Source organism: Hemitrygon akajei, unplaced genomic scaffold (genome assembly GCF_048418815.1).
Source record: "Hemitrygon akajei unplaced genomic scaffold, sHemAka1.3 Scf000066, whole genome shotgun sequence".
Taxonomy (NCBI): Eukaryota; Metazoa; Chordata; class Chondrichthyes; order Myliobatiformes; family Dasyatidae; genus Hemitrygon; species Hemitrygon akajei.
In genome coordinates this window covers 4,155,602-4,227,690 of record NW_027331952.1, presented here as the reverse complement: position 1 = coordinate 4,227,690, position 72,089 = coordinate 4,155,602, and the positions used below count along the sequence as shown (strand labels likewise).

Here is a 72,089-nt window from a genome sequence, read left to right as displayed (position 1 = left end):
CGTCCCATCACACATTGCCGGGGTCAGACACAGATTGAAACTCCCTCCACACCGTCCCATCACAAATTCCGGGGTCAGACATAGAGTGAATCTGCATCCACACATTTCTATCACAAACTCTCGGGGTCAGAAACAGAGTGAATCTCCCTCCTCACCGCCCCATCACATACTCCCGGGGTCAGACACAGAGTGAATCTCCATCCACACCGACCCATCACTCGTTCCCGGGGTAAGACACGGAGTGAATCTCCATCAACACCGACCCATCATAAACTCCCGGGGTCAGACACTGAGTGAAACTCCATCCAAACCGTCCCATCACACATTGCCGGGGTCAGACACAGAGTGAATCTCCCTCCTCACCGTCCCATCACAAAAACCCGGGGTCAGACACAGAGTGGATCTCCATCCAAACCGTCCCATCACACACTCCCGGGGTCAGACACAGAGTGAATCTGCATCCAACCGTCGCATCACACGTTCCCGGGGTGAGACCCAGAGTGAATCTCCCTCCTCACCGTCCCATCACATACTCCCGGGGTCAGACACAGAGTGAATCTCCATCCAAACCGACCCATCACAAACTTCCGGGGTCAGACACAGAGTGAATCTCCCTCCACACCGTCCCATCACAAAAGACCGGGGTCAGACACAAAGTGAATCTCCATCCACACCGACCCATCACAAACTTCCGGGGTCAGACACAGAGTGAATCTCCCTCCACACCGTCCAATCACAAAAGCCCGGGGTCAGATAGAGATTGAAACTCCATCCAACCCGTCCCATCACACGTTCCCGGGGTCTGACACTGATTGGATCTCCCTCTTCACCGTCCCATCACACACTTCCTGGGTCAGACACAGAGTGATTCTCCCTCCTCACCGTCCCATCACAAAAGCCCGGGGACAGTCACAGAGTGAATCTCCATCCAAACCGTCCCATCACCTACTCCCGGGGTCAGACACAGAGTGAATCTCCCTCTTCACCTTCCCATCAAACACTTCCGGGGTTAGACTCTGAGTGAACCTCCATCCAAACCGTCCAATCACACGTTCCCGGGGTAAGACACAGAGTGAATCTCCATCTACACCGACCCATCATAAACTCCCGGGGTCAGACACTGAGTGAAACTCCATCCAAACCGTCCCATCACACATTGCCGGGGTCAGACACAGAGTGAATCTCCCTCCTCACCGTCCCATCACAAAAACCCGGGGTCAGACACAGAGTGGATCTCCATCCAAACCGTCCCATCACACATTGCCGGGGTCAGACACAGATTGAAACTCCCTCCACACCGTCCCATCACAAATTCCGGGGTCAGACATAGAGTGAATCTGCATCCACACATTTCAATCACAAACTCTCGGGGTCAGAAACAGAGTGAATCTCCCTCCTCACCGTCCCATCACATACTCCCGGGGTCAGACACAGAGTGAATCTCCATCCACACCGACCCATCACAAGTTCCCGGGGTAAGACACGGAGTGAATCTCCATCCACAACGACCCATCATAAACTCCCGGGGTCAGACACAGAGTGAAACTCCATCCAAACCGTCCCATCACACATTGCCGGGGTCAGACACAGAGTGGATCTCCATCCAAACCGTCCCATCACACACTCCCGGGGTCAGACAGAGAGTGAATCTGCATCCAACCGTCGCATCACACGTTCCCGGGGTGAGACCCAGAGTGAATCTCCCTCCTCACCGTCCCATCACATACTCCCGGGGTCAGACACAGAGTGAATCTCCATCCACACCGTCCCATCACAAAAGACCGGGGTCAGACACAAAGTGAATCTCCATACACACCGGCCCATCACAAACTCACGGGGTTTGACATAGAGTGAATCTCCCTCCACACCGTCCAATCACAAAAGCCCGGGGTCAGATAGAGATTGAAACTCCATCCAACCCGTCCCATCACACGTTCCCGGGGTCTGACACAGAGTGAATCTCCCTCCTCACCGTCCCATCACAAAAGCCCGGGGACAGTCACAGAGTGAATCTCCATCCAAACCGTCCCATCACATACTCCCGGGGTCAGACACAGAGTGAATCTCCCTCTTCACCGTCCCATCACACACTTCCGGGGTCAGACTCAGAGTGAACCTCCATCCAAACCGTCCCATCACACGTTCCCGGGGTAAGACACAGAGTGAATCTCCATCCACACCGACCCATCATAAACTCCCGGGGTCAGACACTGAGTGAAACTCCTTCCAAACCGTCCCATCACACATTGCCGGGGTCAGACACAGAGTGAATCTTCCTCCTCACCGTCCCATCACAAAAACCCGGGGTCAGACACAGAGTGGATCTCCATCCAAACCGTCCCATCACACATTGCCGGGGTCAGACACAGATTGAAACTCCCTCCACACCGTCCCATCTCAAATTCCGGGGTCAGACATAGAGTGAATCTCCCTCCTCACCGTCCCATCACAAAAAACCGGGGTCAGACACAGAGTGGATCTCCATTCAAACCGTCCCATCACACACTCCCGGGGTCAGACACAGAGTGAATCTGCATCCAACCGTCGCATCACACGTTCCCGGGGTGAGACCCAGAGTGAATCTCCCTCCTCACCGTCCCATCACATACTCCCGGGGTCAGACACAGAGTGAATCTCCATCCACACCGTCCCATCACAAAAGACCGGGGTCAGACACAAAGTGAATCTCCATACACACCGGCCCATCACAAACTCACGGGGTTTGACATAGAGTGAATCTCCCTCCACACCGTCCAATCACAAAAGCCCGGGGTCAGATAGAGATTGAAACTACATCCAACCCGTCCCATCACACGTTCCCTGGGTCTGACACAGAGTGAATCTCCCTCCTCACCGTCCCATCACAAAAGCCCGGGGTCAGACACTGAGTGAATCACCCTCTTCACCGTCCCATCACACACTTCCTGGGTCAGACACAGAGTGAATCTCCCTCCTCACCGTCCCATCACAAAAGCCCGGGGACAGTCACAGAGTGAATCTCCATCCAAACCGTCCCATCACATACTCCCGGGGTCAGACACAGAGTGAATCTCCCTCTTCACCGTCCCATCACACACTTCCGGGGTCAGACTCAGAGTGAACCTCCATCGAAACCGTCCCATCACACGTTCCCGGGGTAAGACACAGAGTGAATCTCCATCCACACCGACCCATCATAAACTCCCGGGGTCAGACACTGAGTGAAACTCCATCCAAACCGTCCCATCACACATTCCCGGGGTCAGACACAGAGTGAATCTTCCTCCTCACCGTCCCATCACAAAAACCCGGGGTCAGAAACAGAGTGGATCTCCATCCAAACCGTCCCATCACACATTGCCGGGGTCAGACACAGATTGAAACTCCCTCCACACCGTCCCATCACAAATTCCGGGGTCAGACATAGAGTGAATCTGCATCCACACATTTCTATCACAAACTCTCGGGGTCAGAAACAGAGTGAACCTCCATCCAAACCGTCCCATCACACGTTCCCGGGGTAAGACACAGAGTGAATCTCCATCCACACCGACCCATCATAAACTCCCGGGGTCAGACACTGAGTGAAACTCCATCCACACCGTCCCATCACAAAAGACCGGGGTCAGACACAAAGTGAATCTCCATACACACCGGCCCATCACAAACTCACGGGGTTTGACATAGAGTGAATCTCCCTCCACACCGTCCAATCACAAAAGCCCGGGGTCAGATAGAGATTGAAACTCCATCCAACCCGTCCCATCACACGTTCCCGGGGTCTGACACAGAGTGAATCTCCCTCCTCACCGTCCCATCACAAAAGCCCGGGGTCAGACACTGAGTGAATCACCCTCTTCACCGTCCCATCACACACTTCCTGGGTCAGACACAGAGTGAATCTCCCTCCTCACCGTCCCATCACACACTTCCGGGGTCAGACTCAGAGTGAACCTCCATCCAAACCGTCCCATCACACGTTCCCGGGGTAAGACACAGAGTGAATCTCCATCCACACCGACCCATCATAAACTCCCGGGGTCAGACACTGAGTGAAACTCCATCCAAACCGTCCCATCACACATTGCCGGGGTCAGACACAGAGTGAATCTTCCTCCTCACCGTCCCATCACAAAAACCCGGGGTCAGACACAGAGTGGATCTCCATCCAAACCGTCCCATCACACATTGCCGGGGTCAGACACAGATTGAAACTCCCTCCACACCGTCCCATCACAAATTCCGGGGTCAGACATAGAGTGAATCTGCATCCACACATTTCCATCACAAACTCTCGGGGTCAGAAACAGCGTGGATCTCCATCCAAACCGTCCCATCACACACTCCCGGGGTCAGACACAGAGTGAATCTGCATCCAACCGTCGCATCACACGTTCCCGGGGTGAGACCCAGAGTGAATCTCCCTCCTCACCGTCCCATCACATACTCCCGGGGTCAGACACAGAGTGAATCTCCATCCACACCGACCCATCACAAACTTCCGGGGTCAGACACAGAGTGAATCTCCCTCCACACCGTCCCATCACAAAAGACCGGGGTCAGACACAAAGTGAATCTCCATACACACCGGCCCATCACAAACTCACGGGGTTTGACATAGAGTGAATCTCCCTACACACCGTCCAATCACAAAAGCCCGGGGTCAGATAGAGATTGAAACTCCATCCAACCCGTCCCATCACACGTTCCCGGGGTCTGACACTAATTGAATCTCCCTCTTCACCGTCCCATCACACACTTCCGGGGTCAGACACAGAGTGAATCTCCCTCCTCACAGTCCCATCACAAAAGCCCGGGGACAGTCACAGAGTGAATCTCCATCCAAACCGTCCCACCACATACTCCCGGGGTCAGACACAGAGTGAATCTCCCTCTTCACCGTCCCATCACACACTTCCGGGGTCAGACTCTGAGTGAACCTCCATCCAAACCGTCCCATCACACGTTCCCGGGGTAAGACACAGAGTGAATCTCCATCTACACCGACCCATCATAAACTCCCGGGGTCAGACACTGAGTGAAACTCCATCCAAACCGTCCCATCACACATTGCCGGGGTCAGACACAGAGTGAATCTCCCTCCTCACCGTCCCATCACAAAAACCCGGGGTCAGACACAGAGTGGATCTCCATCCAAACCGTCCCATCACACATTGCCGGGGTCAGACACAGATTGAAACTCCCTCCACACCGTCCCATCACAAATTCCGGGGTCAGACATAGAGTGAATCTGCATCCACACATTTCTATCACAAACTCTCGGGGTCAGAAACAGAGTGAATCTCCCTCCTCACCGCCCCATCACATACTCCCGGGGTCAGACACAGAGTGAATCTCCATCCACACCGACCCATCACTCGTTCCCGGGGTAAGACACGGAGTGAATCTCCATCAACACCGACCCATCATAAACTCCCGGGGTCAGACACTGAGTGAAACTCCATCCAAACCGTCCCATCACACATTGCCGGGGTCAGACACAGAGTGAATCTCCCTCCTCACCGTCCCATCACAAAAACCCGGGGTCAGACACAGAGTGGATCTCCATCCAAACCGTCCCATCACACATTGCCGGGGTCAGACACAGATTGAAACTCCCTCCACACCGTCCCATCACAAATTCCGGGGACAGACATAGAGTGAATCTGCATCCACACATTTCCATCACAAACTCTCGGGGTCAGAAACAGAGTGGATCTCCATCCAAACCGTCCCATCACACACTCCCGGGGTCAGACACAGAGTGAATCTGCATCCAACCGTCGCATCACACGTTCCCGGGGTGAGACCCAGAGTGAATCTCCCTCCTCACCGTCCCATCACATACTCCCGGGGTCAGACACAGAGTGAATCTCCATCCAAACCGACCCATCACAAACTTCCGGGGTCAGACACAGAGTGAATCTCCCTCCACACCGTCCCATCACAAAAGACCGGGGTCAGACACAAAGTGAATCTCCATCCACACCGACCCATCACAAACTTCCGGGGTCAGACACAGAGTGAATCTCCCTCCACACCGTCCAATCACAAAAGCCCGGGGTCAGATAGAGATTGAAACTCCATCCAACCCGTCCCATCACACGTTCCCGGGGTCTGACACTGATTGAATCTCCCTCTTCACCGTCCCATCACACACTTCCGGGGTCAGACACAGAGTGATTCTCCCTCCTCACCGTCCCATCACAAAAGCCCGGGGACAGTCACAGAGTGAATCTCCATCCAAACCGTCCCATCACCTACTCCCGGGGTCAGACACAGAGTGAATCTCCCTCTTCACCTTCCCATCACACACTTCCGGGGTTAGACTCTGAGTGAACCTCCATCCAAACCGTCCAATCACACGTTCCCGGGGTAAGACACAGAGTGAATCTCCATCTACACCGACCCATCATAAACTCCCGGGGTCAGACACTGAGTGAAACTCCATCCAAACCGTCCCATCACACATTGCCGGGGTCAGACACAGAGTGAATCTCCCTCCTCACCGTCCCATCACAAAAACCCGGGGTCAGACACAGAGTGGATCTCCATCCAAACCGTCCCATCACACATTGCCGGGGTCAGACACAGATTGAAACTCCCTCCACACCGTCCCATCACAAATTCCGGGGTCAGACATAGAGTGAATCTGCATCCACACATTTCAATCACAAACTCTCGGGGTCAGAAACAGAGTGAATCTCCCTCCTCACCGTCCCATCACATACTCCCGGGGTCAGACACAGAGTGAATCTCCATCCACACCGACCCATCACAAGTTCCCGGGGTAAGACACGGAGTGAATCTCCATCCACAACGACCCATCATAAACTCCCGGGGTCAGACACAGAGTGAAACTCCATCCAAACCGTCCCATCACACATTGCCGGGGTCAGACACAGAGTGGATCTCCATCCAAACCGTCCCATCACACACTCCCGGGGTCAGACAGAGAGTGAATCTGCATCCAACCGTCGCATCACACGTTCCCGGGGTGAGACCCAGAGTGAATCTCCCTCCTCACCGTCCCATCACATACTCCCGGGGTCAGACACAGAGTGAATCTCCATCCACACCGTCCCATCACAAAAGACCGGGGTCAGACACAAAGTGAATCTCCATACACACCGGCCCATCACAAACTCACGGGGTTTGACATAGAGTGAATCTCCCTCCACACCGTCCAATCACAAAAGCCCGGGGTCAGATAGAGATTGAAACTCCATCCAACCCGTCCCATCACACGTTCCCGGGGTCTGACACAGAGTGAATCTCCCTCCTCACCGTCCCATCACAAAAGCCCGGGGACAGTCACAGAGTGAATCTCCATCCAAACCGTCCCATCACATACTCCCGGGGTCAGACACAGAGTGAATCTCCCTCTTCACCGTCCCATCACACACTTCCGGGGTCAGACTCAGAGTGAACCTCCATCCAAACCGTCCCATCACACGTTCCCGGGGTAAGACACAGAGTGAATCTCCATCCACACCGACCCATCATAAACTCCCGGGGTCAGACACTGAGTGAAACTCCTTCCAAACCGTCCCATCACACATTGCCGGGGTCAGACACAGAGTGAATCTTCCTCCTCACCGTCCCATCACAAAAACCCGGGGTCAGACACAGAGTGGATCTCCATCCAAACCGTCCCATCACACATTGCCGGGGTCAGACACAGATTGAAACTCCCTCCACACCGTCCCATCACAAATTCCGGGGTCAGACATAGAGTGAATCTCCCTCCTCACCGTCCCATCACAAAAAACCGGGGTCAGACACAGAGTGGATCTCCATTCAAACCGTCCCATCACACACTCCCGGGGTCAGACACAGAGTGAATCTGCATCCAACCGTCGCATCACACGTTCCCGGGGTGAGACCCAGAGTGAATCTCCCTCCTCACCGTCCCATCACATACTCCCGGGGTCAGACACAGAGTGAATCTCCATCCACACCGTCCCATCACAAAAGACCGGGGTCAGACACAAAGTGAATCTCCATACACACCGGCCCATCACAAACTCACGGGGTTTGACATAGAGTGAATCTCCCTCCACACCGTCCAATCACAAAAGCCCGGGGTCAGATAGAGATTGAAACTACATCCAACCCGTCCCATCACACGTTCCCTGGGTCTGACACAGAGTGAATCTCCCTCCTCACCGTCCCATCACAAAAGCCCGGGGTCAGACACTGAGTGAATCACCCTCTTCACCGTCCCATCACACACTTCCTGGGTCAGACACAGAGTGAATCTCCCTCCTCACCGTCCCATCACAAAAGCCCGGGGACAGTCACAGAGTGAATCTCCATCCAAACCGTCCCATCACATACTCCCGGGGTCAGACACAGAGTGAATCTCCCTCTTCACCGTCCCATCACACACTTCCGGGGTCAGACTCAGAGTGAACCTCCATCGAAACCGTCCCATCACACGTTCCCGGGGTAAGACACAGAGTGAATCTCCATCCACACCGACCCATCATAAACTCCCGGGGTCAGACACTGAGTGAAACTCCATCCAAACCGTCCCATCACACATTCCCGGGGTCAGACACAGAGTGAATCTTCCTCCTCACCGTCCCATCACAAAAACCCGGGGTCAGAAACAGAGTGGATCTCCATCCAAACCGTCCCATCACACATTGCCGGGGTCAGACACAGATTGAAACTCCCTCCACAACGTCCCATCACAAATTCCGGGGTCAGACATAGAGTGAATCTCCCTCCTCACCGTCCCATCACAAAAAACCGGGGTCAGACACAGAGTGAATCTGCATCCAACCGTCGCATCACACGTTCCCGGGGTGAGACCCTGAGTGAATCTCCCTCCTCACCGTCCCATCACATACTCCCGGGGTCAGACACAGAGTGAATCTCCATCCACACCGTCCCATCACAAAAGACCGGGGTCAGACACAAAGTGAATCTCCATACACACCGGCCCATCACAAAAGACCGGGGTCAGACACAAAGTGAATCTCCATACACACCGGCCCATCACAAACTCACGGGGTTTGACATAGAGTGAATCTCCCTCCACACCGTCCAATCACAAAAGCCCGGGGTCAGATAGAGATTGAAACTCCATCCAACCCGTCCCATCACACGTTCCCGGGGTCTGACACAGATTGAATCTCCCTCTTCACCGTCCCATCACAAAAGCCCGGGGTCAGACACTGAGGGAATCACCCTCTTCACTGTCCCATCACACACTTCCGGGGTCAGACACAGAGTGAATCTCCCTCCTCACCGTCCCATCACAAAAGCCCGGGGACAGTCACAGAGTGAATCTCCATACACACCGGCCCATCACAAACTCACGGGGTTTGACATAGAGTGAATCTCCCTCCACACCGTCCAATCACAAAAGCCCGGGGTCAGATAGAGATTGAAACTCCATCCAACCCGTCCCATCACACGTTCCCGGGGTCTGACACAGATTGAATCTCCCTCTTCACCGTCCCATCACAAAAGCCCGGGGTCAGACACTGAGTGAATCACCCTCTTCACTGTCCCATCACACACTTCCGGGGTCAGACACAGAGTGAATCTCCCTCCTCACCGTCCCATCACAAAAGCCCGGGGACAGTCACAGAGTGAATCTCCATCCAAACCGTCCCATCACATACTCCCGGGGTCAGACACAGAGTGAATCTCCCTCTTCACCGTCCCATCACACACTTCCGGGGTCAGACTCTGAGTGAACCTCCATCCAAACCGTCCCATCACACGTTCCCGGGGTAAGACACAGAGTGAATCTCCATCTACACCGACCCATCATAAACTCCCGGGGTCAGACACTGAGTGAAACTCCATCCAAACCGTCCCATCACACATTGCCGGGGTCAGACACAGAGTGAATCTCCCTCCTCACCGTCCCATCACAAAAACCCGGGGTCAGACACAGAGTGGATCTCCATCCAAACCGTCCCATCACACATTGCCGGGGTCAGACACAGATTGAAACTCCCTCCACACCGTCCCATCACAAATTCCGGGGTCAGACATAGAGTGAATCTGCATCCACACATTTCCATCACAAACTCTCTGGGTCAGAAACAGAGTGAATCTCCCTCCTCACCGTCCCATCACATACTCCCGGGGTCAGACACAGAGTGAATATCCATCCACACCGACCCATCACACGTTCCCGGGGTAAGACACGGAGTGAATCTCCATCCACACCGACCCATCATAAACTCCCGGGGTCAGACACTGAGTGAAACTCCATCCAAACCGTCCCATCACACATTGCCGGGGTCAGACACAGAGTGAATCTGCATCCAACCGTCGCATCACACGTTCCCGGGGTGAGACCCAGAGTGAATCTCCCTCCTCACCGTCCCATCACATACTCCCGGGGTCAGACACAGAGTGAATCTCCATCCACACCGTCCATTACAAAAGACCGGGGTCAGACACAAAGTGAATCTCCCTCCACACCGTCCAATCACAAAAGCCCGGGGTCAGATAGAGATTGAAACTCCATCCAACCCGTCCCATCACATGTTCCCGGGGTCTGACACAGAGTGGATCTCCATACAAACCGTCCCATCACACACTCCCGGGGTCAGACACAGAGTGAATCTGCATCCAACCGTCGCATCACACGTTCCCGGGGTGAGACCCAGAGTGAATCTCCCTCCTCACCGTCCCATCACATACTCCCGGGGTCAGACACAGAGTGAATCTCCATTCACACCGTCCCATCACAAAAGACCGGGGTCAGACACAAAGTGAATCTCCATCCAACCCGTCCCATCACACGTTCCCGGGGTCTGACACAGAGTGAATCTCCCTCCTCACCGTCCCATCACAAAAGCCCGGGGTCAAACACTGAGTGAATCACCCTCTTCACCGTCCCATCACACACTTCCTGGGTCAGACACAGAGTGAATCTCCCTCCTCACCGTCCCATCACAAAAGCCCGGGGACAGTCACAGAGTGAATCTCCATCCAAACCGTCCCATCACATACTCCCGGGGTCAGACACAGAGTGAATCTCCCTCTTCACCGTCCCATCACACACTTCCGGGGTCAGACTCAGAGTGAACCTCCATCCAAACCGTCCCATCACACGTTCCCGGGGTAAGACACAGAGTGAATCTCCATCCACACCGACCCATCATAAACACCCGGGGTCAGACACTGAGTGAAACTCCATCCAAACCGTCCCATCACACATTGCCGGGGTCAGACACAGAGTGAATCTTCCTCCTCACCGTCCCATCACAAAAACCCGGGGTCAGACACAGAGTGGATCTCCATCCAAACCGTCCCATCACACATTGCCGGGGTCAGACACAGATTGAAACTCCCTCCACACCGTCCCATCACAAATTCCGGGGTCAGACATAGAGTGAATCTCCCTCCTCACCGTCCCATCACAAAAAACCGGGGTCAGACACAGAGTGGATCTCCATCCAAACCGTCCCATCACACACTCCCGGGGTCAGACACAGAGTGAATCTGCATCCAACCGTCGCATCACACGTTCCCGGGGTGAGACCCAGAGTGAATCTCCCTCCTCACCGACCCATCACATACCCCCGGGGTCAGACACAGAGTGAATCTACATCCACACCGTCCCATCACAAAAGACCGGGGTCAGACACAAAGTGAATCTCCATACACACCGGCCCATCACAAACTCACGGGGTTTGACATAGAGTGAATCTCCCTACACACCGTCCAATCACAAAAGCCCGGGGTCAGATAGAGATTGAAACTCCATCCAACCCGTCCCATCACACGTTCCCGGGGTCTGACACAGATTGAATCTCCCTCTTCACCGTCCCATCACACACTTCCGGGGTCAGACACAGAGTGAATCTCCCTCCTCACAGTCCCATCACAAAAGCCCGGGGACAGTCACAGAGTGAATCTCCATCCAAACCGTCCCACCACATACTCCCGGGGTCAGACACAGAGTGAATCTCCCTCTTCACCGTCCCATCACACACTTCCGGGGTCAGACTCTGAGTGAACCTCCATCCAAACCGTCCCATCACACGTTCCCGGGGTAAGACACAGAGTGAATCTCCATCTACACCGACCCATCATAAACTCCCGGGTTCAGACACTGAGTGAAACTCCATCCAAACCGTCCCATCACACATTGCCGGGGTCAGACACAGAGTGAATCTCCCTCCTCACCGTCCCATCACAAAAACCCGGGGTCAGACACAGAGTGGATCTCCATCCAAACCGTCCCATCACACATTGCCGGGGTCAGACACAGATTGAAACTCCCTCCACACCGTCCCATCACAAATTCCGGGGTCAGACATAGAGTGAATCTGCATCCACACATTTCTATCACAAACTCTCGGGGTCAGAAACAGAGTGAATCTCCCTCCTCACCGTCCCATCACATACTCCCGGGGTCAGACACAGAGTGAATCTCCATCCACACCGACCCATCACTCGTTCCCGGGGTAAGACACGGAGTGAATCTCCATCCACACCGACCCATCATAAACTCCCGGGGTCAGACACTGAGTGAAACTCCATCCAAACCGTCCCATCACACATTGCCGGGGTCAGACACAGAGTGAATCTCCCTCCTCACCGTCCCATCACAAAAACCCGGGGTCAGACACAGAGTGGATCTCCATCCAAACCGTCCCATCACACATTGCCGGGGTCAGACACAGATTGAAACTCCCTCCACACCGTCCCATCACAAATTCCGGGGACAGACATAGAGTGAATCTGCATCCACACATTTCCATCACAAACTCTCGGGGTCAGAAACAGAGTGGATCTCCATCCAAACCGTCCCATCACACACTCCCGGGGTCAGACACAGAGTGAATCTGCATCCAACCGTCGCATCACACGTTCCCGGGGTGAGACCCAGAGTGAATCTCCCTCCTCACCGTCCCATCACATACTCCCGGGGTCAGACACAGAGTGAATCTCCATCCAAACCGACCCATCACAAACTTCCGGGGTCAGACACAGAGTGAATCTCCCTCCACACCGTCCCATCACAAAAGACCGGGGTCAGACACAAAGTGAATCTCCATCCACACCGACCCATCACAAACTTCCGGGGTCAGACACAAAGTGAATCTCCCTCCACACCGTCCAATCACAAAAGCCCGGGGTCAGATAGAGATTGAAACTCCATCCAACCCGTCCCATCACACGTTCCCGGGGTCTGACACTGATTGAATCTCCCTCTTCACCGTCCCATCACACACTTCCGGGGTCAGACACAGAGTGATTCTCCCTCCTCACGGTCCCATCACAAAAGCCCGGGGACAGTCACAGAGTGAATCTCCATCCAAACCGTCCCATCACATACTCCCGGGGTCAGACACAGAGTGAATCTCCCTCTTCACCTTCCCATCACACACTTCCGGGGTTAGACTCTGAGTGAACCTCCATCCAAACCGTCCAATCACACGTTCCCGGGGTAAGACACAGAGTGAATCTCCATCTACACCGACCCATCATAAACTCCCGGGGTCAGACACTGAGTGAAACTCCATCCAAACCGTCCCATCACACATTGCCGGGGTCAGACACAGAGTGAATCTCCCTCCTCACCGTCCCATCACAAAAACCCGGGGTCAGACACAGAGTGGATCTCCATCCAAACCGTCCCATCACACATTGCCGGGGTCAGACACAGATTGAAACTCCCTCCACACCGTCCCATCACAAATTCCGGGGTCAGACATAGAGTGAATCTGCATCCACACATTTCAATCACAAACTCTCGGGGTCAGAAACAGAGTGAATCTCCCTCCTCACCGTCCCATCACATACTCCCGGGGTCAGACACAGAGTGAATCTCCATCCACACCGACCCATCAGAAGTTCCCGGGGTAAGACACGGAGTGAATCTCCATCCACAACGACCCATCATAAACTCCCGGGGTCAGACACAGAGTGAAACTCCATCCAAACCGTCCCATCACACATTGCCGGGGTCAGACACAGAGTGGATCTCCATCCAAACCGTCCCATCACACACTCCCGGGGTCAGACAGAGAGTGAATCTGCATCCAACCGTCGCATCACACGTTCCCGGGGTGAGACCCAGAGTGAATCTCCCTCCTCACCGTCCCATCACATACTCCCGGGGTCAGACACAGAGTGAATCTCCATCCACACCGTCCCATCACAAAAGACCGGGGTCAGACACAAAGTGAATCTCCATACACACCGGCCCATCACAAACTCACGGGGTTTGACATAGAGTGAATCTCCCTCCACACCGTCCAATCACAAAAGCCCGGGGTCAGATAGAGATTGAAACTCCATCCAACCCGTCCCATCACACGTTCCCGGGGTCTGACACAGAGTGAATCTCCCTCCTCACCGTCCCATCACAAAAGCCCGGGGACAGTCACAGAGTGAATCTCCATCCAAACCGTCCCATCACATACTCCCGGGGTCAGACACAGAGTGAATCTCCCTCTTCACCGTCCCATCACACACTTCCGGGGTCAGACTCAGAGTGAACCTCCATCCAAACCGTCCCATCACACGTTCCCGGGGTAAGACACAGAGTGAATCTCCATCCACACCGACCCATCATAAACTCCCGGGGTCAGACACTGAGTGAAACTCCTTCCAAACCGTCCCATCACACATTGCCGGGGTCAGACACAGAGTGAATCTTCCTCCTCACCGTCCCATCACAAAAACCCGGGGTCAGACACAGAGTGGATCTCCATCCAAACCGTCCCATCACACATTGCCGGGGTCAGACACAGATTGAAACTCCCTCCACACCGTCCCATCACAAATTCCGGGGTCAGACATAGAGTGAATCTCCCTCCTCACCGGCCCATCACAAAAAACCGGGGTCAGACACAGAGTGGATCTCCATTCAAACCGTCCCATCACACACTCCCGGGGTCAGACACAGAGTGAATCTGCATCCAACCGTCGCATCACACGTTCCCGGGGTGAGACCCAGAGTGAATCTCCCTCCTCACCGTCCCATCACATACTCCCGGGGTCAGACACAGAGTGAATCTCCATCCACACCGTCCCATCACAAAAGACCGGGGTCAGACACAAAGTGAATCTCCATACACACCGGCCCATCACAAACTCACGGGGTTTGACATAGAGTGAATCTCCCTCCACACCGTCCAATCACAAAAGCCCGGGGTCAGATAGAGATTGAAACTCCATCCAACCCGTCCCATCACACGTTCCCTGGGTCTGACACAGAGTGAATCTCCCTCCTCACCGTCCCATCACAAAAGCCCGGGGACAGACACTGAGTGAATCACCCTCTTCACCGTCCCATCACACACTTCCTGGGTCAGACACAGAGTGAATCTCCCTCCTCACCGTCCCATCACAAAAGCCCGGGGACAGTCACAGAGTGAATCTCCATCCAAACCGTCCCATCACATACTCCCGGGGTCAGACACAGAGTGAATCTCCCTCTTCACCGTCCCATCACACACTTCCGGGGTCAGACTCAGAGTGAACCTCCATCCAAACCGTCCCATCACACGTTCCCGGGGTAAGACACAGAGTGAATCTCCATCCACACCGACCCATCATAAACTCCCGGGGTCAGACACTGAGTGAAACTCCATCCAAACCGTCCCATCACACATTCCCGGGGTCAGACACAGAGTGAATCTTCCTCCTCACCGTCCCATCACAAAAACCCGGGGTCAGACACAGAGTGGATCTCCATCCAAACCGTCCCATCACACATTGCCGGGGTCAGACACAGATTGAAACTCCCTCCACAACGTCCCATCACAAATTCCGGGGTCAGACATAGAGTGAATCTCCCTCCTCACCGTCCCATCACAAAAAACCGGGGTCAGACACAGAGTGAATCTGCATCCAACCGTCGCATCACACGTTCCCGGGGTGAGACCCTGAGTGAATCTCCCTCCTCACCGTCCCATCACATACTCCCGGGGTCAGACACAGAGTGAATCTCCATCCACACCGTCCCATCACAAAAGACCGGGGTCAGACACAAAGTGAATCTCCATACACACCGGCCCATCACAAAAGACCGGGGTCAGACACAAAGTGAATCTCCATACACACCGGCCCATCACAAACTCACGGGGTTTGACATAGAGTGAATCTCCCTCCACACCGTCCAATCACAAAAGCCCGGGGTCAGATAGAGATTGAAACTCCATCCAACCCGTCCCATCACACGTTCCCGGGGTCTGACACAGATTGAATCTCCCTCTTCACCGTCCCATCACAAAAGCCCGGGGTCAGACACTGAGGGAATCACCCTCTTCACTGTCCCATCACACACTTCCGGGGTCAGACACAGAGTGAATCTCCCTCCTCACCGTCCCATCACAAAAGCCCGGGGACAGTCACAGAGTGAATCTCCATACACACCGGCCCATCACAAACTCACGGGGTTTGACATAGAGTGAATCTCCCTCCACACCGTCCAATCACAAAAGCCCGGGGTCAGATAGAGATTGAAACTCCATCCAACCCGTCCCATCACACGTTCCCGGGGTCTGACACAGATTGAATCTCCCTCTTCACCGTCCCATCACAAAAGCCCGGGGTCAGACACTGAGTGAATCACCCTCTTCACTGTCCCATCACACACTTCCGGGGTCAGACACAGAGTGAATCTCCCTCCTCACCGTCCCATCACAAAAGCCCGGGGACAGTCACAGAGTGAATCTCCATCCAAACCGTCCCATCACATACTCCCGGGGTCAGACACAGAGTGAATCTCCCTCTTCACCGTCCCATCACACACTTCCGGGGTCAGACTCTGAGTGAACCTCCATCCAAACCGTCCCATCACACGTTCCCGGGGTAAGACACAGAGTGAATCTCCATCTACACCGACCCATCATAAACTCCCGGGGTCAGACACTGAGTGAAACTCCATCCAAACCGTCCCATCACACATTGCCGGGGTCAGACACAGAGTGAATCTTCCTCCTCACCGTCCCATCACAAAAACCCGGGGTCAGACACAGAGTGGATCTCCATCCAAACCGTCCCATCACACATTGCCGGGGTCAGACACAGATTGAAACTCCCTCCACACCGTCCCATCACAAATTCCGGGGTCAGACATAGAGTGAATCTGCATCCACACATTTCCATCACAAACTCTCTGGGTCAGAAACAGAGTGAATCTCCCTCCTCACCGTCCCATCACATACTCCCGGGGTCAGACACAGAGTGAATCTCCATCCACACCGACCCATCACACGTTCCCGGGGTAAGACACGGAGTGAATCTCCATCCACACCGACCCATCATAAACTCCCGGGGTCAGACACTGAGTGAAACTCCATCCAAACCGTCCCATCACACATTGCCGGGGTCAGACACAGAGTGAATCTGCATCCAACCGTCGCATCACACGTTCCCGGGGTGAGACCCAGAGTGAATCTCCCTCCTCACCGTCCCATCACATACTCCCGGGGTCAGACACAGAGTGAATCTCCATCCACACCGTCCATTACAAAAGACCGGGGTCAGACACAAAGTGAATCTCCCTCCACACCGTCCAATCACAAAAGCCCGGGGTCAGATAGAGATTGAAACTCCATCCAACCCGTCCCATCACATGTTCCCGGGGTCTGACACAGAGTGGATCTCCATACAAACCGTCCCATCACACACTCCCGGGGTCAGACACAGAGTGAATCTGCATCCAACCGTCGCATCACACGTTCCCGGGGTGAGACCCAGAGTGAATCTCCCTCCTCACCGTCCCATCACATACTCCCGGGGTCAGACACAGAGTGAATCTCCATCCACACCGTCCCATCACAAAAGACCGGGGTCAGACAAAAAGTGAATCTCCATCCAACCCGTCCCATCACACGTTCCCGGGGTCTGACACAGAGTGAATCTCCCTCCTCACCGTCCCATCACAAAAGCCCGGGGTCAAACACTGAGTGAATCACCCTCTTCACCGTCCCATCACACACTTCCTGGGTCAGACACAGAGTGAATCTCCCTCCTCACCGTCCCATCACAAAAGCCCGGGGACAGTCACAGAGTGAATCTCCATCCAAACCGTCCCATCACATACTCCCGGGGTCAGACACAGAGTGAATCTCCCTCTTCACCGTCCCATCACACACTTCCGGGGTCAGACTCAGAGTGAACCTCCATCCAAACCGTCCCATCACACGTTCCCGGGGTAAGACACAGAGTGAATCTCCATCCACACCGACCCATCATAAACACCCGGGGTCAGACACTGAGTGAAACTCCATCCAAACCGTCCCATCACACATTGCCGGGGTCAGACACAGAGTGAATCTTCCTCCTCACCGTCCCATCACAAAAACCCGGGGTCAGACACAGAGTGGATCTCCATCCAAACCGTCCCATCACACATTGCCGGGGTCAGACACAGATTGAAACTCCCTCCACACCGTCCCATCACAAATTCCGGGGTCAGACATAGAGTGAATCTCCCTCCTCACCGTCCCATCACAAAAAACCGGGGTCAGACACAGAGTGGATCTCCATCCAAACCGTCCCATCACACACTCCCGGGGTCAGACACAGAGTGAATCTGCATCCAACCGTCGCATCACACGTTCCCGGGGTGAGACCCAGAGTGAATCTCCCTCCTCACCGACCCATCACATACCCCCGGGGTCAGACACAGAGTGAATCTACATCCACACCGTCCCATCACAAAAGACCGGGGTCAGACACAAAGTGAATCTCCATACACACCGGCCCATCACAAACTCACGGGGTTTGACATAGAGTGAATCTCCCTCCACACCGTCCAATCACAAAAGCCCGGGGTCAGATAGAGATTGAAACTCCATCCAACCCGTCCCATCACACGTTCCCGGGGTCTGACACAGAGTGAATCTCCCTCCTCACCGTCCCATCACAAAAGCCCGGGGTCAGACACTGAGTGAATCACCCTCTTCACCGTCCCATCACACACTTCCTGGGTCAGACACAGAGTGAATCTCCCTCCTCACCGTCCCATCACAAAAGCCCGGGGAGAGTCACAGAGTGAATCTCCATCCAAACCGTCCCATCACATACTCCCGGGGTCAGACACAGAGTGAATCTCCCTCTTCACCGTCCCATCACACACTTCCGGGGTCAGACTCAGAGTGAACCTCCATCAAAACCGTCCCATCACACGTTCCCGGGGTAAGCCACAGAGTGAATCTCCATCCACACCGACCCATCATAAATTCCCGGGGTCAGACACTGAGTGAAACTCCATCCAAACCGTCCCATCACACATTGCCGGGGTCAGACACAGAGTGAATCTTCCTCCTCACTGTCCCATCACAAAAACCCGGGGTCAGACACAGAGTGGATCTCCATCCAAACCGTCCCATCACACATTGCCGGGGTCAGACACAGATTGAAACTCCCTCCACACCGTCCCATCACAAATTCCGGGGTCAGACATAGAGTGAATCTGCATCCACATATTTCCATCACAAACTCTCGGGGTCAGAAACAGAGTGGATCTCCATCCAAACCGTCCCATCACACACTCCCGGGGTCAGACACAGAGTGAATCTGCATCCAACCGTCGCATCACACGTTCCCGGGGTGAGACCCAGAGTGAATCTCCCTCCTCACCGTCCCATCACATACTCCCGGGGTCAGACATAGAGTGAATCTCCATCCACACCGACCCATCACAAACTTCCGGGGTCAGACACAGAGTGAATCTCCCTCAACACCGTCCCATCACAAAAGACCTGGGTCAGACACAAAGTGAATCTCCATACACACCGGCCCATCACAAACTCACGGGGTTTGACATAGAGTGAATCTCCCTACACACCGTCCAATCACAAAAGCCCGGGGTCAGATAGAGATTGAAACTCCATCCAACCCGTCCCATCACACGTTCCCGGGGTCTGACACAGATTGAATCTCCCTCTTCACCGTCCCATCACACACTTCCGGGGTCAGACACAGAGTGAATCTCCCTCCTCACCGTCCCATCACAAAAGCCCGGGGACAGTCACAGAGTGAATCTCCATCCAAACCGTCCCATCACATACTCCCGGGGTCAGACACAGAGTGAATCTCCCTCTTCACCGTCCCATCACACACTTCCGGGGTCAGACTCTGAGTGAACCTCCATCCAAACCGTCCCATCACACGTTCCCGGGGTAAGACACAGAGTGAATCTCCATCTACACAGACCCATCATAAACTCCCGGGGTCAGACACTGAGTGAAACTCCATCCAAACCGTCCCATCACACATTGCCGGGGTCAGACACAGAGTGAATCTCCCTCCTCACCGTCCCATCACAAAAACCCGGGGTCAGACACAGAGTGGATCTCCATCCAAACCGTCCCATCACACATTGCCGGGGTCAGACACAGATTGAAACTCCCTCCACACCGTCCCATCACAAATTCCGGTGTCAGACATAGAGTGAATCTGCATCCACACATTTCCATCACAAACTCTCGGGGTCAGTAACAGAGTGAATCTCCCTCCTCACCGTCCCATCACATACTCCCGGGGTCAGACACAGAGTGAATCTCCATCCACACCGACCCATCACACGTTCCCGGGGTAAGACACGGAGTGAATCTCCATCCACACCGACCCATCATAAACTCCCGGGGTCAGACACTGAGTGAAACTCCATCCAAACCGTCCCATCACACATTGCCGGGGTCAGACACAGAGTGAATCTCCCTCCTCACCGTCCCATCACAAAAACCCGGGGTCAGACACAGAGTGGATCTCCATCCAAACCGTCCCATCACACATTGCCGGGGTCAGACACAGATTGAAACTCCCTCCACACCGTCCCATCACAAATTCCGGGGTCAGACATAGAGTGAATCTGCATCCACACATTTCCATCACAAACTCTCGGGGTCAGAAACAGAGTGAATCTCCCTCCTCACCGTCCCATCACATACTCCCGGGGTCAGACACAGAGTGAATCTCCATCCACACCGACCCATCACACGTTCCCGGGGTAAGACACGGAGTGAATCTCCATCCACACCGACCCATCATAAACTCCCGGGGTCAGACACTGAGTGAAACTCCATCCAAACCGTCCCATCGCACATTGCCGGGGTCAGACACAGAGTGAATCTGCATCCAACCGTCGCATCACACGTTCCCGGGGTGAGACCCAGAGTGAATCTCCCTCCTCACCGTCCCATCACATACTCCCGGGGTCAGACACAGAGTGAATCTCCATCCACACCGTCCATTACAAAAGACCGGGGTCAGACACAAAGTGAATCTCCCTCCACACCGTCCAATCACAAAAGCCCGGGGTCAGATAGAGATTGAAACTCCATCCAACCCGTCCCATCACATGTTCCCGGGGTCTGACACAGAGTGGATCTCCATACAAACCGTCCCATCACACACTCCCGGGGTCAGACACAGAGTGAATCTGCATCCAACCGTCGCATCACACGTTCCCGGGGTGAGACCCAGAGTGAATCTCCCTCCTCACCGTCCCATCACAAACTCCCGGGGTCAGACTCAGAGTGAATCTCCATCCACACCGTCCCATCACAAAAGACCGGGGTCAGACACAAAGTGAATCTCCATCCAACCCGTCCCATCACACGTTCCCGGGGTCTGACACAGAGTGAATCTCCCTCCTCACCGTCCCATCACAAAAGCCCGGGGTCAAACACTGAGTGAATCACCCTCTTCACCGTCCCATCACTCACTTCCTGGGTCAGACACAGAGTGAATCTCCCTCCTCACCGTCCCATCACAAAAGCCCGGGGACAGTCACAGAGTGAATCTCCATCCAAACCGTCCCATCACATACTCCCGGGATCAGACACAGAGTGAATCTCCCTCTTCACCGTCCCATCACACACTTCCGGGGTCAGACTCAGAGTGAACCTCCATCCAAACCGTCCCATCACACGTTCCCGGGGTAAGACACAGAGTGAATCTCCATCCACACCGACCCATCATAAACACCCGGGGTCAGACACTGAGTGAAACTCCATCCAAACCGTCCCATCACACATTGCCGGGGTCAGACACAGAGTGAATCTTCCTCCTCACCGTCCCATCACAAAAACCCGGGGTCAGACACAGAGTGGATCTCCATCCAAACCGTCCCATCACACATTGCCGGGGTCAGACACAGATTGAAACTCCCTCCACACCGTCCCATCACAAATTCCGGGGTCAGACATAGAGTGAATCTCCCTCCTCACCGTCCCATCACAAAAAACCGGGGTCAGACACAGAGTGGATCTCCATCCAAACCGTCCCATCACACACTCCCGGGGTCAGACACAGAGTGAATCTGCATCCAACCGTCGCATCACACGTTCCCGGGGTGAGACCCAGAGTGAATCTCCCTCCTCACCGACCCATCACATACTCCCGGGGTCAGACACAGAGTGAATCTCCATCCACACCGTCCCATCACAAAAGACCGGGGTCAGACACAAAGTGAATCTCCATACACACCGGCCCATCACTAACTCACGGGGTTTGACATAGAGTGAATCTCCCTCCACACCGTCCAATCACAAAAGCCCGGGGTCAGATAGAGATTGAAACTCCATCCAACCCGTCCCATCACACGTTCCCGGGGTCTGACACAGAGTGAATCTCCCTCCTCACCGTCCCATCACAAAAGCCCGGGGTCAGACACTGAGTGAATCACCCTCTTCACCGTCCCATCACACACTTCCTGGGTCAGACACAGAGTGAATCTCCCTCCTCACCGTCCCATCACAAAAGCCCGGGGACAGTCACAGAGTGAATCTCCATCCAAACCGTCCCATCACATACTCCCGGGGTCAGACACAGAGTGAATCTCCCTCTTCACCGTCCCATCACACACTTCCGGGGTCAGACTCAGAGTGAACCTCCATCCAAACCGTCCCATCACACGTTCCCGGGGTAAGCCACAGAGTGAATCTCCATCCACACCGACCCATCATAAATTCCCGGGGTCAGACACTGAGTGAAACTCCATCCAAACCGTCCCATCACACATTGCCGGGGTCAGACACAGAGTGAATCTTCCTCCTCACTGTCCCATCACAAAAACCCGGGGTCAGACACAGAGTGGATCTCCATCCAAACCGTCCCATCACACATTGCCGGGGTAAGACACAGATTGAAACTCCCTCCACACCGTCCCATCACAAATTCCGGGGTCAGACATAGAGTGAATCTGCATCCACACATTTCCATCACAAACTCTCGGGGTCAGAAACAGAGTGGATCTCCATCCAAACCGTCCCATCACACACTCCCGGGGTCAGACACAGAGTGAATCTGCATCCAACCGTCGCATCACACGTTCCCGGGGTGAGACCCAGAGTGAATCTCCCTCCTCACCGTCCCATCACATACTCCCGGGGTCAGACACAGAGTGAATCTCCATCCACACAGACCCATCACAAACTTCCGGGGTCAGACACAGAGTGAATCTCCCTCCACACCGTCCCATCACAAAAAACCGGGGTCAGACACAAAGTGAATCTCCATACACACCGGCCCATCACAAACTCACGGGGTTTGACATAGAGTGAATCTCCCTACACACCGTCCAATCACAAAAGCCCGGGGTCAGATAGAGATTGAAACTCCATCCAACCCGTCCCATCACACGTTCCCGGGGTCTGACACAGATTGAATCTCCCTCTTCACCGTCCCATCACACACTTCCGGGGTCAGACACAGAGTGAATCTCCCTCCTCACCGTCCCATCACAAAAGCCCGGGGACAGTCACAGAGTGAATCTCCATCCAAACCGACCCATCACATACTCCCGGGGTCAGACACAGAGTGAATCTCCCTCTTCACCGTCCCATCACACACTTCCGGGGTCAGACTCTGAGTGAACCTCCATCCAAACCGTCCCATCACACGTTCCCGGGGTAAGACACAGAGTGAATCTCCATCTACACCGACCCATCATAAACTCCCGGGGTCAGACACTGAGTGAAACTCCATCCAAACCGTCCCATCACACATTGCCGGGGTCAGACACAGAGTGAATCTCCCTCCTCACCGTCCCATCACAAAAACCCGGGGTCAGACACAGAGTGGATCTCCATCCAAACCGTCCCATCACACATTGCCGGGGTCAGACACAGATTGAAACTCCCTCCACACCGTCCCATCACAAATTCCGGGGTCAGACATAGAGTGAATCTGCATCCACACATTTCCATCACAAACTCTCGGGGTCAGAAACAGAGTGAATCTCCCTCCTCACCGTCCCATCACATACTCCCGGGGTCAGACACAGAGTGAATCTCCATCCACACCGACCCATCACACGTTCCCGGGGTAAGACACGGAGTGAATCTCCATCCACACCGACCCATCATAAACTCCCGGGGTCAGACACTGAGTGAAACTCCATCCAAACCGTCCCATCACACATTGCCGGGGTCAGACACAGAGTGAATCTCCATCCAAACCGTCCCATCACAAAAACCCGGGGTCAGACACAGAGTGGATCTCCATCCAAACCGTCCCATCACACATTGCCGGGGTCAGACACAGATTGAAACTCCCTCCACACCGTCCCATCACAAATTCCGGGGTCAGACATAGAGTGAATCTGCATCCACACATTTCCATCACAAACTCTCGGGGTCAGAAGCAGAGTGGATCTCCATCCAAACCGTCCCATCACACACTCCCGGGGTCAGACACAGAGTGAATCTGCATCCAACCGTCGCATCACACGTTCCCGGGGTGAGACCCAGAGTGAATCTCCCTCCTCACCGTCCCATCACATACTCCCGGGGTCAGACACAGAGTGAATCTCCATCCACACCGACCCATCACAAACTTCCGGGGTCAGACACAGAGTGAATCTCCCTCCACACCGTCCCATCACAAAAGACCGGGGTCAGACACAGAGTGAATCTCCCTCCTCACCGTCCCATCACAAAAAGCCGGGGTCAGACACAGAGTGGATCTCCATCCAAACCGTCCCATCACACACTCCCGGGGTCAGACACAGAGTGAATCTGCATCCAACCGTCGCATCACACGTTCCCGGGGTGAGACCCAGAGTGAATCTCCCTCCTCACCGTCCCATCACATACTCCCGGGGTCAGACACAGAGTGAATCTCCATCCACACCGTCCATCAATAAAGACCGGGGTCAGACACAAAGTGAATCTCCATACACACCGGCCCATCACAAACTCACGGGGTTTGACATAGAGTGAATCTCCCTCCACACCGTCCAATCACAAAAGCCCGGGGTCAGATAGAGATTGAAACTCCATCCAACCCGTCCCATCACACGTTCCCGGGGTCTGACACAGAGTGAATCTCCCTCCTCACCGTCCCATCACAAAAGCCCGGGGTCAGACACTGAGTGAATCACCCTCTTCACCGTCCCATCACACACTTCCTGGGTCAGACACAGAGTGAATCTCCCTCCTCACCGTCCCATCACAAAAGCCCGGGGACAGTCACAGAGTGAATCTCCATCCAAACCGTCCCATCACATACTCCCGGGGTCAGACACAGAGTGAATCTCCCTCTTCACCGTCCCATCACACACTTCCGGGGTCAGACTCACAGTGAACCTCCATCCAAACCGTCCCATCACACGTTCCCGGGGTAAGACACAGAGTGAATCTCCATCCACACCGACCCATCATAAACTCCCGGGGTCAGACACTGAGTGAAACTCCATCCAAACCGTCCCATCACACATTGCCGGGGTCAGACACAGAGTGAATCTTCCTCCTCACCGTCCCATCACAAAAACCCGGGGTCAGACACAGAGTGGATCTCCATCCAAACCGTCCCATCACACATTGCCGGGGTCAGACACAGATTGAAACTCCCTCCACACCGTCCCATCACAAATTCCGGGGTCAGACATAGAGTGAATCTCCCTCCTCATCGTCCCATCACAAAAAACCGGGGTCAGACACGGAGTGAATCTCCATCCACACCGACCCATCACACGTTCCCGGGGTAAGACACGGAGTGAATCTCCATCCACAACGACCCATCATAAACTCCCGGGGTAAGACACGGAGTGAATCTCCATACAAACCGTCCCATCACATACTCCCGGGGTCAGACACAGAGTGAATCTCCCTCTTCACCGTCCCATCACACACTTCCGGGGTCAGACTCAGAGTGAACCTCCATCCAAACCGTCCCATCACACGTTCCCGGGGTAAGACACAGAGTGAATCTCCATCCACACCGACCCATCATAAACACCCGGGGTCAGACACTGAGTGAAACTCCATCCAAACCGTCCCATCACACATTGCCGGGGTCAGACACAGAGTGAATCTTCCTCCTCACCTTCCAATCACAAAAACCCGGGGTCAGACACAGAGTGGATCTCCATCCAAACCGTCCCATCACACATTGCCGGGGTCAGACACAGATTGAAACTCCCTCCACACCGTCCCATCACAAATTCCGGGGTCAGACATAGAGTGAATCTCCCTCCTCACCGTCCCCTCACAAAAAACCGGGGTCAGACACAGAGTGGATCTCCATCCAAACCGTCCCATCACACACTCCCGGGGTCAGACACAGAGTGAATCTGCATCCAACCGTCGCATCACACGTTCCCGGGGTGAGACCCAGAGTGAATCTCCCTCCTCACCGTCCCATCACATACTCCCGGGGTCAGACACAGAGTGAATCTCCATCCACACCGTCCCATCACAAAAGACCGGGGTCAGACACAAAGTGAATCTCCATACACACCGGCCCATCACAAACTCACGGGGTTTGACATAGAGTGAATCTCCCTCCACACCGTCCAATCACAAAAGCCCGGGGTCAGATAGAGATTGAAACTCCATCCAACCCGTCCCATCACACGTTCCCGGGGTCTGACACAGAGTGAATCTCCCTCCTCACCGTCCCATCACAAAAGCCCGGGGTCAGACACAGAGTGAATCTCCCTCCTCACCGTCCCATCACAAAAGCCCGGGGACAGTCACAGAGTGAATCTCCATCCAAACCGTCCCATCACATACTCCCGGGGTCAGACACAGAGTGAATCTCCCTCTTCACCGTCCCATCACACACTTCCGGGGTCAGACTCAGAGTGAACCTCCATCCAAACCGTCCCATCACACGTTCCCGGGGTAAGACACAGAGTGAATCTCCATCCACACCGACCCATCATAAACTCCCGGGGTCAGACACTGAGTGAAACTCCATCCAAACCGTCCCATCACACATTGCCGGGGTCAGACACAGAGTGAATCTTCCTCCTCACCGTCCCATCACAAAAACCCGGGGTCAGACACAGAGTGGATCTCCATCCAAACCGTCCCATCACACATTGCCGGGGTCAGACACAGATTGAAACTCCCTCCACACCGTCCCATCACAAATTCCGGGATCAGACATAGAGTGAATCTGCATCCACACATTTCCATCACAAACTCTCGGGGTCAGAACCAGAGTGGAACTCCATCCAAACCGTCCCATCACACACTCCCGGGGTCAGACACAGAGTGAATCTGCATCCAACCGTCGCATCACACGTTCCCGGGGTGAGACCCAGAGTGAATCTCCCTCCTCACCGTCCCATCACATACTCCCGGGGTCAGACACAGAGTGAATCTCCATCCACACCGACCCATCACAAACTTCCGGGGTCAGACACAGAGTGAATCTCCCTCAACACCGTCCCATCACAAAAGACCGGCGTCAGACACAAAGTGAATCTCCATACACACCGGCCCATCACAAACTCACGGGGTTTGACATAGAGTGAATCTCCCTACACACCGTCCAATCACAAAAGCCCGGGGTCAGATAGAGATTGAAACTCCATCCAACCCGTCCCATCACACGTTCCCGGGGTCTGACACAGATTGAATCTCCCTCTTCACCGTCCCATCACACACTTCCGGGGTCAGACACAGAGTGAATCTCCCTCCTCACCGTCCCATCACAAAAGCCCGGGGACAGTCACAGAGTGAATCTCCATCCAAACCGTCCCATCACATACTCCCGGGGTCAGACACAGAGTGAATCTCCCTCTTCACCGTCCCATCACACACTTCCGGGGTCAGACTCTGAGTGAACCTCCATCCAAACCGTCCCATCACACGTTCCCGGGGTAAGACACAGAGTGAATCTCCATCTACACCGACCCATCATAAACTCCCGGGGTCAGACACTGAGTGAAACTCCATCCAAACCGTCCCATCACACATTGCCGTGGTCAGACATAGAGTGAATCTCCCTCCTCACCGTCCCATCACAAAAACCCGGGGTCAGACACAGAGTGGATCTCCATCCAAACCGTCCCATCACACATTGCCGGGTTCAGACACAGATTGAAACTCCCTCCACACCGTCCCATCACAAATTCCGGGGTCAGACATAGAGTGAATCTGCATCCACACATTTCCATCACAAACTCTCGGGGTCAGAAACAGAGTGAATCTCCCTCCTCACCGTCCCATCACATACTCCCGGGGTCAGACACAGAGTGAATCTCCATCCACACCGACCCATCACACGTTCCCGGGGTAAGACACGGAGTGAATCTCCATCCACACCGACCCATCATAAACTCCCGGGGTCAGACACTGAGTGAAACTCCATCCAAACCGTCCCATCACAAAATCCCGGGGTCAGACACAGAGTGGATCTCCATCCAAACCGTCCCATCACACATTGCCGGGGTCACACACAGATTGAAACTCCCTCCACACCGTCCCATCACAAATTCCGGGGTCAGACATAGAGTGAATCTGCATCCACACATTTCCATCACAAACTCTCGGGGTCAGAAACAGAGTGGATCTCCATCCAAACCGTCCCATCACACACTCCCGGGGTCAGACACAGAGTGAATCTGCATCCAACCGTCGCATCACACGTTCCCGGGGTGAGACCCAGAGTGAATCTCCCTCCTCACCGTCCCATCACATACTCCCGGGGTCAGACACAGAGTGAATCTCCATCCACACCGTCCCATCACAAACTTCCGGGGTCAGACACAGAGTGAATCTCCCTCCACACCGTCCCATCACAAAAGACCGGGGTCAGACACAAAGTGAATCTCCATACACACCGGCCCATCACAAACTCACGGGGTTTGACATAGAGTGAATCTCCCTCCACACCGTCCAATCACAAAAGCCCGGGGTCAGATAGAGATTGAAACTCCATCCAACCCGTCCCATCACACGTTCCCGGGGTCTGACACAGATTGAATCTCCCTCTTCACCGTCCCATCACACACTTCCGGGGTCAGACACAGAGTGATTCCCCCTCCTCACCGTCCCATCACAAAAGCCCGGGGACAGTCACAGAGTGAATCTCCATCCAAACCGTCCCATCACATACTCCCGGGGTCAGACACAGAGTGAATCTCCCTCTTCACCGTCCCATCACACACTTCCGGGGTCAGACTCTGAGTGAACCTCCATCCAAACCGTCCCATCACACGTTCCCGGGGTAAGACACAGAGTGAATCTCCATCTACACCGACCCATCATAAACTCCCGGGGTCAGACACTGAGTGAAACTCCATCCAAACCGTCCCATCACACATTGCCGGGGTCAGACACAGAGTGAATCTCCCTCCTCACCGTCCCATCACAAAAACCCGGGGTCAGACACAGAGTGGATCTCCATCCAAACCGTCCCATCACACATTGCCGGGGTCAGACACAGATTGAAACTCCCTCCACACCGTCACATCACAAATTCCGGGGTCAGACATAGAGTGAATCTGCATCCACACATTTCAATCACAAACACTCGGGGTCAGAAACAGAGTGAATCTCCCTCCTCACCGTCCCATCACATACTCCCGGGGTCAGACACAGAGTGAATCTCCATCCACACCGACCCATCACACGTTCCCTGGGTAAGACACGGAGTGAATCTCCATCCACAACGACCCATCATAAACTCCCGGGGTCAGACACAGAGTGAAACTCCATCCAAACCGTACCATCACACATTGCCGGGGTCAGACACAGAGTGAATCTCCCTCCTCACCGTCCCATCACAAAAAGCCGGGGTCAGACACAGAGTGGATCTCCATCCAAACCGTCCCATCACACACTCCCGGGGTCAGACACAGAGTGAATCTGCATCCAACCGTCGCATCACACGTTCCCGGGGTGAGACCCAGAGTGAATCTCCCTCCTCACCGTCCCATCACATACTCCCGGGGTCAGACACAGAGTGAATCTCCATCCACACCGTCCATCAATAAAGACCGGGGTCAGACACAAAGTGAATCTCCATACACAGCGGCCCATCACAAACTCACGGGGTTTGACATAGAGTGAATCTCCCTCCACACCGTCCAATCACAAAAGCCCGGGGTCAGATAGAGATTGAAACTCCATCCAACCCGTCCCATCACACGTTCCCGGGGTCTGACACAGAGTGAATCTCCCTCCTCACCGTCCCATCACAAAAGCCCGGGGTCAGACACTGAGTGAATCACCCTCTTCACCGTCCCATCACACACTTCCTGGGTCAGACACAGAGTGAATCTCCCTCCTCACCGTCCCATCACAAAAGCCCGGGGACAGTCACAGAGTGAATCTCCATCCAAACCGTCCCATCACATATTGCCGGGGTCAGACACAGATTGAAACTCCCTCCACACCGTCCCATCACAAATTCCTGGGTCAGACATAGAGTGAATCTCCCTCCTCACCGTCCCATCACAAAAAACCGGGGTCAGACACAGAGTGGATCTCCATTCAAACCGTCCCATCACACACTCCCGGGGTCAGACACAGAGTGAATCTGCATCCAACCGTCGCATCACACGTTCCCGGGGTGAGACCCAGAGTGAATCTCCCTCCTCACCGTCCCATCACATACTCCCGGGGTCAGACACAGAGTGAATCTCCATCCACACCGTCCCATCACAAAAGACCGGGGTCAGACACAAAGTGAATCTCCATACACACCGGCCCATCACAAACTTCCGTGGTCAGACACAGAGTGAAGCTCCCTACACACAGTCCCATCACAAAAGCCCGGGGTCAGACACAGAGTGAATCTGCATCCAACCGTCGCATCACACGTTCCCGGGGTGAGACCCAGAGTGAATCTCCCTCCTCACCGTCCCATCACATACTCCCGGGGTCAGACACAGAGTGAATCTCCATCCACACCGTCCATCAATAAAGACCGGGGTCAGACACAAAGTGAATCTCCATACACAGCGGCCCATCACAAACTCACGGGGTTTGACATAGAGTGAATCTCCCTCCACACCGTCCAATCACAAAAGCCCGGGGTCAGATAGAGATTGAAACTCCATCCAACCCGTCCCATCACACGTTCCCGGGGTCTGACACAGAGTGAATCTCCCTCCTCACCGTCCAATCACAAAAGCCCGGGGTCAGACACTGAGTGAATCACCCTCTTCACCGTCCCATCACACACTTCCTGGGTCAGACACAGAGTGAATCTCCCTCCTCACCGTCCCATCACAAAAGCCCGGGGACAGTCACAGAGTGAATCTCCATCCAAACCGTCCCATCACATATTGCCGGGGTCAGACACAGATTGAAACTCCCTCCACACCGTCCCATCTCAAATTCCGGGGTCAGACATAGAGTGAATCTCCCTCCTCACCGTCCCATCACAAAAAACCGGGGTCAGACACAGAGTGGATCTCCATTCAAACCGTCCCATCACACACTCCCGGGGTCAGACACAGAGTGAATCTGCATCCAACCGTCGCATCACACGTTCCCGGGGTGAGACCCAGAGTGAATCTCCCTCCTCACCGTCCCATCACATACTCCCGGGGTCAGACACAGAGTGAATCTCCATCCACACCGTCCCATCACAAAAGACCGGGGTCAGACACAAAGTGAATCTCCATACACACCGGCCCATAACAAACACACGGGGTTTGACATAGAGTGAATCTCCCTCCACACCGTCCAATCACAAAAGCCCGGGGACAGATAGAGATTGAAACTCCATCCAACCCGTCCCATCACACGTTCCCGGGGTCTGACACAGAGTGAATCTCCCTCCTCACCGTCCCATCACAAAAGCCCGGGGTCAGACACTGAGTGAATCACCCTCTTCACCGTCCCATCACACACTTCCTGGGTCAGACACAGAGTGAATCTCCCTCCTCACCGTCCCATCACAAAAGCCCGGGGACAGTCACAGAGTGAATCTCCATCCAAACCGTCCCATCACATACTCCCGGGGTCAGACACAGAGTGAATCTCCCTCTTCACCGTCCCATCACACACTTCCGGGGTCAGACTCAGAGTGATCCTCCATCCAAACCGTCCCATCACACGTTCCCGGGGTAAGACACAGAGTGAATCTCCATCCACACCGACCCATCATAAACTCCCGGGGTCAGACACTGAGTGAAACTCCATCCAAACCGTCCCATCACACATTGCCGGGGTCAGACACAGAGTGAATCTTCCTCCTCACCGTCCCATCACAAAAACCCGGGGTCAGACACAGAGTGGATCTCCATCCAAACCGTCCCATCACACATTGCCGGGGTCAGACACAGATTGAAACTCCCTCCACAACGTCCCATCACAAATTCCGGGGTCAGACATAGAGTGAATCTCCCTCCTCACCGTCCCATCACAAAAAACCGGGGTCAGACACAGAGTGGATCTCCATCCAAACCGTCCCATCACACACTCCCGGGGTCAGACACAGAGTGAATCTGCATCCAACCGTCGCATCACACGTTCCCGGGGTGAGACCCAGAGTGAATCTCCCTCCTCACCGTCCCATCACATACTCCCGGGGTCAGACACAGAGTGAATCTCCATCCACACCGTCCCATCACAAAAGACCGGGGTCAGACACAAAGTGAATCTCCATACACACCGGCCCATCACAAAAGACCGGGGTCAGACACAAAGTGAATCTCCATACACACCGGCCCATCACAAACTCACGGGGTTTGACATAGAGTGAATCTCCCTCCACACCGTCCAATCACAAAAGCCCGGGGTCAGATAGAGATTGAAACTCCATCCAACCCGTCCCATCACACGTTCCCGGGGTCTGACACAGATTGAATCTCCCTCTTCACCGTCCCATCACAAAAGCCCGGGGTCAGACACTGAGGGAATCACCCTCTTCACTGTCCCATCACACACTTCCGGGGTCAGACACAGAGTGAATCTCCCTCCTCACCGTCCCATCACAAAAGCCCGGGGACAGTCACAGAGTGAATCTCCATACACACCGGCCCATCACAAACTCACGGGGTTTGACATAGAGTGAATCTCCCTCCACACCGTCCAATCACAAAAGCCCGGGGTCAGATAGAGATTGAAACTCCATCCAACCCGTCCCATCACACGTTCCCGGGGTCTGACACAGATTGAATCTCCCTCTTCACCGTCCCATCACAAAAGCCCGGGGTCAGACACTGAGTGAATCACCCTCTTCACTGTCCCATCACACACTTCCGGGGTCAGACACAGAGTGAATCTCCCTCCTCACCGTCCCATCACAAAAGCCCGGGGACAGTCACAGAGTGAATCTCCATCCAAACCGTCCCATCACATACTCCCGGGGTCAGACACAGAGTGAATCTCCCTCTTCACCGTCCCATCACACACTTCCGGGGTCAGACTCTGAGTGAACCTCCATCCAAACCGTCCCATCACACGTTCCCGGGGTAAGACACAGAGTGAATCTTCCTCCTCACCGTCCCATCACAAAAACCCGGGGTCAGACACTGTGTGAAACTCCATCCAAACCGTCCCATCACACATTGCCGGGTTCAGACACAGAGTGAATCTCCCTCCTCACCGTCCCATCACAAAAACCCGGGGTCAGACACAGAGTGGATCTCCATCCAAACCGTCCCATCACACATTGCCGGGGTCAGACACAGATTGAAACTCCCTCCACACCGTCCCATCACAAATTCCGGGGTCAGACATAGAGTGAATCTGCATCCACACATTTCCATCACAAACTCTCGGGGTCAGAAACAGAGTGAATCTCCCTCCTCACCGTCCCATCACATACTCCCGGGGTCAGACACAGAGTGAATCTCCATCCACACCGACCCATCACACGTTCCCGGGGTAAGACACGGAGTGAATCTCCATCCACACTGACCCATCATAAACTCCCGGGGTCAGACACTGAGTGAAACTCCATCCAAACCGTCCCATCACACATTGCCGGGGTCAGACACAGATTGAAACTCCCTCCACACCGTCCCATCACAAATTCCGGGGTCAGACATAGAGTGAATCTCCCTCCTCACCGTCCCCTCACAAAAAACCGGGGTCAGACACAGAGTGGATCTCCATCCAAACCGTCCCATCACACACTCCCGGGGTCAGACACAGAGTGAATCTGCATCCAACCGTCGCATCACACGTTCCCGGGGTGAGACCCAGAGTGAATCTCCCTCCTCACCGTCCCATCACATACTCCCGGGGTCAGACACAGAGTGAATCTCCATCCACACCGTCCCATCACAAAAGACCGGGGTCAGACACAAAGTGAATCTCCATACACACCGGCCCATCACAAACTCACGGGGTTTGACATAGAGTGAATCTCCCTCCACACCGTCCAATCACAAAAGCCCGGGGTCAGTCACAGAGTGAATCTCCATCCAAACCGTCCCATCACATACTCCCGGGGTCAGACACAGAGTGAATCTCCCTCTTCACCGTCCCATCACACACTTCCGGGGTCAGACTCAGAGTGAACCTCCATCCAAACCGTCCCATCACACGTTCCCGGGGTAAGACACAGAGTGAATCTCCATCCACACCGAACCATCATAAACTCCCGGGGTCAGACACTGAGTGAAACTCCATCCAAACCGTCCCATCACACATTGCCGGGGTCAGACACAGAGTGAATCTTCCTCCTCACCGTCCCATCACAAAAACCCGGGGTCAGACACAGAGTGGATCTCCATCCAAACCGTCCCATCACACATTGCCGGGGTCAGACACAGATTGAAACTCCCTCCACACCGTCCCATCACAAATTCCGGGGTCAGACATAGAGTGAATCTGCATCCACACATTTCCATCACCAACTCTCGGGGTCAGAAACAGAGTGGAACTCCATCCAAACCGTCCCATCACACACTCCCGGGGTCAGACACAGAGTGAATCTGCATCCAACCGTCGCATCACACGTTCCCGGGGTGAGACCCAGAGTGAATCTCCCTCCTCACCGTCCCATCACATACTCCCGGGGTCAGACACAGAGTGAATCTCCATCCACACCGACCCATCACAAACTTCCTGGGTCAGACACAGAGTGAATCTCCCTCCTCACCGTCCCATCACAAAAGCCCGGGGTCAGATAGAGATTGAAACTCCATCCAACCCGTCCCATCACACGTTCCCGGGTTCTGACACAGATTGAATCTCCCTCTTCACCGTCCCATCACACACTCCCGGGGTCAGACACAGAGTGAATCTCCATCCACACCGACCCATCACAAACTTCCGGGGTCAGACACAGAGTGAATCTCCCTCCACACCGTCCCATCACAAAAGACCGGGGTCAGACACAAAGTGAATCTCCATACACACCGGCCCATCACAAACTCACGGGGTTTGACATAGAGTGAATCTCCCTCCACACCGTCCAATCACAAAAGCCCGGGGTCAGATAGAGATTGAAACTCCATCCAACCCGTCCCATCACACGTTCCCGGGGTCTGACACAGATTGAATCTCCCTCTTCACCGTCCCATCACACACTTCCGGGGTCAGACACAGAGTGATTCCCCCTCCTCACCGTCCCATCACAAAAGCCCGGGGACAGTCACAGAGTGAATCTCCATCCAAACCGTCCCATCACATACTCCCGGGGTCAGACACAGAGTGAATCTCCCTCTTCACCGTCCCATCACACACTTCCGGGGTCGGACTCTGAGTGAACCTCCATCCAAACCGTCCCATCACAAGTTCCCGGGGTAAGACACAGAGTGAATCTCCATCTACACCGACCCATCATAAACTCCCGGGGTCAGACACTGAGTGAAACTCCATCCAAACCGTCCCATCACACATTGCCGGGGTCAGACACAGAGAGAATCTCCCTCCTCACCGTCCCATCACAAAAACCCGGGGTCAGACACAGAGTGGATCTCCATCCAAACCGTCCCATCACACATTGCCGGGGTCAGACACAGATTGAAACTCCCTCCACACCGTCCCATCACAAATTCCGGGGTCAGACATAGAGTGAATCTGCATCCACACATTTCAATCACAAACTCTCGGGGTCAGAAACAGAGTGAATCTCCCTCCTCACCGTCCCATCACATACTCCCGGGGTCAGACACAGAGTGAATCTCCATCCACACCGACCCATCACACGTTCCCGGGGTAAGACACGGAGTGAATCTCCATCCACAACGACCCATCATAAACTCCCGGGGTCAGACACAGAGTGAAACTCCATCCAAACCGTCCCATCACACATTGCCGGGGTCAGACACAGAGTGAATCTCCCTCCTCACCGTCCCATCACAAAAAGCCGGGGTCAGACACAGAGTGGATCTCCATCCAAACCGTCCCATCACACACTCCCGGGGTCAGACACAGAGTGAATCTGCATCCAACCGTCGCATCACACGTTCCCGGGGTGAGACCCAGAGTGAATCTCCCTCCTCACCGTCCCATCACATACTCCCGGGGTCAGACACAGAGTGAATCTCCATCCACACCGTCCATCAATAAAGACCGGGGTCAGACACAAAGTGAATCTCCATACACACCGGCCCATCACAAACTCACGGGGTTTGACATAGAGTGAATCTCCCTCCACACCGTCCAATCACAAAAGCCCGGGGTCAGATAGAGATTGAAACTCCATCCAACCCGTCCCATCACACGTTCCCGGGGTCTGACACAGAGTGAATCTCCCTCCTCACCGTCCCATCACAAAAGCCCGGGGTCAGACACTGAGTGAATCACCCTCTTCACCGTCCCATCACACACTTCCTGGGTCAGACACAGAGTGAATCTCCCTCCTCACCGTCCCATCACAAAAGCCCGGGGACAGTCACAGAGTGAATCTCCATCCAAACCGTCCCATCACATACTCCCGGGGTCAGACACAGAGTGAATCTCCCTCTTCACCGTCCCATCACACACTTCCGGGGTCAGACTCAGAGTGAACCTCCATCCAAACCGTCCCATCACACGTTCCCGGGGTAAGACACAGAGTGAATCTCCATCCACACCGACCCATCATAAACTCCCGGGGTCAGACACTGAGTGAAACTCCATCCAACCCGTCCCATCACACGTTCCCGGGGTCTGACACAGAGTGAATCTCCCTCCTCACCGTCCCATCACAAAAGCCCGGGGACAGTCACAGAGTGAATCTCCATCCAAACCGTCCCATCACATACTCCCGGGGTCAGACACAGAGTGAATCTCCCTCTTCACCGTCCCATCACACACTTCCGGGGTCAGACTCAGAGTGAACCTCCATCCAAACCGTCCCATCACACGTTCCCGGGGTAAGACACAGAGTGAATCTCCCTCCTCACCGTCCCATCACAAAAGCCCGGGGACAGTCACAGAGTGAATCTCCATCCAAACCGTCCCATCACATACTCCCGGGGTCAGACACAGAGTGAATCTCCCTCTTCACCGTCCCATCACACACTTCCGGGGTCAGACTCTGAGTGAACCTCCATGCAAACCGTCCCATCACACGTTCCCGGGGTAAGACACAGAGTGAATCTCCATCTACACCGACCCATCATAAACTCCCGGGGTCAGACACTGAGTGAAGCTCCATCCAAACCGTCCCATCACACATTGCCGGGGTCAGACACAGAGAGAATCTCCCTCCTCACCGTCCCATCACAAAAACCCGGGGTCAGACACAGAGTGGATCTCCATCCAAACCGTCCCATCACACATTGCCGGGGTCAGACACAGATTGAAACTCCCTCCACACCGTCCCATCACAAATTCCGGGGTCAGACATAGAGTGAATCTGCATCCACACATTTCAATCACAAACTCTCGGGGTCAGAAACAGAGTGAATCTCCCTCCTCACCGTCCCATCACATACTCCCGGGGTCAGACACAGAGTGAATCTCCATCCACACCGACCCACCACACGTTCCCGGGGTAACACACGGAGTGAATCTCCATCCACAACGACCCATCATAAACTCCCGGGGTCAGACACAGAGTGAAACTCCATCCAAACCGTCCCATCACACATTGCCGGGGTCAGACACAGAGTGAATCTCCCTCCTCACCGTCCCATCACAAAAAGCCGGGGTCAGACACAGAGTGGATCTCCATCCAAACCGTCCCATCACACACTCCCGGGGTCAGACACAGAGTGAATCTGCATCCAACCGTCGCATCACACGTTCCCGGGGTGAGACCCAGAGTGAATCTCCCTCCTCACCGTCCCATCACATACTCCCGGGGTCAGACACAGAGTGAATCTCCATCCACACCGTCCATCAATAAAGACCGGGGTCAGACACAAAGTGAATCTCCATACACACCGGCCCATCACAAACTCACGGGGTTTGACATAGAGTGAATCTCCCTACACACCGTCCAATCACAAAAGCCCGGGGTCAGATAGAGATTGAAACTCCATCCAACCCGTCCCATCACACGTTCCCGGGGTCTGACACAGAGTGAATCTCCCTCCTCACCGTCCCATCACAAAAGCCCGGGGTCAGACACTGAGTGAATCACCCTCTTCACCGTCCCATCACACACTTCCTGGGTCAGACACAGAGTGAATCTCCCTCCTCACCGTCCCATCACAAAAGCCCGGGGACAGTCACAGAGTGAATCTCCATTCAAACCGTCCCATCACACACTTCCGGGGTCAGACTCAGAGTGAACCTCCATCCAAACCGTCCCATCACACGTTCCCGGGGTAAGACACAGAGTGAATCTCCATCCACACCGACCCATCATAAACTCCCGGGGTCAGACACTGAGTGAAACTCCATCCAACCCGTCCCATCACACGTTCCCGGGGTCTGACACAGAGTGAATCTCCCTCCTCACCGTCCCATCACAAAAGCCCGGGGACAGTCACAGAGTGAATCTCCATCCAAACCGTCCCATCACATACTCCCGGGGTCAGACACAGAGTGAATCTCCCTCTTCACCGTCCCATCACACACTTCCGGGGTCAGACTCAGAGTGAACCTCCATCCAAACCGTCCCATCACACGTTCCCGGGGTAAGACACAGAGTGAATCTCCATCCACACCGAACCATCATAAACTCCCGGGGTCAGACACTGAGTGAAACTCCATCCAAACCGTCCCATCACACATTGCCGGGGTCAGACACAGAGTGAATCTTCCTCCTCACCGTCCCATCACAAAAACCCGGGGTCAGACACAGAGTGGATCTCCATCCAAACCGTCCCATCACACATTGCCGGGGTCAGACACAGATTGAAACTCCCTCCACACCGTCCCATCACAAATTCCGGGGTCAGACATAGAGTGAATCTGCATCCACACATTTCCATCACCAACTCTCGGGGTCAGAAACAGAGTGGAACTCCATCCAAACCGTCCCATCACACACTCCCGGGGTCAGACACAGAGTGAATCTGCATCCAACCGTCGCATCACACGTTCCCGGGGTGAGACCCAGAGTGAATCTCCCTCCTCACCGTCCCATCACATACTCCCGGGGTCAGACACAGAGTGAATCTCCATCCACACCGACCCATCACAAACTTCCTGGGTCAGACACAGAGTGAATCTCCCTCCACACCGTCCCATCACAAAAGACCGGCGTCAGACACAAAGTGAATCTCCATACACACCGGCCCATCACAAACTCACGGGGTTTGACATAGAGTGAATCTCCCTACACACCGTCCAATCGCAAAAGCCCGGGGTCAGATAGAGATTGAAACTCCATCCAACCCGTCCCATCACACGTTCCCGGGTTCTGACACAGATTGAATCTCCCGCTTCACCGTCCCATCACACACTTCCGGGGTCAGACACAGAGTGAATCTCCCTCCTCACCGTCCCATCACAAAAGCCCGGGGACAGTCACAGAGTGAATCTCCATCCAAACCGTCCCATCACATACTCCCGGGGTCAGACACAGAGTGAATCTCCCTCTTCACCGTCCCATCACACACTTCCGGGGTCAGACTCTGAGTGAACCTCCATCCAAACCGTCCCATCACACGTTCCCGGGATAAGACACAGAGTGAATCTCCATCTACACCGACCCATCATAAACTCCCGGGGTCAGACACTGAGTGAAACTCCATCCAAACCGTCCCATCACACATTGCCGGGGTCAGACATAGAGTGAATCTCCCTCCTCACCGTCCCATCACAAAAACCCGGGGTCAGACACAGAGTGGATCTCCATCCAACCCGTCCCATCACACGTTCCCGGGTTCTGACACAGATTGAATCTCCCTCTTCACCGTCCCATCACACACTTCCGGGGTCAGACACAGAGTGAATCTCCCTCCTCACCGTCCCATCACAAAAGCCCGGGGACAGTCACAGAGTGAATCTCCATCCAAACCGTCCCATCACATACTCCCGGGGTCAGACACAGAGTGAATCTCCCTCTTCACCGTCCCATCACACACTTCCGGGGTCAGACTCTGAGTGAACCTCCATCCAAACCGTCCCATCACACGTTCCCGGGATAAGACACAGAGTGAATCTCCATCTACACCGACCCATCATAAACTCCCGGGGTCAGACACTGAGTGAAACTCAATCCAAACCGTCCCATCACACATTGCCGGGGTCAGACATAGAGTGAATCTCCCTCCTCACCGTCCCATCACAAAAACCCGGGGTCAGACACAGAGTGGATCTCCATCCAAACCGTCCCATCACACATTGCCGGGGTCAGACACAGATTGAAACTCCCTCCACACCGTCCCATCACAAATTCCGGGGTCAGACATAGTGTGAATCTGCATCCACACATTTCCATCACAAACTCTCGGGGTCAGAAACAAAGTGAATCTCCCTCCTCACCGTCCCATCACATACTCCCGGGGTCAGACACAGAGTGAATCTCCATCCACACCGACCCATCACACGTTCCCGGGGTAAGACACGGAGTGAATCTCCATCCACACCGACCCATCATAAACTCCCGGGGTCAGACACTGAGTGAAACTCCATCCAAACCGTCCCATCACACATTGCCGGGGTCAGACACAGAGTGAATCTCCCTCCTCACCGTCCCATCACAAAAACCCGGGGTCAGACACAGAGTGGATCTCCATCCAAACCGTCCCATCACACATTGCCGGGGTCAGACACAGATTGAAACCCCCTCCACACCGTCCCATCACAAATTCCGGGGTCAGACATAGAGTGAATCTGCATCCACACATTTCCATCACAAACTCTCGGGGTCAGAAACAGAGTGGATCTCCATCCAAACCGTCCCATCACACACTCCCGGGGTCAGACACAGAGTGAATCTGCATCCAACCGTCGCATCACACGTTCACGGGGTGAGACCCAGAGTGAATCTCCCTCCTCACCGTCCCATCACATACTCCCGGGGTCAGACACAGAGTGAATCTCCATCCACACCGACCCATCACAAACTTCCGGGGTCAGACACAGAGTGAATCTCCCTCCACACCGTCCCATCACAAAAGACCGGGGTCAGACACAAAGTGAATCTCCATACACACCGGCCCATCACAAACTCACGGGGTTTGACATAGAGTGAATCTCCCTCCACACCGTCCAATCACAAAAGCCCGGGGTGAGATAGAGATTGAAACTCCATCCAACCCGTCCCATCACACGTTCCCGGGGTCTGACACAGATTGAATCTCCCTCTTCACCGTCCCATCACACACTTCCGGGGTCAGACACAGAGTGATTCCCCCTCCTCACCGTCCCATCACAAAAGCCCGGGGACAGTCACAGAGTGAATCTCCATCCAAACCGTCCCATCACATACTCCCGGGGTCAGACACAGAGTGAATCTCCCTCTTCACCGTCCCATCACACACTTCCGGGGTCAGACTCTGAGTGAACCTCCATCCAAACCGTCCCATCACACGTTCCCGGGGTAAGACACAGAGTGAATCTCCATCTACACCGACCCATCATAAACTCTCGGGGTCAGACACTGAGTGAAACTCCATCCAAACCGTCCCATCACACATTGCCGGGGTCAGACACGGAGAGAATCTCCCTCCTCACCGTCCCATCACAAAAACCCGGGGTCAGACACAGAGTGGATCTCCATCCAAACCGTCCCATCACACATTGCCGGGGTCAGACACAGATTGAAACTCCCTCCACACCGTCCCATCACAAATTCCGGGGTCAGACATAGAGTGAATCTGCCTCCACACATTTCAATCACAAACTCTCGGGGTCAGAAACAGAGTGAATCTCCCTCCTCACCGTCCCATCACATACTCCCGGGGTCAGACACAGAGTGAATCTCCATCCACACCGACCCATCACACGTTCCCGGGGTAAGACACGGAGTGAATCTCCATCCACAACGACCCATCATAAACTCCCGGAGTCAGACACAGAGTGAAACTCCATCCAAACCGTCCCATCACACATTGCCGGGGTCAGACACAGAGTGAATCTCCCTCCTCACCGTCCCATCACAAAAAGCCGGGGTCAGACACAGAGTGGATCTCCATCCAAACCGTCCCATCACACACTCCCGGGGTCAGACACAGAGTGAATCTGCATCCAACCGTCGCATCACACGTTCCCGGGGTGAGACCCAGAGTGAATCTCCCTCCTCACCGTCCCATCACATACTCCCGGGGTCAGACACAGAGTGAATCTCCATACACACCGGCCCATCACAAACTCACGGGGTTTGACATAGAGTGAATCTCCCTCCACACCGTCCAATCACAAAAGCCCGGGGTCAGATAGAGATTGAAACTCCATCCAACCCGTCCCATCACACGTTCCCGGGGTCTGACACAGAGTGAATCTCCCTCCTCACCGTCCCATCACAAAAGCCCGGGGTCAGACACTGAGTGAATCACCCTCTTCACCGTCCCATCACACACTTCCTGGGTCAGACACAGAGTGAATCTCCCTCCTCACCGTCCCATCACAAAAGCCCGGGGACAGTCACAGAGTGAATCTCCATCCAAACCGTCCCATCACATACTCCCGGGGTCAGACACAGAGTGAATCTCCCTCTTCACCGTCCCATCACACACTTCCGGGGTCAGACTCAGAGTGAACCTCCATCCAAACCGTCCCATCACACGTTCCCGGGGTAAGACACAGAGTGAATCTCCATCCACACCGACCCATCATAAACTCCCGGGGTCAGACACTGAGTGAAACTCCATCCAAACCGTCCCATCACACATTGCCGGGGTCAGACACAGAGTGAATCTTCCTCCTCACCGTCCCATCACAAAAACCCGGGGTCAGACACAAAGTGGATCTCCATCCAAACCGTCCCATCACACATTGCCGGGGTCAGACACAGATTGAAACTCCCTCCACACCGTCCCATCACAAATTCCGGGGTCAGACATAGAGTGAATCTCCCTCCTCACCGTCCCATCACAAAAAACCGGGGTCAGACACAGAGTGGATCTCCATCCAAACCGTCCCATCACACACTCCCGGGGTCAGACACAGAGTGAATCTGCATCCAACCGTCGCATCACACGTTCCCGGGGTGAGACCCAGAGTGAATCTCCCTCCTCACCGTCCCATCACATACTCCCGGGGTCAGACACAGAGTGAATCTCCATCCACACCGTCCCATCACAAAAGACCGGGGTCAGACACAAAGTGAATCTCCATACACACCGGCCCATCACAAACTCACGGGGTTTGACATAGAGTGAATCTCCCTCCACACCGTCCAATCACAAAAGCCCGGGGTCAGATAGAGATTGAAAATCCATCCAACCCGTCCCATCACACGTTCCCGGGGTCTGACACAGAGTGAATCTCCCTCCTCACCGTCCCATCACAAAAGCCCGGGGTCAGACACTGAGTGAATCACCCTCTTCACCGTCCCATCACACACTTCCTGGTTCAGACACAGAGTGAATCTCCCTCCTCACCGTCCCATCACAAAAGCCCGGGGACAGTCACAGAGTGAATCTCCATCCAAACCGTCCCATCACATACTCCCGGGGTCAGACACAGAGTGAATCTCCCTCCTCACCGTCCCATCACACACTTCCGGGGTCAGACTCAGAGTGAACCTCCATCCAAACCGTCCCATCACACGTTCCCGGGGTAAGACACAGAGTGAATCTCCATCCACACCGACCCATCATAAACTCCCGGGGTCAGACACTGAGTGAAACTCCATCCAAACCGTCCCATCACACATTGCCGGGGTCAGACACAGAGTGAATCTTCCTCCTCACCGTCCCATCACAAAAACCCGGGGTCAGACACAGAGTGGATCTCCATCCAAACCGTCCCATCACACATTGCCGGGGTCAGACACAGATTGAAACTCCCTCCACAACGTCCCATCACAAATTCCGGGGTCAGACATAGAGTGAATCTCCCTCCTCACCGTCCCATCACAAAAAACCGGGGTCAGACACAGAGTTGATCTCCATCCAAACCGTCCCATCACACACTCCCGGGGTCAGACACAGAGTGAATCTGCATCCAATCGTCGCATCACACGTTCCCGGGGTGAGACCCAGAGTGAATCTCCCTCCTCACCGTCCCATCACATACTCCCGGGGTCAGACACAGAGTGAATCTCCATCCACACCGTCCCATCACAAAAGACCGGGGTCAGACACAAAGTGAATCTCCATACACACCGGCCCATCACAAAAGACCGGGGTCAGACACAAAGTGAATCTCCATACACACCGGCCAATCACAAACTCACGGGGTTTGACATAGAGTGAATCTCCCTCCACACCGTCCAATCACAAAAGCCCGGGGTCAGATAGAGATTGAAACTCCATCCAACCCGTCCCATCACACGTTCCCGGGGTCTGACACAGATTGAATCTCCCTCTTCACCGTCCCATCACAAAAGCCCGGGGTCAGACACTGAGTGAATCACCCTCTTCACTGTCCCATCACACACTTCCGGGGTCAGACACAGAGTGAATCTCCCTCCTCACCTTCCCATCACAAAAGCCCGGGGACAGTCACAGAGTGAATCTCCATACACACCGGCCCATCACAAACTCACGGGGTTTGACATAGAGTGAATCTCCCTCCACACCGTCCAATCACAAAAGCCCGGGGTCAGATAGAGATTGAAACTCCATCCAACCCGTCCCATCACACGTTCCCGGGGTCTGACACAGATTGAATCTCACTCTTCACCGTCCCATCACAAAAGCCCGGGGTCAGACACTGAGTGAGTCACCCTCTTCACTGTCCCATCACACACTTCCGGGGTCAGACACAGAGTGAATCTCCCTCCTCACCGTCCCATCACAAAAGCCCGGGGACAGTCACAGAGTGAATCTCCATCCAAACCGTCCCATCACATACTCCCGGGGTCAGACACAGAGTGAATCTCCCTCTTCACCGTCCAATTACACACTTCCGGGGTCAGACTCTGAGTGAACCTCCATCCAAACCGTCCCATCACACGTTCCCGGGGTAAGACACAGAGTGAATCTCCATCTACACCGACCCATCATAAACTCCCGGGGTCAGACACTGAGTGAAACTCCATCCAAACCGTCCCATCACACATTGCCGGGGTCAGACATAGAGTGAATCTGCATCCACACATTTCCATCACAAACTCTCGGGGTCAGAAACAGAGTGAATATCCCTCCTCACCGTCCCATCACATACTCCCGGGGTCAGACACAGAGTGAATCTCCATCCACACCGACCCATCACACGTTCCCGGGGTAAGACACGGAGTGAATCTCCATCCACACCGACCCATCATAAACTCCCGGGGTCAGACACTGAGTGAAACTCCATCCAAACCGTCCCATCACATATTGCCGGGGTCAGACACAGAGTGAATCTGCATCCAACCGTCGCATCACACGTTCCCGGGGTGAGACCCAGAGTGAATCTCCCTCCTCACCGTCCCATCACATACTCCCGGGGTCAGACACAGAGTGAATTTCCATCCACACCGTCCATTACAAAAGACGGGGGTCAGACACAAAGTGAATCTCCATACACACCGGCCCATCACAAACTCACGGGGTTTGACATAGAGTGAATCTCCCTCCACACCGTCCAATCACAAAAGCCCGGGGTCAGATAGAGATTGAAACTCCATCCAACCCGTCCCATCACACGTTCCCGGGGTCTGACACAGATTGAATCTCCCTCCTCACCGTCCCATCACAAAAGCCCGGGGACAGTCACAGAGTGAATCTCCATCCAAACCGTCCCATCACATACTCCCCGGGTCAGACACAGAGTGAACCTCCCTCTTCACCGTCCCATCACACACTTCCGGGGTCAGACTCTGAGTGAACCTCCATCCAAACCGTCCCATCACACGTTCCCGGGGTAAGACACAGAGTGAATCTCCATCCACACCGACCCATCATAAACTCCCGGGGTCAGACACTGAGTGAAACTCCATCCAAACCGTCCCATCACACATTGCCGGGGTCAGACACAGAGTGAATCTCCCTCCTCACCGTCCCATCACAAAAACCCGGGGTCAGACACAGAGTGGATCTCCATCCAAACCGTCCCATCACACATTGCCGGGGTCAGACACAGATGGAAACTCCCTCCACACCGTCCCATCACAATTTCCAGGGTCAGACATAGAGTGAATCTGCATCCACACATTTCCATCACAAACTCTCGGGGTCAGAAACAGAGTGAATCTCTCTCCTCACCGTCCCATCACATACTCCCGGGGTCAGACACAGAGTGAATCTCCATCCACACCGACCCATCACAAACTTCCGGGGTCAGACACAGAGTGAATCTCCCTCCACACCGTCCCATCACAAAAGACCGGGGTCAGACACAAAGTGAATCTCCATACACACCGGCCCATCACAGACTCACGGGGTCTGACACAGAGTGAATCTCCCTCCACACCGTCGCATCACAAACGCCCGGCGTCAGATAGAGATTGAAATTCCATCCAACCCGTCCCATCACACGTTCCCGGGGTCTGACACAGAGTGAATCTCCCTCCTCACCGTCCCAACACAAAAGCCCGGGGTCAGACACTGAGTGAATCTCCCTCTTCACCGTCCCATCACACACTTCCGGGGTCAGACTCTGAGTGAACCTCCATCCAAACCGTCCCATCACACGTTCCCGGGGTAAGACACGGAGTGAATCTCCATCCACACCGACCCATCATAAACTCCCGGGGTCAGACACTGAGTGAAATTCCATCCAAACCGTCCCATCACACATTGCCGGGGTCAGACACAGAGTGAATCTCCCTCCTCACCGTCCCATCACACACTCCCGGGGTCTGACACAGAGTGAATCTCCATAAAAAACGTCCCATCACACTGTCCCGGGATCAGACACAGAGTGAAAGTCCCTCCTCACAGTCCCAACACACACTCCCGGGGTCAGACACAGAGTGTATCCCCCTATGCACCGTCCCAACACACACTTCCTGGGTCAGACACAGAGTGAATCTCCCTCCACACTGTCCCATCACAAAAGCCCGGGGTCAGACACAGAGTGAATCTCCCTCCACACCGTCCCATCACAAAAGCCCGGGGTCAGACACAGAGTGAACCTCCATCCAAACCGTCCCGTCATACTTTCCCGGGGTCAGACACAGAGTGAATCTCCGTCCACACCGTCCCATCACAAAAGCCCGGGGTCAGACACAGAGTGAATCTCCATCCAAACCGTCCCATCTCACTTTCCCGGGGTCAGACACAGAGTGAATCTCCATCCAAACCGTCCCATCACAAACTCCCGGGGTCAGACACAGAGTGAATCTCCCTCCACACCGTCCCATCACAAACTGCCGGGGTCAGACACTGAGTGAACCACCATCCAAACCGTCCCATCACACATTCCCGGGGTCAGACACAGAGTGAATCTCATTCCACACCATCCCATCACAAACTCCCGGGGTCAAGCAAAGAGTAAATCTCCCTCCTCACCGTCCCATCACACACTCCCGGGGTCAGACACAGAGTGAATCTGCATCCAACCGTCGCATCACACTTTCCCGGGGTCAGACACAGAGTGAATCTCCCTCCTCTCCGTCCCATCACACACTCCCGGTTTCAGACACAGAGTGAGTCTCCATCCACACCGTCCCATCACAAATTCCCGGGGTCGGACATAGAGTGAATCTCCTTCCACACCGTCCCATCACAAATTCCTGGGGCGGACATAGAGTGAATCTGCATCCACACCGTCCCATCACAAATACCCGGGGTCAGACACAGAGTGAATCTCCATCCAAACCGTCCCATCACACTTTCCCGGGGTCAGACACAGAGTGAATCTCCATCCAAACCGTCCCATCACAATCTCCCGGGGTCAGACACAGAGTGAATCTCCCTCCACACCGTCGCATCACAAAAGCCCGGGGTCAGACATTGAGTGAACCTCCATCCAAACCGTCCCATCACAAACTCCCGGGGTCAGGCAAAGAGTAAATCTCCCTCCTCACCGTCCCATCACACACTCCCGGGGTCAGACACAGAGTGAATCTGCATCCAACCGTCGCATCACACGTTCCCGGGGTCAGACACAGAGTGAATCTCCCTCCTCTCCGTCCCATCACACACTCCCGGTTTCAGACACAGAGTGAGTCTCCATCCACACCTTTCCATCACAAACTCCCGGGGTCAGACACAGAGTGAATCTGCATCCGTCCCATCACACGTTCCCGGGCTCATTGACGTGGACTTGCCACCAGCACAATACGTCATGATTAGTATTTCAAGGTGTTTCAGTGGTCTATCATGTTTTCAGAAATGTGTTGCTTACGTTCCTAGCACCGTCAAATGCAGCCGGCGTGAAAATGTACTTTCAGGAACTTTGTATTTCATAATGTTTGGATCCCAATCGGAAAATGCATTTTACGAACACAGAGGGGAGGAGGATAGCCATATCCCGAAGAGGGAACTCGTGATTACATTCGCAGAGACAATTCTTATTTTGCTTCAGCGGGAACTCTGGCACCATACGAAAGTAGGAAACGCGTTTACAAATGTACTAATTTTTGTATTCCGACCGATGTTTAGTTAAAATTATCAGGGAGAAATCGAGTATGTTTGCTTTCAATAATGTTACTTTTTATATGGAAAGACTGCTCACGTACGTGGAAACTGAACAGGGGAACGCAAACATAGGCAGAAGAGGAAGGCTTAAGATAAATCTTCACAATAAGAGAATGTGGACATGTTATGATGGAGAGACAGTGAAGTGGAAACATGAAAAGTGAACGCCGGGCTCTGAGAAAATCAGAGGGAGATAGTTCCGTTAGGAACCGAAATGTGAATATTCCCTTTGATAATAAGGTGGACACGTCCGAAGGTCTTAAAATACCTGGTTAATGTTCCGCAACGCCCTGGGGTGTAGATGACAGTCAGCGATTAACTTCGGGAACACAGGGCGCTTGGAAATCAGTTTAATTGCAAGGGAATCTCAAGTGTGGAAGCAACTCGATTCACAACAGATATTCCCGAGTCCAGGATACATGGAAAGGGGACTCAGAGCGGATTATACATGTAATCTTCCATCGTTTCAGTGACTGACCGCTGTGTGCAGCAATTTTAGGGCGTTTACTCATGAGAACTTTTTCAATTGCATCTGGAATATTAGTGCGGCAACGTGACCAGAGCACATGCTGATGATAGTTGATGTATTTTCCACCCAGCAGGGTTTTTCTTGCCTTCTCTATATAAACTTCGATGTCCCTGTGAATTACACTTCTATAAACCTCCGCTTAAAAACGCCAATTACTTGGCCTCAGCAACCGTTCTGTGGTTGAAATGAATTGTAAATTGAGGTTATGACGATATGGGAGGAGCTTAAAGTTAGGTCCGCAAAGAGCGACTGCACTTTAGGAAATGCTCCATAATTCAGAAACCTTGGGGATACGCCAAACTGAATTATTGACAAAGTTCTTAACACGAGGGGTGATTGCTAAATTCGTGGCCGAAGGTAGAAGGAGATTTTTTATACAACTCTCGTTACATGCACATGTAGTGCAGCTCATTGAGTGATTATGCAGAAAGTTTGAAGTTAAGAACTCATCAGTCATTAACTCATCGGGGTGTTTGATAAGTTCGTGGCCCAAGTTAGCAGGAGATGTTACTAACTTCAACCTTTCTGCATAATCACTCAAAGGTTGAGCTGCATGTGCATGTCAAAAGAGCTGTATAGCTGATCCCTATGAACCATAGGCCACGGACTTATCAATCACCCATGTGTGGGCACTTTCTGGAGGTCCAAGATTCGTATAATCAACGACCGCTGGACTAAGTGTGTAGATGTAGGAGTGGACAATGTTGAAAAAATAAAAGTGCCAGGTTTTCTGAAATTGGCTCCTTCTAACCCATGCCACGAATTATCAGTCACCCCGCGATAAACTACTCAACATACGAAGTATGCGGTTTGTGTTTCAATTATGTACCAAGGATTAACAAAGTTAAATTTAGAGAACCACCATTTTTCATATTAGATATCAGGTGGACAGGGCAGGAAATAGATAGATACAACCACACATGTTGTCACATTCGGGAATTCACCTGAACAAACTCCTCCGTGTATATTATAGAAATAGGTCAGGACCACTTAATGTTGGATCAGGACTTTATATTTTTTAACCATAGTAAAAACCGAATATGCCCACTGTATTGTGGGGAAGCGTCAAGAAGGAGCTTGGATTTCACTCGTCACTCACCCATTTATGCTTTCAAATGGCAATAATCTAACAAGGGGGCACATTCCGCTCCTTGTAGTCAAAAGAAAGAATCGTTCAGCCAACGGACGGTCCCCTATTTCAGCGTCTGGGGTTTGGAGAGGTATTCGGAGTCAGTATTCGTACAATAGGAACAATACAATTCTGGATTTTATTTGTTGCCCTGGGGTAACCACAATTCCGGTTATCTTTATATAGAAACAATAAAGTACAACTGTTGAATTATTCAAAACTTCCGCAGAGAATTGCCAAATCTCGATCAGTTGACGATAGTTCAACACCGGTTAGCATCATCTGTTCCAGCGCCTCCGTTCCAACTTTCAAATTTGTATTAGTGATTTGGTTGAGAGTCAAAATTGCAGCACAGCGGGAATTTAAATCGAGGATCATTCAATCGGTAATTTTAAGCTGGAATCAACATGAGAGTGTCTGAATGTGGTCGGATATTCCGAAAAGACGCAAAATCAGTTATTATGTTAGACACAGTAGGAAATTGGCATGTATTATTCTGTTAACGTGTAGATGCAGCATGCAATCACAAAGATGAAATGCGAGCTGGTGATTGTTGGATATTTCATTAAACGAGAAGAACATCTCTATGAAAGGAAATCTGGATATGTTGAGCTCACATCCGCAGTCTCATAATACGCTGCAAATGGACAAGGTCAGCTTAGTTTCAGCAGATTCCTTGCTAGCACATTCAGCTAGTCATTTCAAGAAGGACTGAGTAGGCATGGCTTCAATTGCCGGACAGCAGAAACAATAGAATATGGTCTCCACAAAGTTATGCAAGATGTGTACAGGCCTCAACAGAACTGTTGCAGAGTTTTCTTACATTACAAGAAACCACATTTGGTTAAACACTGAAGCAAATAGATCTTTCTTTGAAAGGAACGCCGGCCTGCCACTAGATAGTGTTTCCAATCGGTATGAGTCAGCATTCAGTATCTCCGTCTGCATTCAAACGCATCGTTGTTAGATGTTCACGCACCTCTGTAGTCTCTGTCGTCACTATCAATGCCATAGATTTGATAAATCTAACGACTGCTACCATGGAATCACGGGAGTTTTGCATCACTATTGGTGTAGCTTCGGAGATCGATATCAGTGGTTGGTAAGTAAACATGTGACAGCCAGACATTGCGTATCAGGGAAATGCCTACGTATTGAGAGGGGGGAACAATTGACAGCGGTCTATCTAGGCAATGGGTTGTAGCAACTGTTTTTTGCAAGTACATGTTCTCATCTGATCGGCATTTGGGAACTGCTCCCTGATTAAATATGCAAAAATGTAGTCTTTTCGATTTTAGCAGGGATTTCAGTAACGGGAGACTGAACGCAAAACATTGCAGTGGTCTCCGGACTTCGCTCAACAGCTGGTTTTCTTAATGAACTCAAAAACTGAGGTAACGGGATTTTTCACTTGCTCCCTGAACTTGGACTGAGTCGCCACGTAAATAAATGTGTTGGTGCAGCAGCTTAAAGTTCTCAGCAAAAAAGCGACTTTATAAAATATATATTCAGAATCATTCCACTCGCCTCCTGTTCCTGTTATTTGATAATAGAGGAACTGTAAAACAGCTGTCAGCCACAGGAAGATGAAGCTGCCGGAGAGAGTGAAGAGTAAAACCACTGATCTCCTCCTGCTCTCCATCTCCGGGTCACTGCGACTCTCCCCTTTGCTCTGACCCCTCAGCCACTTACGGACCCGACTGGCCACTAAGATGTGTCTGACAGTCAGAGCGTTGAGCAGCAGAATTGCAGCGAAAGGCAGTAAAGGAGTTAATACCGTATCAAACCAGTCAAATCCAATCCATCCCGGAGCAGTGTAGTAACTTACTTTTATAACAATGTACCACGGTACGTTGTCAATAATTTCTCCCGGTTCAAGCGTGAAGTAGAAGGGAATATTTTTCAAACAGAACAACACGCCAACTGCTGCCAGAACCACGGCTGCTGTTTTCCCGGTGCAATATTTTGCTTTCAGCTTGTGGCAACAAATGGCGATAAAGCGATCAAATGTGAAAGCGACAGTGAACCATACAGAATAGTCCACGACTGCACGAGTCAGGACAACTCTAACACTCCCCACGGGAGTAATGTTCAGGACACTCACTGGGAAATAATGATTGCTGATCCGATACAAAATTACCTCCGTGATAATGACCATCAGATCTGCCGTTGCCATGGCCACCAAGTAGCGAGTGGTGCAGGTGGACAAACCACACTTCCTCTGTGACAGGATTGTAATCGCCAATAAATTCACTGGAGAAACAGAGTTAAGAGGCATTATAGATTACAATAAATACCTTTACAAGAAAAGTGGCTGATATATTTAATCAACGAAATCAAACCAAAGCCTTTGCACCGGAAGAGTGGATACTGAGAGTACCCGTGACTTTGGATACCAACAAGTAAAGTTAAGGGTGAAATGGTCGCAGAAAGATTGGACAAACCAAACGGTTTTCCATTTTTATCCCGTACAGAGCGTTTAATCAAAACAACTGGACACCGAAGGGAAGCAAGAAGACGTTCAGAGGGCAGACAAAGCTAGTCCGTTGTTCAGGAGAAAGCGGATTCATTACAGGACTACTGTTGCAATGAGTACAATTCATTTTTTTTTTCCGCTGTGACATGTCCTGCTATTATGTGCCCTGTAAGCGAACAAAACCAACTGAAACCATCTTAGTCTATCCTTCCGATGTGTTCCCTTTGCTCAGCGCTGGCACACCAACCTAGACAGTGTCCGTGAAGGCTGCTTACATTTACGGCTTTACCGTACGTTTCATAGAGTTTTCTCAGTCACGTGGCTGCAAGTAATAGGCAAACTACCGGATGAAAACTGTGTAAATGAGCAAAGGATTATCACCACACGAGGCTTTGGATGCAGGTCGCCGATATAGTAAGCAAAAAAAAAAACAGTCTCACTTACAGAGTTGTTGTGTTCTTGGATTCGCTTACCTGGAACGCCAATCAGGGCAATGAAGACATAAAATATTTTCTCGACACGGTAATACGCTTCAAGCATTTTCTTTTCACGCAATTAGCCGGTCCGTTTGCGTTACAGGCATTCTTTTTGATTGAATGTTTTCGTCCATGCAGTTTATATCCTTTATGATCTCTCCTGGGACAATGGTTCACAACTACTACCATTGGATTCTAGAAATGGAAGCAAACAGATGACGCCATCTCAGTTACATTCCCGACGTGGCAGATTTTGAAAATCTCTGAGATCGAATGAGCAGACCCAATACATTTAATCCGATCAGACCAATTGCTTAAACTGCAGCATCTCCTTTGCAGTAAATGGCATACCTTTTCAAATGCCAACAGCTCATCCCAGTTTCTCATATTGCTGGATTTTTTAAAAAAATCTTCCGATCATTTACAAACTCACTTTAGTCACCGGAATCTGTGGATGAACTGTTTATCAATGCTAGAGTCGAGTATGCATGGTATTCAAGTATTCATATAACTAGACCCCCATTCCTGGCCTAAATATGGACAGAACAGTTGAGTGATGGCGGCCTAAGAAATGTGAGTCTGTTCTTCATCAGATTTTCTAGCTTGGGTCTAAGTCTACTCGTGAAAATGAACATGATGGACGTCACTGGGTGTTTGTGACAGTCCCAGTACCTCTACAAAGGAAGATATTTATGTTTGTAACATATCAGTAGATTCGACATACTGGACTCCTTGTGAATATTACCCAACTTCAGTCATAGGCTGGCAGGCACGCCCTTAAATAAGGGACTTCATCCTAAACTTTAACTATTTATTTCCATAGATGCTGCCAAATCTGCTGTGTCCATCTACCATTTTGTCTGTGCCGCTTTCATTTCCAGCATCTCCAGCATTCCTTGTGTTCTTCATTTGCTACTTCAGTGCAAACATACTTCGACGGATGACCACACTGAAAAAAGTTTAAATCTTCTTAAATAATAAAAAAACAAACACCTTTTTGTCTGTTCCAAAGTCTCACCTATTTTCTGTTCTCACATTTATCACTTGCTACTTGGCCCCTTCCTCCTTCGTTTTTTCCTAACGTCCGTTCCCTTCGCGTATTAGATTCCTCCCTCTGCAGAACTTTACCATTCCCAGCCACCAGGCTTCACCTATCAGCTTCTGGCAGAGATCACATCGCTGGCAGTGACACCAATGCGTACCCACTCATGAAACTCTTGAGGGTAGGCGTCGCATGGGAAGGGAAACCAGAACAAGGCAGAATCAGATCTTAAAACAGATCTTGCAACAGCACCTTCGATTAAGACCCAGGCCTCTCCGAGTCATTCTCGTTCGAGGTCGCTGCCACCATAAAACCGTATCAGCTTTGTAACTCCAAAGATGACAGACTGACGCCAGTAACATTTGCAAATCGAATATTTACACCGACGAAACGAGATATCTAACATCCCAAGGTCATTATCGATGATTTGGACAGTTAAATATTTTACTTATGCTCTGGCTTTTAATCCAATGATCCTTTACCTAAGCATACTGCAATTCATCTGGATGACAGTAAGAAAGATGCAACTGTCAGTCAAATTCCACTAGTCAGTTGAAATTGTTATTACAGGGCTGTAACGTCGTGGTTGAACGAGTTAACAGTGCTGTCACGCTCGTTGAGAATTGAACTTATCGGGGTGAAACTCATGAGTGCCCGGTGACAGTAGTACAACAAAGGAAAGGACCATTCATTCTCATCTTAAATTAAAATCAAGAGAGGGCAATAGGGCCATGCGAATGCAATGTTCATATTTATGGATATTTCCTGAAGGATGGCGATTAGATCAGGAAGAAGAGTGGTTTGTCGAATCTGTTCTATAGATATGGATGGAGTATGAGTACAGATAGAAAGTATTATGAACAATCTGCCAAAATTAATGTGTACACAAGTGCTAGAACTTGCTTTAATGGCTTTTATTGTTAACAACCCAGACGAAACTCCTTCAGGGACGACATTGCACACGGATAGTATGTGTGTCTGTGATAGTTTAACTGAATAATTTCAATTATGGGAAGCCAGATCTTGCATGTATCCCCAAATACGTGTGCACGGCCATGTTTCAGATTAAATTTCGAGTGATGTCTGAGTTTCTTCCTTAAATCTCACCGGCGGTTCTTTTCTCGCATTCCCTTCAAACTTGCAGCAATTTCTAAAAGCACAGCGCAGTACCGTTAAATGTGAATTTAAAGTATTTTACAATTTTGATAAAGAATTAGACCAATACTCTGTAAAGTTGCCCAGTGCTCCAGATTATTCGAATGTAATTTAGCAGAGTCTTTGCATTGATAAATCAAAACTGCAGCCATGAATTCACAAAACCTTGCACATCAGCAAATCAGTGCGCACTCCAAATACGGTGACACACCACATACAAAATAGATTATTCCAAAGCAGAATTCATGTCCAACAGTTCAGAAAATGGCTGTTTCGATCTTTAAAATCCGCACGCACCCCAAAATACGATCGCAACTGTTGATCGGTCAACAAATAACCCCCGGAATATACGAACATCAGAACATCTAATTACGCCCCCGTAATTGACTAAAACCCCAAAATTTGCGTGTATCCCCAAATACTTGTGCATATTTGCCGCCAACCCTACAATCTACGAACACCCGAAGTCAATGCTCACCCCTTCATTTGAGGATTCAACTTTAAATCCGTGCGCATTCCCAAAATCCAAACTCACACTATAGCAGTGTGCACCCCTTATTCTCAGACACTGCCCAATATCTGTACGACTCAATTCAGTGCGCACCCCAAAAACGCTAACATCCTGACATGCAGTTTAAAATCCTTTCAAGAATTCAGAAAATAGATGCCTCGATATTAAAACCCGCACACAGTCCAAAATTCATGTGCAACTTCTGATCCACCAACACGCCCAAATCTTTATCTCAGCCCATATCCGTGTTTACATGTACACAATCCCAAATCCATGTACACCTCAAATATGTATACCACCTCAACTAGGAGCCTACCCTAAAATTCATGTGAATATCATACCCGCGAAGAAAGACACTTGCACATTAGATTATCGCAGAGGAGAGACATTTAAAATACTTCATGTCAAATTTCTAATTAAATTTATTATTCACGTGATCTACATGAAACAACTTTGAGCTTCGGCACAGCTCCAAACAACAGACACCCCAAATACGTGAGAAATCCATGTGCAACTCCAAATGCAAATAGATCCCCACAACTTCAAAACCGTGGACACACACCCGCTAAATCGATTATCTCAACATAATAATTTCAGACTTTCACAAGATGACAAAATCTGTGTACAACGAGCCCCACAAATGAATGTGGGGGTTTCAGCGTGTTTGGGCTGCGCATGGATTTGGTGATGCGCACCAATTTGACAATGCACATGGATTTGGTGATATTCGCTGATTTGGGTTGCCTTTTCGATCATGGGATACACATAGATTTGGTGAGTTGACGGATCAAAATTTGCGTGCGGATTATTAATGTCGAGGCTGCCACTTTCTCAATTGCTTTTATTGATTGTTGCTCCGGGAAAATCTGTTGTACAAGTGGCGGAGTCCGTGGGTTTCGGGTTCGCACTGAATTGGCGATTGCGCAATTTTATTTTTTGTCGTCAAATATGGGTTGTACACGGTCTTGTGTTTTATAAGGATCTGGGGTTGTGAATGGATTTAGGAGCGTTCTCTAATAAAGGGTTGCAAACTGTTTTAGGGGAGTGCTCCGATATCGGGGTGCGCACCTTTTTAGGGATAGCAAATTTGGGGTAGTTAGCGAATATGTGAGTCTCCACATTTTTGTGAGTGCATATCGATTTGGTGACGGACGTTGGGATTTTGGGTTACGTAGTGGTTTTTTTCTGTTAAGACAGCCATTTTGTGTTTGGGTCATCTAATATGCCTGTGGGGTGCTCTCGTATTTGAGGATGTGCGCAGATTTGGGGGTGCGGACGGATTTTAGTGATCAGATATTAAGAGTGTAGATTTCAATATGGGCTGCACACGGATTTGGGTTGACACGCAGATTTGGGTGTTTCGCCGATCTGCAAAAGGATTTTGCCTTCCTAACCTGGAGATGGTCATTTTCTGAATTGATTGAAATGTTTGCTTGTCTGGGATAATCCATTATGCATCTCGGGTGTCAGCGGGTTTGGGGAGCGCACCGATTTTGGGTTTGCGCAGATTTAGGGCTGCTTCGGCATATATGGGTGGCAACTGATTTGCGATGCGAACAGATTTTGGGAAAATAGCGGATTTGGGGGTACATACAGATCTGGACTCTTTAGGAGAGTTTCCGCGAGGACGTGTGCACAGTGATCGGTGGATTTGGAAACACATACGTATTTGATGGTGCTTTCTGATTGGGAGGTTGCACAAGCTTAGGAATGTATCAACCAATATAGGTGCACAGGACGTCAGTATGAATTTGGGGTGCACACGGGTGCCTGACGATTGATGATGAGATCAGGTTTAGGTAGGTGTCGGCGCATATGGGTGCATATTAATTTGTTGGTGTCTGTCGATTTGGGGTTGTGGTCAATCTCAAAGTCATTTCATTTATAGAGTCTTCAATAATAGCTGCACTATTTTCTCGCGATTTCTTTAAGGTGAATGCTGTCACACTAAAGTGACTCTTCTTTTGGGAAAAACAAATGTGTATACTTGGGTGTCAGCAGGTTTGGTTGTGTACAACCATGGTGTTGCGCATTCACATATGAATACGGTACTTCACTAGTACGGAAAGGAATCGAATTACTGGATAGCAGTTTAACACCGTTGCTACCAATCGGCTTAATCCTAGTGTTCAATGAGTTAACAGTAAGGCATATTATTAAGGCAAATAGAGTCCGCAGAGGGCTTCGGAAGAAATGTGATAATCAGAAGTATGCCGAGGTAGAAAAGTGATGATTTTGTTGTTTGCAATATCCGCTAATTTCATATTATTTTGGCTGCCCTATGTAGCTCATTCCCTGAAATGGCAAGCACAAAACTATTCTTATCAAGACAGATATTTGAGTTCCTCGGTATATATACTACAGCAATTGTTGCAAATTCTGAGTATGTGCACTAACACTTGTATCTGTACACTGACACAAAGGAAATTCAGAGAAGAGCTGAAGAATAGATGTGTTTACATTAAATGGCCGTCTATGTAGATAACGTCCAAGTTCAATTGCAAATCAGCGGAGTTTTCAAGCAAAACAGTTTTCAGGATAATGTTTGGCAAAGTATTCATATATTCAAACAATCAAGTGACAGGCCTTTCTTAAATCCAAAATCGGCGGAAGATTGCACACTTCATACAGTTCAAGTAGGAAACTGGGCAAATGGTCAATGAGCTGACGTAATTGTTACATTGGTTGATTAAACTCCAAATTATCACAGAAACTTCACAATCACAAGGAGAGGAATGGCTTCTGGACAGGCCGGAGTTCCGATGTTACAAAACGGATATTGACGGGTGAATAAGTTTAAAGACAGAGCCTTTCAACAACAGGGAAGGTCAGATAATTTAGCAGTTCACTTTGGTTGCTTATTTCAGTAAACAGATGGTTGTGTCTCAAGAGGTATTTGCAAAGCAGTCGTTTTGAAGGCAGGGTTAACGGGAAGGGTTTGGTAATAGAAATTTCTCGATGAGGTGTCAGACTATAGAAAATTGTTTCCATTACCCAGTCCCATCATCTTCTGTCACCTCAGCCTTGCTGCCATCCGTTTTTTTTTAATATGCGTCTGTGCATTTCAACAGATGTTACCTCTCCATCGTTTGTATTCTGATAACGTCTTGTGGTAAACACAAATTCATATAAGCAGCCGTTGAGCAAAGCACACTGTTTATTGGAAATTTCAGAGGCATCAGGTTTTGCAGAAGATCCACGGTAAACTCTGCATGGAATTACAGTGCTGCGCATAGAGCCAGAGAGGCTAAAACATTTGTCAGTGCTGTATACGCCAAAATAGAGTGGAAAGTGAGTTTATAAACCTGATGGGAGCAAAGGATGTTGGGAAGGGCGACATTGGAACGTCGCGTGAGAGGTGTTGAATTGGAGGCAGATCAGGAGTGCTAGAGGTAGTGGCATATTTCAGAATATAGAGTACGTTACTAAAATGCCATAAGACATAAGAGCAGTATCAGCCCATCAAGCCTGCTCCACAATTTCAGCATGGCTGATCCATTTCTCCTTTCAGTCCCAGTCTTCGGCAGAGCTCACAGCCCCCGACCATATCCCTTCATACCCTGACCAATCAGGAATATATCAACATCTGTCTTAAATATAATTAAAGATTTGGCTTCTACAGCTGCCTGCGGCAAATAATTACACCGAGTCACTGCTTTCTCGCTGAAAACAATCCTCCTCAACTCAGTTCTAAATGGACGCACTCATTTCTGAGATTGTACCCTCCAACGTTAGACACTACCACCATCGGAAGCATCCTCTCCAGATTCACTCACCATTAAGGAGGATGTGAGCGTGGTGATCCTGGTGAGAAACCCGTTTCTAACCTTACTCTGCCCCACGCATTCTTTCACAGAGCTGTGTAGCACTTTAGCCTGGACGCTCCCTTCTTCTCACCCGAGGTTTACAAATTATCCTTCCACTAATAGCAACCTCATGATTCCTCACTAACCTGGCAAACCTAGCTCTACCCCCCTCTCCAAACCTAATAGGAGAACTTCTTATTATCTCCTCCCTTTTTAAATGATCCCAATGAACTATTATCATTACTGGGTTTGGCGTCCTACTAACCGCTTCCTACTCCCTATATATATTTATTATAACACAACGAGGGCCTCTCCCCCCTCATATAACCTTTATAAATCCCTCCCATACACGAGAATATCTATTAATATATCTCCATCTAATCCCAACACTCCTCCTTATCTCCAAACCAGAACTAATTCTAGGCTGAACATCCTGTAATTATAGCTTAATAAAAACATTAGATTGTGGTTCTAAAAATAAAAGTTAAACTCTTTTTAATTACCCAAGAAAGGTCTGGGACAAGGGAAACTGCTAACTTCCCCCACCGATGGTTCAAATCCATGGTTTTCTTAAAGCTTTAGAAAGATAATAGTCATCTATCGGTCTTAGGAACCAAAAACTCTTGGTGCAACTCCAAGCTGAAGCTATGATCTCATTAATCTTCAACACATCATTTTTACTAATCTTCCTAATCCTCCTATATCCCTTAATTTCATCTATACTCCCTACCAAAACACACCTCGATCATACCTGATCCTCAACCTATGTTAAAACAGCCGTAAAAACTTCTTTCTTCATCAGCCTTATCCCCCTATTCATTTTTCCAGACCAAGGCTTAGAATCTATTACAACTATTTGAAACTGAATTAACCTAGAAACTATTGACATTAACATGCTTCAAATTTGACTCCTATTCCATTATCTGAGTTGATTAAGTTAATGAAACAGGGAAAGAGTACAAGAAAAATATGCTGTTTTGGTAGGAATATGAAGACATGCGTTAGGTACTAAAATGGCTGCTGCTGATTTTGTGACAGTAACGCGTAGTTGTTTTGGTGGAACGTGTGAGCGAGTGAAAACGTTAGCAGGATGTGCAAAGATTTTGATAACAGAAAGTAGCGCTAAACGTTCAAACAAACAAACAAACAACGACGATGGAATTACAATTTATACTATCAATCCTTCGAGACAGCGACAGCATCCGAAGTCCGGGCAATTACAGCCGGCATCAACAGTCCTGCGGAAAAACGGCAACATCCTAGTTCTGGAAAATCACAGCCGGCAGCAAACAGTCCTGTAATACCGTGCTGCCATCCGAGCTCTGGGAAATTACAGTCTATATCAAGCATTCCTCTGATTTACGCTGGCTGCCCCACCACTCTATATGTCCTGGTCCATCACGCCCATGACTCTGAATGAACCGGAGTATATCCAGATTCAACTCGAACACCTTTGGGCGGATTGTTACACAATGCAGCTGTGTGCACTTCCCGCAGGTGTCGTCATCAGGAACTCTGGACGTCTCCCCGCCTTCCACATCCTGCGAGGAGCCTTTTACTGAGACAATGGCTGCCCCGCTTGTCCCTGCCTTACTTTAATGTGTTCAGTGCCGTTACCACTGGATCAGAGAACCTGAGCGAATTACGTTCTCTAAAGCGTCTTATCTCTCAGAAAGGCATCTGCTCTAACGTTCAAAACACCTTTCTTCTGTTTCCTCTCCGTCAGATTAAACATTGGCCGACAAGCCTGAACAACATTCTGACTGTAATAACTCATCCATGACGGAATGATGAAGCAAACCCAGGAGACCGAACCGTCTTTCTGCACGATGTCTTATGTTCTTGTGAACCTTATATCGATTTGGCTTCCTTCCATAATCATCAGATAACTGGGCCTTATAGTCTACTTACCAACATCCATCTGTAAAGCAGCGTTGCACGGTACAATTGAACCTCCTGTGTTCAGTTTCTGTTGTCACGATCAAATCCCACCCAATGTTTTCAGATTCAGTCCTGTCTAGAAACGTTTATTTCTCCGCTTCCCTAAATGTGAAAACAATGAGTCTTCCAAGCGTTCTCATCCATCTCAGCAAAAGTCCTTCCCAGTTCTTGCAGAGACGCGTCCCACAAGTCTTCGATTTGTAATTGTTTTACAGCTTCACTCTCCACAGAAGCTGTTAACCTCTCGCCTTCATTTCCGATATGCAGGGCGAAATGCGTGTTTGTCTGTATATGACTTTGCTTACAAATCGGACATTCATTCCGTTCTGAAACACAACTCAAAAGTTGTCCGGATGGCCGAGTGCTCTAAGGCGCCAGACTCAAGGAATGAAAGTATTTCCAACAAAATGGAGTGTTCTGGTCTCCATCTGGGGTCGTGGGTTCGAATCCCACTCCTGACATAATTTGTCTATAAGCATACAATAGAGGTGATGTTATTACTGCAAAAAAAAACAAAAACACCTGGGGTGTTGAGGTGGATTAGAAAACTGGTTGGAAGATAAGGTTTTGTTTTTTTGACACTGTACATCGCATTACAACAGATCAATGTATACCGAATTCTGGGTAAGTGATTTCTTCAGAAACAATTTCACAGTGAAGAATCTCGGCCCAAAACGCCGACTGTTTACGTTTTTCCACAGATGCTGCCTGGTCTACTGAGCTCCTCCTGGCATACTCAGCTAATCAATACAGAATAGCTTTTAAAATGAAATGACTGGTTGTCAGAATGTTCAATGGATGAGCACGTGAGTGTACATTATCACCTTTTGATGAAATTTCATATGATATAAACATGATTTCGGAAGTTATAAGAATAAAATCTGGACAATATAAACACATTAATCCACATTAAAAATAGCAAGAACAAAACTCAACGTTAAAGTGCATTATTTATCCGAGTATCGATAAACGAAACAATTTGAATTTTGGCATTAACCCAATTCCTCCGACATCCAAAAATCCACGAGCACTCCCAATTCCGTATGCTCACCCAAATGGGTGCGCACTCCGTATCCGACAACACCTCTCACTTACAGATTAAGTTATCAGAGAGGAGAAATAATTTCAAATAGCTCGCAAAGTAACAACCTCCAAATTAAAAATCACAGCAAGAGCAGAGTAGAAAAATGAAAGTGTATTTATTAATAATATACCTGTCAATGAAACAACCTTGATGTTTATCAGGATCCGAAATCCAAAGACACCCCCAAATCCGGGAGCACTCAAAGATCGTGTACACCACCAAACCTGTTGACACACACATGGGAATTTGATTTTCCCAAAGGAACAATCACTTTAGAGTGGCAGCATTCACCTCAAAGAAATCGCGAGAACATAGTGCAGGTATTTAAAGGCACTATAAATGAAATGACTTTGAGCTTCAGCACAACCCCAAATCGACCGACACCAACAAATTTATGTGCACCCATATGCGCCGACATGCACCTAAACCTGTCCTCATCCCCAGTCCTCAGGGGACTGTATAGTCTGAATGAGGTGGGGAGATGCATTCGAAGATCACAATGACAAAACAGCTGCTTAACATAATAAATCAAGTTGACAGAGTATAAATGCTGGCAGTAAGAAAATGAATGAACTAATGTTCAGAGCTCCCGCCACACCATGCAACTCACACCCTCCATTCTACTCTCTGAATCCACTCCAAATCCACACTGACGTCTAAGTACCAGTGCATCCATATTGCTTGTGCAACCTCCCAGTCAGAAAGCACCATCAAATACGTATGTGGTTCCAAATCATTGTGCACACGTATTCGCCGAAACTCTCCTAAAGAGAGTACCCCCAAATCCGCTGTTTTCACTAAATCTGTTCGCCGAAGCAGCCCTAAATCTGCGCAATCCCAAAATCGGTGCGCACCCCAAAACGGCTGACACACCAGATGCATGATGGATGCCAGCAAGCATTTCAATCAATTCAGAAGATGACCGTCTCGAGGTTAGGAAGCCACATGTGCGCCAAAATCCTTTTGCAGATCGGTGACACACCCAAATCTGCGTATCAACGCAAATCCGTGTGCAGCCCCATATTCAGGACTACACCTCGAACTGTAAGCAGATCACTAAATTCCGTCCGCACCCCCAAATCTGCGCACATCCCATATACGAGAGCGTCTCAGATCCGCTGACAATCCTACAGGCATATGAGATGATCCAGACGGATAATCAATGCAAACACAAAATGGCTGTCTTAACAGTAAAAAGCACCACGTATCCCAAGACTCTAAGTACGTCACCAAATCGATATGCATTCACAAAAACTTGGAGACTCGCCAACTACCCAAAATCTGCTATCGCCAAAAAGGTGCGCACCCCTATATCGGAGCGCTCCCCTAAATCAGTTTGCAACCCTTTATTAGAGAACGCTCCGAAATCCATGCACAACCGCAGATCCATATGAACCACAGGTGTGCAACCCATATTCGACGACAGAAAGTAAAATTCCGCAATCGCCAATTCAGTGCGCACCCTAAACCTGCGGACTCCACCACGGGTAAATCAGATTTTCCCGGAGCAACAGTCAATAAAAACAATTGAGAAAAAGGCAGCCAGACGCAAATTTTGATCCGCCAACTCACACAAATCTATGTGTATCCCATCAGCGCACATCACCATGTGCATCGTCAAATTGGTGCGCATCACCAAATCTATCGTCAAATTGGTGCACCAAATCATCGTCAAATTGGTGCACATCACCATGTGCATCGTCCATGTGCATCGTCAAATTGGTGCGCATCACCAAATCTATGCGCAGCCCTAACACGCTGACACCCGGGGCTCGTTGTACACAGATTTTGTCATCTTGTGAACGTCTAAAATTATTATTTTGCGATAATCTAATTAACGTGTTTTGAAGTTGTGGGGATGCATTTGCATTTGGAGATGCACACGGATTTCTCACTCATTTTGGGTGTCTGCGGTTTGGAGGTGTGCCGATTCTCAAAGTTGTTTCATATAGATCACGTGAATAATGAAGTTAATTTGATACTTGACATGAAGTATTTTAAATGATACTTCCTCTGGGATAATCTAATGTGCGGATGGGTTTCTCACAGGGTATGATATTCGCATGGATTTTGGGGTGCGCTCCTAGTGAGGTGGTGCACATATTTGAAGTGTACATGGATGAGATTGTGTACATGGAAACGGATTTAGGGTGAGATAAAGATTTGGGCGTGTTGGCGGATCTGAAGTTGCACATGAATTTTGAGCTTTGTGCGGATTCTAAAGTCGTGGCATCCACTTTCTGAATTTTTGAAAGGACTCTAAACTGCAAGTTTGGATGTTAGCGGATTTATGTACAATAGACAATAAACAATAGGTGCAGAAGTAGACCATTTGGCCCTTCGAGCCTGCACCGCCATTTTGAGATCATGGCTGATCATCTACTATCAATACCCGGTTCCTGCCTTGTCTCCACATCCCTTGATTCCCCTATCCATAAGATACCTATCTAGCTCCTTCTTGAAAGCATCCAGAGAATTGGGCTCCACTACCTTCCGAGGCAGTGCATTCCAGACCCCCACAATTCTCCGGGAGAAGAAGTTTTTCCTTAACTCAGTCCTAAATGACCTACCCCTTATTCTCAAACCATGCTCTCTGGAGCTCGACTCTCCCAGCATCTGGAACATATTTCCTGCCTCTATCTTGTCCAATCCCTTAATAATCTTATATGTTGCAATCAGATCCCCTCTCAATCTCCTTAATTCCAGCGTGTACAAGCCCAGTCTCTCTAATCCCTCTGCGTAATACAGTCCAGACATCGCAGGAATTAACCTCGTGAATCTACGCTGCACTTCCTCTACAGCCAGGATGTCCTTCCTTAACCCTGGAGACCAAAACTGTACACAATACTCCGGGTGTGGTCTCACCAGGGATCTGTACAAATGCAAGAGCATTTGCTCTTTGCTCTTGTACTCAATTCCCTTGATAATAAAGGGCAACATTCCATTAGCCTTCTTCACTGCCTGCGGCACTTGCTCATTCACCTTCCGTGACTGATGAACTAGGAATCCTGGATCTCTTTGTATCTCTTCTCCCTTACCTAACTCTACATCATTCAGATAATAATCTGCCTTCCTGTTCTTACTCCCAAATTGGATAACCTCACACTTATTCACATTAAACGTCATCTGCCAAGTATCTGCCCACTCATCCAACCTATCCAAGTCACCCTGAATTCTCCTAACATCCTCTTCACATGTCACACTGTCACCCAGCTTAGTATCATCAGCAAATTTGCTGATGTTATTCTCAATGCCTTCATCTAAATCGTTGACGTAAATTGTAAACAGCTGTGGTCCCAATACCGAGCCCTGCGGCACCCCACTAGTCACCACCTGCCATTCCGAGAAATACCCATTTACCGCTACCCTTTGCTTTCTATCTGACAACCAGTTTTCTATCCATGTCAATGTCTTCCCCCCGATGCCATGAGCTTTGATTTTACCCTGCAATCTCCTATGTGGGAACTTATCAAATGCCTTCTGAAAATCGAGGTGCACTACATCCACTGCATCTCCCCCGTCTATCTTCCTGGTTACATCCTCGGAAAACTCCAACAGATTAGTCAAGCATGATTTACCCCTTGGTAAATCCATGCTGGCTCGGCCCAATACAATCACTGCTATCTAGATATGACACTATTTCATCCTTAATAATGGACTCTAGCATGTTCCCCACCACCGATGTCAGGCTGAGAGGTCGATAGTTTTCTGTTTTCTCCCTCCCTCCTTTCTTAAAAAGTGGGATAACATTAGCCATTCTCCAATCCTCAGGAACTGATCCTGAATCTAAGGAACATTGGAAAATGATTACCAATGCATCCGCAATTTCCAGGGCCAGCTCCTTTAGTACCCTAGGATGCAGACCATCTGGACCTGGGGATTTTTCAGCCTTCAGTCCCATCAGTCTTCTCATCACCGTTTCCTTTCTAATGTCAATCTGTTTCATTTCCTCTGTTACTCTATGTCCTTGGCCCATCCATACATCTGGGAGACTGCTGGTGTCTTCCTTAGTGAAAACAGATCTAAAGTACTCATTAAATTATTCTGCCGTTTCTGTGTTTCCCATAACAATTTCACCCAATTCATTCTTCAAGGGCCAAACATTGATAGATAGATAGATAGATAGATAGATAGATAGATAGATAGATAGATAGATAGATAGATAGATAGATAGATAGATAGATAGATAGATAGATAGATAGATAGATAGATAGATAGATACTTTATTCATCCCCATGGGGAAATTCAACTTTTTTTCCAATGTCCCATACACTTGTTGTAGCAAAACTAATTACATACAATACTTAACTCAGTAAAAAAATATGATATGCATCTAAATCACTATCTCAAAAAGCATTAATAATAGCTTTTAAAAAGTTCTTAAGTCCTGGCGGTAGAATTGTAAAGCCTAATGGCATTGGGGAGTATTGACCTCTTCTTCCTGTCTGAGGAGCATTGCATCGATAGTAACCTGTCGCTGAAACTGCTTCTCTGTCTCTTGTTCTTAACTGTCTTCTTTCTCTTCACATACCTAAAAAAGCTTTTGCTATCTTCCTTTATATTCCTGGCTAGCTTGCGTTCGGACCTCATTTTTTCACCCCGTATTGCCTTTTTAGTTAAGTTCTGTTGTTCCTTAAAAACTTCCCAATCATCTGTCCTCCCACTCACCTTAGCTCTGTCATACTTCCTTTTTTAATGCTATGCAAACTCTGACTTCCTTTGTCAACCACTGTGGCACCTTTCCCCCCTTTGAATCCTTCCTTCTCAGGGGTATGAACTGATTTTGCACCTTGTGCATTATTCCCAAGAGTCCCTGGGTGCGCACTGAATTGGGTCGCGCGGATATTGGACAGTGTCGGAGAATAAGGGGTGCACACTGCTATGGTGTGAGTTTGGATTTGGGAATGCACACGGATTTAAAGTTGAGTCCTCAAATAAAGTTAAGTCCTCAGTTGAGCACTGATTTCAGGTGTGCGTAGATTTAGGGTTTGGCGGAAAATATGCACAAGGATTTGGGGATACGCGCCAATTTAGGGATCTGTAGTTAATTAGGGGACGTAATTAGATGTGATGTTCGTATATTCCGGGGGCTCTTTGCTTACTAATCAACAGTTGCAATCGTAATTTCGGGTTGTGCGAATTTTAAATGTCAAAACAACCATTTTCTGAACTGTTGGACATGATTTCTGCTTTGAAATTATCTATTATGTATATGGGGTGTCAGTGTGTTTGGAGTGTGCACTGATTTGGTGATGTGCACATCTTTTGTGGATTCATGGCGGGCAGTTTTGATTTATCAGTGCAAAGACTCTGCCAAAGTAAATTCCGAAAGTACGGAGCGCTGGGCAACTTTACAGACTATTGGTCTAATTCTTAATCAATGCTGTAACATACTTTAAATTTACATTTAAAGGTACTGAGCTGTGCTTTTAGAAATTGCTGCAAGTTTGAAGGGAATGCGAGAAAAGAACCGCTGGTGAGATTTCAGGAAGAAACTCAGACATCACTCGAAATTTAGTCTCAAACATGGCCGTGCACACGTATTTGGAGATATACATAGATTTGGGTGTGTTGGCCGATCAGGATTTGCACCCGAAAGTGTTGAGTGCGGATTGTTAACGTCGAGTCTGCCAATTTCCCAACTGTTTCGAATGTATCTTGCTTGGGAAAATCCCATGGACATGTGGGGGTGTCAGCGGGTTTAGGATGCGCGCTGCAGAAATTAGGCGTGAAAGCGAAAATGGGTTGCACAGAGTCTCGGGGTGCACATGGATGCACACGGATTTTGGGGTTTGTTCTTGAATATGTGGATGCGCTCGTATTTGGGGATAGCATATCTGGGGGTGTGTCGGCGAATATGGAGTCGCCACATTTCTTTGGGTGTATCTGCGAGTTCATAAGGATTTGGGTTGATCTGTGTGTGTCGGCGGATTTGGTGATGTGCTCACGACCTTTGGGATGCGTGGGGCTTTTAGCGTCAATGCAGCCATTTTGTGTTTGAAATGATTCTTCGTCTGCGTCATCAAATGTGCGTCCTTACTTGGGGAAATGCGCAGATTTTGGGACTCACACGCATTTTCGAGATACGTGCATACTGCTGCTGAGTATGAGGGTGCACATGAATTTGACCATCGTTGACCATGATGATAATGTTGTTGTCTCTGGAGCCTTAACACTGACCAGTGTGATAATGTAACAGCGTGTCCCGGTCATTCACAGGAATGCATTCCTAAGACACCCATATTTTAACTTCCTCCCCTCTCCATGGAATTCAACTGGAGATTTACCCAACTCCTTGAGTCGGCTGAATGCAATCAGCTCGATCAAAGGTATATGCAGTCTTGTATGCTGTACATTACTGCCCCATATAACTGAATACTTAACAAAACGGGTGCGGGGGGTGGTGTTTAGTCCAAATGCTGGAGAAACTTCTCAGGCCAGGCAGCATTTATGGAAAAGAACGCAGTCGACGTTTCGGGCCGAAGCCCCTCAGCAGGACTGGAGGGGAAAAAAGCAGAGGAGTAGATTTGAAAGATAGTGTGAGGGGAAAGAGAAACCCCAGACGACAGGTGAAACTTGGAGGTGGAAGGATGAAGCAAAGTGCTAGGAAGTTGATTGCTGAAAGAGACAGAAAGCTATGGAAGAATGAAAGAAAAATGGGGTAAGGGGAGCTGGACCATAGTGAGGCTATAGCGGACAAGGAGATATTAAGTGAGAGGGACAAAGGGGTGGAAATGGTGAAGGAGAGGTTTGAGAAAGCAATGTTCATGCCATCAGGTTGGAAGCGAACCAAACGGATTATAAGCTGTTGTTCCTCGCACCTAAGTGTGACCTTATCGTGACAGTGGAGGATCTCATGAATGGACATATCGGAATGGGAATGGGAAGTGGAATTAAAATGGGTGACCACTTGGAGATACCGCCTGTTCGGCGGATGGAGTGTAGATGCACAAACCCCCAATCGGTTTGCATCCCTTTAACTGAGAAGAAACCCTTAAGTCTGCGCAATTTCCAATTCTGTTCACATCTCAAACCCATGTGCACCCCAAATACGCACACATCCTCAAGAAAGAGCACACCCAAAATCCACCTGTGCATCAAACCCGCTGGGAACCTCAAATGCGTTTTAAGTATCCCAGAAAATAATCATTTCGAGTAGTACACATGATGGCTTCGTAAATTATTGTGCTTCGCAAATTTGTAGCGGACGTCCTAAATCTGCTCTATCCCCAAATCGGCGCGCACCCTAATCACTCTGACACGCCCCAATGCATAATCTCAGAATGAGAATCATTTTAAAGAATTCAGAAAATGACTGTCTCGACGTTAAAAATTCACATATACCCCAGAATTCATTTGGAGATCAACCACTACACAAAAGTATGGTTGTACAGCAAATCTGCGTGGAGCCACATATTCAACCCTGCACCCCTATACCGGCGCAATCCCAATTTCAGTCTGACCACAAGCCCGTTGACATGCGCACATGCACATTAGATTTTCCCAGAGCAAGGATCACTTCAAACAGATCACCAAATTGCTGCCGCCACCATAAAGTAACAAGAATACTGTGGAACATTAAAAGTATATCTATTATGAAAGTATCTGTAAATGATGCAAAATTTAGACAAGTCACAACTCCAAATCCGCAGACACCAAAACTCTGTGAGATCTCAGAATTCCGAAAACATCCCCATAATCTGCGCAATCCCCAAATCAGTGCGTACCTAAAACACGCTGACACTTCCAAACGCATAATGGATTATTTCAGAGCAGGAATCATTTCAACCAGTTCAGAAAATGTCTGAATCGACATTAAAAAATCCTGACAAATGCCCCAAAATTGTTTACAGATCGGCAGACACACTGAAATTTGCTTCTCACCACAAAGCCCTGTTTACCCTCATACTCAACAGTACACACCAAAATATGCACAGATCACGAAAATCCGCGAAAGCTCCATAACCTTCGCAGATCTCTAAATAAGAGCGCACCCCAAAGTGCATGTACACCTCAACCCAGATATTGGATGATCCAGGCACAGGATGGTTTCAAACACGAGATGGCTGCCTTGACAGCAAAAACCCCAGGCATCTCAAAATCCATGAGGAGACCACCACATCCGTAGAAATACCAAGATCACAACCAACCCGCCTGAACACCCAGATACACCCACAAAAACGTGGATATGGGGTGCTCACGTACTTGGGGATAACATGTTTGGAGTGTGTGCATGGGTGCATTGATTAATATAATTGTGTAAAATGTAAATTGAAGAAAACATGAAGATAATCACAAAAGATGATTCAGTGCCAGATTTATGGACGAAATTTGTAAAAGTGTATGAACCTTACGTTCTCACACTGTAGCAGAGACAGACAGGTAGAGGATGAATTATTTAACCAGACTGCCCATTACTTGGCAGCCTGAAATATTTCTTCACAACTTTCGTCTGACCTCAGTCAGCTTTGACATGCTCAGAAAATTCTCTTACATCAGCAACATCACGCACACAATTCTCAGCAGAGATGTTCCTGTTCTCATTGGGTGTTGCCTTGGACGTCCATTTCTGCAGATTTTCTTCAGTTTCTTCAACAGTAACAAGGTAATTTTACCGTTGTCACCGACCTTGTTCTCTGTTTCGTAACTCTGCTGGTGTGTGTGTGTGTGTGTGTGTGTGTGTGTGTGTGTGTGTGTGTGTGTGTGTGTGTGTGTGTGTGTGTGTGTGTGTGTGTGTGTGTGTGTGTGTGTGTGTGTGTGTGTGTGTGTGTGTGTGTGTGTGCAATCAGCGTCCGGATTTACTAATTT

General features: G+C 50.6%; 1 non-coding gene across 1 annotated transcript; it reads left to right on the top strand.

Moving 5' to 3' along the window:
- Nucleotides 1–62,544: 62,544 nt before the first annotated feature.
- trnal-caa (transfer RNA leucine (anticodon CAA)) lies at nt 62,545–62,658 on the top strand. Its single transcript has 2 exons — nt 62,545–62,582; nt 62,624–62,658. It is a non-coding gene; the product is annotated as a tRNA-Leu (tRNA).
- The last annotated feature ends 9,431 nt before the right edge of the window (nt 62,659–72,089 follow it).